At 29.6% G+C, this 60,948-nt stretch overlaps 4 protein-coding genes and 1 pseudogene across 7 annotated transcripts; 2 read left to right on the top strand and 3 right to left on the bottom strand.

Moving 5' to 3' along the window:
• Positions 1–4,130: 4,130 nt before the first annotated feature.
• LOC105255139 (alcohol dehydrogenase class-3) lies at positions 4,131–11,053 on the bottom strand. Its single transcript, XM_011264267.3, has 7 exons — positions 10,843–11,053; positions 6,725–6,968; positions 6,344–6,564; positions 5,059–5,275; positions 4,767–4,897; positions 4,416–4,690; positions 4,131–4,264 (listed from the first exon to the last, which is right to left on the bottom strand). Exons 1-7 carry the CDS (start codon positions 10,861–10,863, stop codon positions 4,240–4,242), a joined length of 1,134 nt encoding a protein of 377 aa, XP_011262569.1. The 5' UTR covers positions 10,864–11,053; the 3' UTR covers positions 4,131–4,239.
• A 7,559-nt stretch (positions 11,054–18,612) lies between these two features.
• On the bottom strand, positions 18,613–20,535 carry LOC112639445 (annotated as a pseudogene).
• A 5,161-nt stretch (positions 20,536–25,696) lies between these two features.
• Positions 25,697–32,966, top strand: LOC105254146 (actin-related protein 8). The gene is made up of 8 exons (XM_025413339.1): positions 25,697–25,886; positions 25,993–26,160; positions 26,266–26,763; positions 26,942–27,286; positions 27,387–27,533; positions 28,528–28,747; positions 28,841–28,969; positions 32,770–32,966. The coding sequence occupies exons 1-8, from the start codon at positions 25,863–25,865 to the stop codon at positions 32,940–32,942; spliced, it is 1,704 nt and encodes a 567-aa protein (XP_025269124.1). The 5' UTR covers positions 25,697–25,862; the 3' UTR covers positions 32,943–32,966.
• A 1,194-nt stretch (positions 32,967–34,160) lies between these two features.
• On the bottom strand, positions 34,161–35,585 carry LOC105256076. 2 transcript variants are annotated; one of them, XM_011265727.3, is made up of 5 exons: positions 35,441–35,585; positions 34,814–35,308; positions 34,614–34,749; positions 34,448–34,504; positions 34,161–34,339 (listed from the first exon to the last, which is right to left on the bottom strand). In XM_011265727.3, exons 2-5 carry the CDS (start codon positions 35,155–35,157, stop codon positions 34,187–34,189), a joined length of 690 nt encoding a protein of 229 aa, XP_011264029.1. In that variant the 5' UTR covers positions 35,158–35,308; positions 35,441–35,585; the 3' UTR covers positions 34,161–34,186. The 2 variants fall into 2 exon arrangements, with proteins under 2 accessions (XP_011264029.1, XP_011264028.1); XM_011265726.3 differs by lacking the exon at positions 35,441–35,585 and having other exon boundaries at positions 34,814–35,423.
• A 3,119-nt stretch (positions 35,586–38,704) lies between these two features.
• Positions 38,705–47,640, top strand: LOC105256075 (polycomb protein Asx). Of its 3 annotated transcripts, XM_011265725.3 has the most exons (8): positions 38,705–39,393; positions 40,824–41,083; positions 41,207–42,319; positions 42,441–42,716; positions 44,664–45,524; positions 45,687–45,926; positions 46,298–46,341; positions 46,817–46,988. In XM_011265725.3, exons 1-7 carry the CDS (start codon positions 39,066–39,068, stop codon positions 46,301–46,303), a joined length of 3,084 nt encoding a protein of 1,027 aa, XP_011264027.1. In that variant the 5' UTR covers positions 38,705–39,065; the 3' UTR covers positions 46,304–46,341; positions 46,817–46,988. The 3 variants fall into 3 exon arrangements, with proteins under 3 accessions (XP_011264027.1, XP_011264025.1, XP_011264024.1); XM_011265723.3 differs by lacking the exon at positions 46,298–46,341 and having other exon boundaries at positions 40,827–41,083; positions 46,817–47,640; XM_011265722.3 differs by lacking the exon at positions 46,298–46,341 and having other exon boundaries at positions 46,817–47,640.
• The last annotated feature ends 13,308 nt before the right edge of the window (positions 47,641–60,948 follow it).

The following is a 60,948-nucleotide window of genomic DNA, read 5'->3' as shown; positions in this document are numbered from 1 at the left end:
TTGGAAGAAAACAATCAACATTAAATCCAAGTTTAATTCTAACGAAAGTTTCGCAAAATTGGAGATTATTCGACAAAAACAGTTACGTCACATCCACGTTAAATTCACATAATTTATGTGATCTACGTGGATAGATTTATTCACGAATCATCTACATAGATATAACTTTCTTTTTTTATCATTACATCGAAGTAATCTATTTTCGAAATATCAATGTAGATTTTATGTGGATATTTCTGCTGAAATTATCATTAATCAATGTCTTGTAATACTATTAAAGTATTGTAATGTTCCCAGATATTTTATTAACATTTCTCAATTGTAACTTTGTATCTGAAATATTTCAGAAAAAGTTTTATATTTGTAAGTTTGGAAATATGCTATATTACATATTTAGAATGTGTTTTTTGTTTTGCCGCTACGCGGTGCTACACCAAACTTAATTAACTCGTATTCAATTTTTCATCAAGAAATGTATATAAAGGATTAAGATATTAATATAAGATCCGAAATATATTTCTTCTTGTTGATTAGTTTAATTTCTGATAAATTGACTTAATTTAAAATAATTTGTTTAATAATCTGGATCCCTTGTTGGGATTCAAAATATTAAAGAGATTATTTGAAATTAAACGGATAAATGAGAAATAGCCCATTTATTGCGTATATTAAAGTATTCTTGTTGCCGAGTATTTATATATTTTTAAAAATATCCAGGATATTCACATTGATCAGAAACGGAAAAAATAATATGTCAAAAATTCGTAAAATTTTCACATGGATTTCCACATCCTATTCACGTAGATTCTAATATCGTTCTGTGGATTATCCATTCGAATATCCAGATGTATTCAATGATGTTAATCCACATGGTAACAACGTTGATTTTACGTACTGTTTTTATCGGGTTGAATCGGGAGAAGATGGTAGAAATGGACATTAGTCAAATTCCAATGTTTAATCTTCAATCTTCAATGTATTGTCTGATATGTTTTGACTGTTTTTGACATGACAAAATATATACGCATGTAACATTAGCGACATTATCATTAAATATATAGGGTATTTAACGTACAGTGTCTCATCGAAAATATACAAGTAGGTCTCGTTAAATTGAACTAGAAATCATATTACATATAATCAGGGTTGGGTAATAACTAGTTGAATAGTTAAAAGTTAAAAAAAAGTTAAAAAGTTAATAATTTTTAACTCAACTTAGTTATTTTAAAAAGTTAACTTTTAACTTTAACTAGTTATTTTTAAAACACATAAACTTAAACTTATTAACTTTCCCCCCAAATTTATTTGATGATTCATATTATTATTATTTAAAGTAATCTAATTTTAAAATTACAATCTAATTAATATAAAGTGAAATAATGCTTTTCAAAATTTTAACTTTTATCTTAACTAACGTTAATTTAATCTTAACGTAACTTTTATTGAGTTAATTTTTTATTTGTATAACTTTCAACATAACTAAATTAATTTTTTAACCCATTAACTTTAACTTAATTTAGTTAAAAAAATATATAAACTTATCCAACTCTGCATATAATACATATTGCAAACAATTATGTACAATTTCGAGATATTAATTTTAAAAAATTGATCAATGAGCGCATGATCCGCAGATCATAAGATGTACGTTCTAAGCAATTTTTCGTTGTCATATGACACTCGCACGCTTATATACATCAACTACTCTCTATATATCCAAACAAACTTGTAACAAACGCATAAATATATGTATAAAAAGATTAATTAGTCCAGAAAAATATACATAAGGAAAATAAATCAATCCGTTTCTTTATGTTTATGTGCTTATGCAAATTTGTTTGGATAGATTTTAAAAGTTACAAAATTTTGATACAGATATATAAGCTCTATGACGCTAGTAGATCTCGTGCAATCGTAATTCTGTGCAATATCTGATCAAATTTATGGATAGGAAATATGCCCGAAAGTATGTGAGTGTGTGAGGGTTGCTGGATGAGCGAAGAAGGTAAGAAGTTTCGCTATAAATTGCATTATACACAGAGCAGAGAGTAATTTCTCTCTGATACAGACCATTGAATTACCTTTGTGCCTATCGAGGTACCTTCACGCACAACTAAAAATCTTTAAATAATATAATTACTTCACACATCATTACACAACACAAAACAAAGAAATTCGTGAAATGAGGCAAAGAAGGATTCTAAATTCGGAATAAGACGAGGTAATTTCGGAATTTACATAAAAATTACATTTAACCAAAAGATATAAGTGGATACTTTGCGCATTATTTTTAAGATTAATAATATATAACGTTATAACATTGAAATATAATAAAATAGATGTAATACTAATTAAAACGATTTGTGTAATGCGGCAGCCGAACGGAATCAAGTTGATTGAAAATAGAAAAAAAGGTGATCAAAAGTAAAATTATTCTGCTACTGTTACGCTTGCACATGCTGAATTTAATTAATCCACACGAAGTAGTTTTTCATAGTACTTGCTATTTCACTTTTGGTTATATTTTATTGAATACAATATAGAAAATCTTTCTTAAAAATTATTTCCCGCTTATTTCATTTTTTCGACAAGTGTAATTGTTTTATCTTCTTTTTCTCATAGTCATCTGAATTATAAAGAAATTAGTGTAAGATATATGGAATAAATACGACCTATATTTCATGTACTCTCGTTAATGATCTACTTAATATTATAATGCAGTCAATCACACGATTGTAAAAGTAAGACGTCGAATTAATTATTAAGAGATTGCCTATAAAGAATTGCTTATAGAAGTAACGTGAAATAATATATTATTATTATTATCCTATTATATATTATGCAACTCAATTCACAGAAATTACAATTCTTTAAATCACAATCATGCAACATTAATCATGTGACGTTAAGAGGTTGTTTTTTACGAAATTAAAAAATATTTGACGTGATTTATCTGCATTTAACTATAAATATTTTTACTTACGACTTTTACTTAAATAGTATATGGTATCATCATAGATATTAGAACAACATGTAATCTGTAGGAAAAGAAAAGATCAATGTGATTATGTGAATATAGCCCTGACATTAGAAGGCAATTTGCGATTAGATAGCGCAGATTACACCTCTCATTTAGAAGGAAAATAAAATTTCATTTTGCAAGAGTCTTTTATATATGTATTTTACTTTGACACACGCATTCCTTTTATAAAATATTCAGGGAAAACAATACACAAATCATATTAATAAGAGACAAAATAGTATATACTGAAGATTTGAGTGATACATGAGTATTTGAGTGATAAAATACATACTTCATTATTTTTTTTCGATCAATACTTTATTGTTTTGTCTTTATTGTCCGTCTTAATTTACAATATACAGTACAATAATTCTTGATTTATTTTTATAAATTATTTTTATAAATTACATTTGTATATTTTTTTTCTTTATTTAAAACTACTGTAATTATTGTCAGTTCATTCATAAATGATCATAATTCTTGTCTTAATAGACATAAATGTTAAATTTGTGCACTAAAATATGTAGATAACGCTTCAAAATATATTCATATCTTTGAATAACAAAACATCATTTGTAATGAATTGTACTCCTTTCTGCATCAAAAGGAATTTGCACATTTCACCTGACTTATTATCGACTTAGACTAAATATAATTGAAAGCGAACACAAATAGTTTTATCGAATCTTTTTTGTGCATATTGTATACACACACACACAATTATATATATATATATATATATATATATATATATATATATATATATATATATATATATATATATATATAATTATATACAATTAAAAAACTGTTAGTGATCTTTATATCATGATTTTTTGTAAGGTATGCACTTGATCAAAACGTAAAAAATTGTTACGTCATTCAAGAGCTACCTATAAGTCTCATTTAATTGATATATTGTATATGTAACTGTATAAGAATTCTTTATGAATAAAAATTGTTGTAGAAATTGAGGAAATATTTATTTATTTGAAAATCTAATGTATTAAATATAAAATATATTTATTATTGTTTTATATTTTTATTTATTCTTTTATTTCTAAAAATTCAATATAAATGTAAGAAATACATAATAAGAAATAGAAATACAATTCAGAGATATGTGTGTAATATTCTGCACCTTTTTTTTATATAAATTGTAAAGAGACATGCCCACAAATCTTTTGATAGGATATATTTTACAAAATAATATATTATTAATATTTAAGAACAGCTCTCAAACTGCAACAGAAGTATATTATCTTATAATACATATCTTATAATAAAAATAAAAGGTAATTTTATAGCATTTTAATACAATTTTATCGATATTGTCTATCTTATATATACACATAATTACATAATATTACATAATAAATTCATGAAAACTTACCAATTCCCTGAATGCAATACATCAAAACTTTCATTAATTTTTTCAAAGGGAAAATTGTGAGTAATAAATTCATCAAGGATCAACTTTTTTGATAAATATTCTTCTACCAATTTCGGTACGCTTTGCTTTGATTTCCATCCGCCAAATGCAGTACCTTTCCATACTCGTCCTGTAACCAATTGGAATGGTCTAGTACTAATTTCCTGTCCAGCTGCAGCTACTCCTATTATTGTGGATACACCCCATCCCTTGTGGCAAGATTCCAATGCAGCCCTCTAAAAAATCAATCTTTTAGAATGAAACTACTTATGCCCTAATGAGATTATGGAACAAAATTTTCCAAACATTTACCATAGTATTTACATTTCCAATGCATTCGAAGGTATAATCCAATCCTCCATCAGTCATCTCGATTAAAACTTGTTGAATAGATTTATTATAATTTTTAGGATTAATAAATTCTGTACATCCAAAAATTTTAGCTGTAAATAAATACAATCTTTATAAAATTTTCTTATACATGAAGTTTAGAATCTTAAACAAGAATTTAAAAAAACATAGAGATATATTTGCATATTAATTTTTATAAAAAGTTTATTTCAGTGTTATTATTATATCTTATATATCTTATTAAATTATTTACCTTGCTCAAATTTAGCTGGATTAATATCTATTCCAATAATACGAGATGCACCAGATTTCTTGCACCCAAATGCTACAGCAAGACCAACAGCTCCTAAGCCCCATATAGCACAAGTACTTCCAGGTTCTACCTTTGCAGTATTTAAAGCTGCACCATAGCCTGTAGATACTCCGCAACCTAATAAGCAAACTTTGTCCAATGGTGCTATCGGATTAATCTACGATATTTGTAATATATTAAGTTTTTTCTGTATTTTTTATAGAACATTTTTCTATATTAACTAATTATATATATATATATATATATATATATATATATATATATATATACAGGGTGTCCTAGACCACCCGTACACCCCTTTTCTTTCAAAAACTAAGCATTTTAGAGAAAAACGTTTTCGACAAAAATTTTATGGTTTTGAGGGGAACATAAAATGGTGTCATTGGTTTGACCTTGGATGGCATCGTTAAGTTCAGGTCAAGGACACCTTTAATTTCTTAAATGGAACCACTTATTTTTTATTGCATATTCTTATAGCTTATGTCGAGAGCTTTCCAAAACACTATAATAAAGTATTTCTTCATTGAGTACTTTTCGAGTTATGAGGCTTGTAATAATTTCTTAATTTTGCATAAAATATCTAGTAAAATATTCATTTTTCGATTATCTTACCTTAATACTTTTATGTACAAAATAATGAGAGGAATCAATTGGTGTAAAGAAAACACATAGTTGTTTTAAAAAAAAATATGTAATTGTTAATTACAATTTTTTCTTTACACCAATTGATTCCTCTCATTATTTTGTACATAAAATTATTAAGGTAAGATAATCGAAAAATGAATATTTTACTAGCTATTTTACGGTTTATGTAAAATTAAGAAATGATTTCAAGCCTTATAACTCGAAAAGTACTTGATGAAAAAATACTTTATTATAATGTTTTGGAAAGCTCTCGACATAAGCTATAAGAATATGGAATAAAAAATAGGTGGTTCCATTTAAGAAATTAAAAGTGTCCTTGACCTGACCTTAACGATGCCATCCAAGGTCAAACCAATGACACCATCTTATGTTCCCCTCAAAACCATATAATTTTTGTCGAAAACGTTTTTCTCTAAAATGTTTAGTTTTTGAAAGAAAAGGAGTGTACGGGTGGTCTAGGACACCCTGTATAATATATGTGTATATATATATATATATATATATATATATATATATATACATACATATATATATATATATATATATATATATATATATGTATTGTATATATTGTAAGTACCTTTGCGAGAGAAATATCAGCTACCACTGTATATTCAGAAAAGGTAGAACAACCCATAAAATGTGCAATTGTTTGTCCCTTACATGTGAAACGAGATGTACCATCAGGCATTAAACCTTTACCTTGAGTTTCACGAATTTTGCTGCATAAATTCGTTTTCGGTGATTTGCAAAATTTACAATTGTTACATTGGGGAATATAAAGTGGTATAACATGATCACCTATAAATATTTGCACAGAATTAGAGAAATGTTAATTAAATATAATGTAATCAACGTATAAAATTAGAAACTGATTATGATATTATTTGTAATTTATAATATAATTTATGATATAATAGTTTATTAAAAAAATTCTTCATAAAGATTTAATTAAATTTACCAGGCTGAAACTCAATAACATCTTCTCCAATACTTTCTACAATGCCACTGCCTTCATGACCAAGTATGCAAGGAAATATTCCTTCTGGATCCAATCCATCTAAAGTATAAGCATCTGTATGACAAACTGCTATAGCTATCATTTTAATTCGGACTTCATGTGCTTTTGGTGGTGCTACCTCAATCTCTTCTAAAGATAAAGGCTCTTTTTGTCTCCATGCTACAGCAGCTTTACATTTGATAACCTGAAAAATAAAATAAAATAAATTAAAATTACTTTACTTCCTTCTTTGTAAGTTATTAAATATTAACTACAATAAATATTAAAATATTTGATTAAATTAGAAAACTGCACAATATAATTATGTAATGCTTATTTTATAAAAATGTTCTCATGTGTCAAGTTTATAATTTTTTTTATATTAAAATACATTAAGTAGGAGTTTTTTAATAAATATTTTATGGATAGATAATAAATACATTTTAAGGAAATCTTAAGGAAATATTATAATTTTATTATAATTTTAAGGAAATATTATTTTTTGTGCAATTTAATATGGAAGAAATTAAATTTGTTATAATGTATATTATCTATAGAATAGAATTTGCAATAGTCTAATTTAATAATTTTATCTTTCCTTTTATATACACACGCACGCACGCGCGCGCGCACGCGCACACACACACACACACACACACACACATACAGAGTGTCCCATTTTAAAAGTTCCACCCTCATAACTTTTTTAATTTTGATTGTAGAAAAAAATGTTTCAGACAGAAGTTATATGGCTTGAAAGGCGATATAAGATGGTGTCATTAGTTTGACATTGAAGTCACCTGAAGGTCACATCCAACTTTTTAAACGAGACACCCTATATGCTTTTGTTCTTATAGTTCATCTCGAGAGCTTTCCAAAACACTATAATTAAGTTTTAGTTAGTTATTAAGTTATAGTTAGTTTTCATTAAGTACTTTCCGAGTTATGAGGCTTGAAATAATTTCTTAATTTTACATAAACCGTAAAATATCTAGTAAAATATTCATTTTTCGATTATCCTACCTTAATACTTTTATGTATAAAATAATGAGAGAAATCAATTGATGTCAAGAAAACACATAATTGTTTCGAAGAAAAATTATGTAATTTGCAATTAACAATTCTATATTTTTTTTCTTCGAAACAATTATGTGTTTTCTTTACACCAATTGATTCCTCTCAAGGTAAGATAATCGAAAAATGAATATTTTATTAGATATTTTACGGTTTATGTAAAATTAACAAATGATTGCAGAATTAGAGAAATGTTAATTTCAAGCTTTATAACTCAAAAAGTACTCAATGGAAAAATACTGTATTATAGTGTTTTGGAAAGCTCTTAAAATAAGCTACAAGAATATGTAATAAAAATAGGGAGTTTTCTTCAAGAAATTGACAGTGATCTTCAAATGACTCTCCAAGATCAAATCATTGCCACCGTCTGATGGCCTCCTTCAAGCCATATAACTTTTGTTTGAAACATTTTTTTATGTAACGCACCGTTTCGGAGATATTTAAGTGTATTATTTAAAATGGGACATCCTGTATATATACATATATATATATATATATATATATATATAAACATTTTTTTTAACTCTAAGTAATATCGAGATATTGGACTGATAAAAATAAAATGGAACACCCTGTGTATATATATATATATATATATATATATATATATATATATATATATAATACACACAGGGTGTATATTTTTGACCTATTTTATTTTTGTCAGTCAAGTATATCGATATTACTTAGGCCCGGTTCCACAACTCGAGTTAATCCGAGTTTAATACGTTAAACTGGGTCCTGATTGATCCATTCACTACTTAAACTCGGATTAACTGAATTGTGGAACTGGGCCTTAGAGTTAAAAAGATGTTTATAATTGTATGGCTTGAAAGGGACCATAAGATGGTATCATTGATTTGATCTTGGATAGTTTGAAATCATGTGGAGGTCACCTTCAATTTCTTAAATGGAACCCTCTATTCTTTATTACATATTCTTGTAGCTTATCTCGAGAGCTTTCCAAAACACTACTATAAAGTATTTCTTCATTGAGTACTTTTCGAATTAGGAAGCTTAAAATAATATTTCAATTTTACATAAATCATAAAGTATCTAGTAAAATATTCATTTTTTTATTATCTTACCTTGATACTTTTATGTATAAAATAAGAGTAATCAATTGGTGTAATGAAAATAGTTATTTTTTTAAAAAAATATGGTAATTGTTAGTTGCAAATTACATATATTTTCTTCGAAACAGTTATATGTTTTCTTTACACCAATCTAAAATAATCTGTTGTTGCTTTTAAAAAAATTTATTTTATATAAAAAATATATTATGTTTAATAAGATTCATTAAACACAAGAGCATTTTATTTTTTGTATCTTATATTTTCTGTGATATCAAGATAACTTTGAATTTTTTAAAAGATATTTCATATTCCTTTTTAATACTGTGTTGTCATTGAAAGAAAGACAAATTTAATGATCTGTAATAAAGTGACTTTATGCAAAATGTATGATTTCTTTTAACTTCTATGTTTTCATTTAATAATCTGAAATATTAATAATGGTTAATTCTTGTATTTATAAAGTAATTTATATTTGTTAAGTAAAAATATCAAATTAATTTAAAATTATAACATACTTCACAGTAACTCTCTAAATCTGTACGGCTGAATGGTACACATGATAAGAAAATATGATATACAAACATAAAAAAAGTTGATATGATATGCTGACTTATGATAACTGAGAAAAATATTGTGCATGTAGTAACTCTATGCAAAGAAATTTACTAATCACCAATATCTATTGCATCATACTCTTGAAAATTTATTTAAAACATAAAAAAAACTTACATATTCTTTTAAGAATTTATATATTCTTTTAAGAAAAATAATATTCTTTTGTAGAAAAAACATGCAAGAAATGAAGTAGTAAAAGTTGCTGTTTTAGTATATTCCGTAATCATGTTTTGAGAGTGAAGATCATTTCAAGATCATTTTCTTACAAATCATTAAATTCTAAGTCATTAAAATCTATTCCTTGAAATATTATGAAATATTATGAAATAATATGAAGAAGAATATAAATGTCAATTAACACGTTAACTGCCGCGGGTATTTTTGGAAAAAGGTCCCTCAGGCCACACCACTTTTTTTATTAATTTTCCTAAGAATGATGTATTTAAAGAAAGAAAATTTTAAGAAAAAATATGTAATTTGCAATTAACAATTACATATTTTTTCTTTGAAACAACTATGTGTTTTTTTTACACCAATTGATTTCTCTCATTATTTTGTACATAAAAGTATTAAGGTAAGATAATCGAAAAATGAATATTTCACAAGATATTTTACGATTTATGTAAAATTAAGAAATAATTTCAAGCCTCATAACTCGAAAAGTACTCAATGAAGAAATACTTTATTATAGTGTTTTGGAAAGCTCTCGAGATAAGCTACACGAATATGTAATAAAAAATAGGGAGTTCCATTTAAGAAATTGAAGGTTACCTTTACGTCATCTTCAAATAACTCTCCAAGGTCAAATCATTGCCACTATCTGATGGCCCCCTTCAAGCCATATAACTTTTGTCTGAAATATTTTTTTGATTTTTCATTATTTTCCGAAATATTTGGCTGGGGAAATTAAAATGGGCCACCCTGTATATATATATATATATATATATATATATATATATATATATATAATTGTCTTTTTTCATTTTTATTTATATATTCATTTTCTTATTTCTATATATGAGTGGTCTAGATGTCAAGTATATCACCTACATATATAAAAGTCCATCAAAATTCGATTGTAAGTTAATAGACTCTAGATGCAAATAATGAGATGTACTATAATCAACTACACTAAAATTGTCTGTTATCAAGAGTTCAACCTGTATAATTAAATCATTTATATATTTATATTATTATATTTATGGTAAAAATAAACACAAACATCTTATTTCTCAAACTTATTTTCCAGACTTGTGTACCGCCGCATTTGACATTCGAGCCACTCGTACATATAAAGCATATAAATTAAATTACCTTTTCAGCCGTGTCTGACATAGCTTTTTGAATTTATTATATATCTGTTTTAGTTATAAAATGCGTTTTGTTTAAAATTAAGCAACTTCTGTAACTTAACCTAGCAGCAGCACCAACTATATAAGATAAAATCCAATATTACAGGCAACTAATGTTACATTATATACAGTAGCGCAACCATAGACATCAATATATACACTAGACTGCTAACTCCGTCGAAGTCACAGACTTTTATATTACAACTAGACCGCTAACTTCCTTACAGAGAGAAGCCTGAGAGGGGCCTGCCATTTTTGAGGGAACGCTTTCCCTACGTCGTACACTAGCGGTGCGTACATCTATTTTACGGCGCCTGGGAACTATATGGCCACATCCACTTTTGATGCCGATAAAACAGTCGATTTTGGTTCATGTCCGTGCTACAAATTTATAGACCATAAATACGTCTCGCATATAGACGTAATTAATAATATACTTCGTTAGCGCGATTTCTCTTTTCCATTCAAGCATATATTATAAACATCAATATATGCTATTAATAAAATAAATTTATGTAATATACATTGTTTAGGATATTTTATTTTCGTGATAAGAAATAGAAAAGAGAGAGATAAAACTTATATAAAATTCAGTAAATTAAATTTTATTTGTTAAAAAACAGTCCTAGAAAAAAGATAATTATAGAAGATAATCATTTCCAAGATGATGAAATATCACACGTTTTGAACATTACATTTGATACGCAACATATATATAACTCTTTTAAAATAAATATAATATTGAATATATGGAAACTACATTTTTTTATATTTCTTAATAGTTTATCTTATGGAACATAATTTTAAAGTTAACGAGATTCTTGCAAAAAAAATAAAAAATAATCATATTAACAGCCCAACATTTGTCATTCGAATATTAATTTTCGATTAGATATAATTTTTTTACTTATCTAACAATAAGGAAAACTTATCGGAATTATGTCATGCTTGATGTCATTTTAAACATAAAAATTTCATTAATCTATTTTAATTACTTTCAAAAAGATTAAATAAAATATAAAAATTTTAGTTGTTATTTTCTAGATATTTAAAGTTGTAAATTATTATAAGTAACGAAAAAATTCTCGATATCATAGAAAGCGAGAGCGAGAACGAATAGAGCAAGCGAGATGATGTTTCGTAAAAAGAATTCCGAAATCTCTTACGCGAGATTCCTTTTCTCTATAACATTTCACGAATATATGTCATCTACTATAAAAATTAAAATGCGTTTTATTTGTTTTGAAAATAATTTTAATGAAATAATGAGAATTTTGCGATTAAAATGACATCAAACTCGATATAAATCGGACAGTTAAATGTAAGCAAAATTTTTATTATTAGACTAATTAAAAATTATCCGATTTATATCGTGTTTGGTGTCATTTTAATCGCAAAAATCTCATTAATTCATTAAAATTATTTTCAAACCGATGAAATTAAAAATAAAAATAAAAATAATTTTAATTTTTTTTTATAAGATGTTTACATTTTCGTGAATTGCGAATGAATAGAGGAAGCGAAGAAACCGATTGTAAGAGACTTCGGAACTCTTTGATGATAGGTCATCTCGCTCGCTCTCTATTCATGGTCTTGCTTTCTTTGTCATACTTGACAGTCGTGATAGATAGCTCGGAATGATAAGAGGAGAATCGAGAGTGAGCGAAACAAGAACGAGTGAGATAATAATAGGAGCGAACGAGACAGTAATAGGAGCGAGTAAGAGGAAAATAATAGCGTGCAAGAAAAATCCGATTCTCGAGCTCGAGTCCTCGTTGCTCGTGCTATTTCTATCTCGTTCGCTCTTATTGTTATTTCACTCGTTCTTATTACCTTCTCGCTTCCTCACATATTCTCGCATCACTTTTATACATACATATATACATACATACATACATACATACATATAAAAAATCACATTAATATTAAAATTATTATCATCTATTATGCATCATGAACAATAAAAACTTTGCGAATGGATAGAGAAAGTGAAGAAGCCGATTGTAAAAGACTTCGGAATTCTTTGATGATAGGTCATCTCGCTCGCTCTCGACTCGCGGTTTCGCTGTTGCTCTCGCACTTGACAAATCGTAAAGATAAGCGGACTCGGCTTTCTTGCGAATGTAAACATCTTATAAAATAAAAACTGAAATTCTTATTTTTTATTTTATCGATATGAAAGTAATTTTAATGAATTATTGAGATTTTTGCAATTAAAATGATATCAAACACGATGTAAATCGGATAATTTTTAATTAGTCTAATAATAAAAATTTTGCTTACATTTAACTGTCCGATTTATATCGAGTTTGAGGTCATTTTAATCGCAAAATTCTCATTATTTCATTAAAATTATTTTCAAAACAAATAAAACGCATTTTAATTTTTATAGTAGATGACATATATTCGTGAAATGTTATAGAGAAAGGGAATCTCGCGTAAGAGATTTCGGAACTCTTTTTACGAAACATCATCTCGCTTGCTCTATTCGTTCTCGCTCTCGCTTTCAATGATATCGGGAATTTTTTCGTTACTTATAATAATTTACAACTTTAAATATCTAGAAAATAACAACTAAAATTTTTATATTTTATTTAATCTTTTTGAAAGTAATTAAAATAGATTAATGAAATTTTTATGTTTAAAATGACATAATTCCGATAAGTTTTCCTTATTGTTAGATAAGTAAAAAAATTATATCTAATCGAAAATTAATATTCGAATGACAAATGTTGGGCTGTTAATATGATTATTTTTTATTTTTTTTGCAAGAAAACTTGCATTAACTGCTCATTAACTTTAAAATTATGTTCTATAAGAAAAACTATTAAGAAATATAAAAAAATGTAGTTTCCATATATTCAATATTATATTTATTTTAAAAGAGTTATATATATGTTGCGTATCAAATGTAATGTTCAAAACGTGTGATTTCATCATCTTGGAAATGGTCTATAATTATCTTTTTTCTAGGACTGTTTTTTAACAAATAAAATTTAATTTACTGAATTTTATATAAGTTTTATCTCTCTCTTTTCTATTTCTTATCACGAAAATAAAATATCCTAAACAATGTATATTACATAAATTTATTTTATTAATAGCATATATTGATGTTTATAATATATGCTTGAACGGAAAAGAGAAATCGTGCTAACGAAGTATATTATTAATTACGTCTATATGCGAGACGTATTTATGGTCTATAAATTTGTAGCACGGACATGAACCAAAATCGATTGTTTTGTCGGCACCAAAAGTGGATGTGGCCATGTAGTTCCCAGGCGCCGTAAAATAGATGTACGCACCGCTAATGTACGACGTAGGGAAAGCGTTCCCTCAAAAATGGCAGCGTGGCCCCTCTCAGGCTTCTCTCTAACGCTAATAAACTAAAAACATTATTTAACCAATGGATTAACCATGGAATAACAATAGGTTTGTTCGCGTCGCATGCCCCAACATACTCCTACTCACTCCAATACGCTCCAATACGTTCGCGTCACCGAAACTAATATGGCGACTAGGGCCGGTATTCATAGTCCGATCTTGTATTTGAGATCGTCTTAAGTTCGAGCTTGAAATGCTACGCAGCTATTTGATTGGTTGAATGAGGTCTTAAGTCCTCGGACCAGACTTAACCCTGCTGGAAATGTTTGATAGGAGTCAATTAAAGTCGATAAAATTTTATCGATTTTAATTATTCTTCTTCCTCGCCTATTTGTATCGACCTTGAGCTCTCATCTTTCTTACCACGTGTTTCTCCTTTCTTGGAATTAAGAAATGAGTGGTTCGTTAATTTGTCTTCTTCGACCATACCTGAGGAAGTACAACTCCTATTACAATTGGGAGAAAAATTTTGTTTACCGGTTATTCACAAGGAAAGAACTATTGATGATTTATTAAAAAATGTGGAGTATAATATCAACAAGCTGCCCACGGAGGTTCGCACGACGGTAAGAAACAGATCTTTTCCTATAATAAATAGTTTTCACAATTCCATTCCACATAAGTCTCCTTTTGATATATTTATTCTGAAGTCTTTTAACGCTGCCAAAAAATTCACAAGAGACAACCTGATATTTTGTGTACTAGAGCCGATAAAGGCAATATAACAATCGCGTTGAATAAGGACGACTATCTCTCTAATATGACGGCTTTGTTAGCTGATACAAATACGTATAGGGTAGTGAATAAGAGCCCGATTAATAAATTAATTAGCAGTCTGCATGATCTCTTAGCGAGGTGGAGAGCACACGATTATATCTCCATTGCGAAATATAGATCTTTAAATTGTACAGATGGTGTTTTACCGAGAGCTTATGGGCTGCTGAAAATTCACAAGAAAAATAATCGTTGCGTATAATAGTCTCATCTAAGAACACACCGCTCTATGGTCTCGCCAAGTTTTTACATGACATTATTTATAAATCTATTCCACGACCAGACAGTCAAATTATTAACAGTGCTCAAGTGATGGATAGACTAAATGGTAGACGTATTGATGACAACATAAAATTGATCTCGTTAGATGTCATCTCATTATTCACGAATATACCGTTGGCGACTGATAATCTGTTGAATAGATGTGACTATATAGGAAATAATTGTCAGAGACCTCGTGATGAATTTCTAACGGCAGTTCGCCTCGTTTTGAACTCTACATTTTTTATGTTCAACGGCATTTGCTATCAACAAACATTTGGCACGCCCATGGGCTCTTCTCTTTCGCCGATTATCGCTGAGATCACGCTCCAAGATTTGGAGTCAAGGGCCATCGCGACTCTACCAGTGGATCTCCCATTTTATTTTAGATACGTTGACGACGTCGTGTTGGCGGCTCCCTCCTCAATGCTTAGTACCATTCTGGACACTTTCAACTCGTTCCACACAAGGTGCAGTTTACTATGGAGGAGGGTGTCGATAATCGTTTGAATTTCCTTGACGTCACTATCATTTTAGAGTATGGATTGATTCATTTTAATTGGTTTCATAAACCGACTTTCTCGGGGAGATACCTCCATTTTGAGTCGCGACACCCCCTTTGCCAAAAGAAGGGTACGATAATTGGTCTAACTGATAAAGTTTTCTGGCTTTCTCATCCAAAATTTCATAAAAAGAATTTTGAATTTGTTATCAACATTCTGTTGAATAATGGATATCCTCTTTCTTTTATTTTCCACACAATTGTTGACCGACTTAATATTTTATTACCTAGATTTAACAATAGACTTAATGATGCTTTGACTGTAGATAGAAATGTGAGTGACAATGTTAATAAAGGAGGGAGGATCTCATATTTTAATGTTCCAATGTTAGGAACATATCTGAGCGTTTCCGACATTGTGTCAGAGATCTGGATGTCAAACTTTCCTACACTGGAATAAATAATTTGCGCCAGTTTATTAAAGTCGGCAAAAATAAGTTGGAGAAAGACTCACGCAATATAGTTTATAAGATTAACTGCATGGATTGCGACTCTTCTTACGTAGGACAAACGGGACGCTTATTAAGGACGAGGATTAAAGAACGAGGATAAAAGGAACTTTACGTCCGTCATTGCCGAGCACAGAGCGCTAGATCATACGTTTGATTTTGACGACATTAAGGTTTTGGATGAAGAAACATTTTTAGGAAAGAAATTAATATCGGAGATGATCTGTATTAAGCGTCAAAGAAATGCGTTGAATCTCCATAGTGATACGTTAAAATTGAATACTTCGTGTTTATCGATAATTGAAAACATATCTAAAATTTAATAGTTTGTTTGTTTGTTAGGACTGCTCTTGTCCTCAGTGTATACGGATTGTTTTTGTCGATCACATTGTGACGTCATTTTATCGTTAGCATTCGAATCTTTTGCCTAGTCGGCTATGTGCGTGCTGAGTGTTCGTGCCTGTTTCTGTTTCGTCTTCTCGATTCCGAATGAGTTGCCTTTGTCTAATTTTGATTTTCTTATATAAGGCTTTATATCTATATCGTGTACATTTATTTTGTTAGCGCATCGCTCTTTGCGCCTTGCACCGCTTAAAGGGCTACTTGCATTTGGCTTCCTTCGAGTCGACTTGCCTTGACAAGTTCACGTCGCTCTCTAAGACTATGCACGTATGATGACTATATTTTTCCTCTTTTATCTATTAATGACTGCGTTTTTAATGTTATCTTATTTGGTTCTTTTTTGTCTTATCAGAATCACTGAAGAAGGCTCGAACTGAGTCCGAAACGTTTGATGTTAATAAAGAAGAAAGATCGTTTAATGTGATCGTTTTCATGGATTATTTTTTTCAAAAACACGCCTTACAACTGCGTTGGCTCTTTATGGCCTATTACTATATTTTATTTTAACTTTTTAATTATTCTTTATAGATTTAATTAACTTTGTGAATGTGGTCGATTAAATATTTATCGTTTTTAATAATTTTGTATGCGCAATGCATTTGAATACTCACTGTGTATATAAATTTCTATCGTATTAAATATACTTTTATACACATTCTTTTTTAATATACTTTAAGTAGAATCTGTGCGATAGAATTTTATTGAACTTTATTAATTTGAATGTACACTAAAATCAAACCATTTTAATCTGTAAAATAAGTATTTAAGGTGAATCGCATTTTATCGTTTTTGACGGATTCATTTATTTATATACGCAATGCATTTGAATACTTACTGTGTACATTAATTTGTATCGTATTGAATATACTTTTATACACATCCTTTTTTTAATATATGTACTTTAAGTGGAATCTGAATGATAGAATTTTATTGAACTTTATTGATTTGAATGTACACTAAAATTAAACCATTTTATTCCATAAAATAATTAATTAAGGTGAATCGCATTTTATCGTTTTTGACGGATTCATTTACTTATATGCGCAATACATTTGAATACTTACTGTGTATATTAATTTCTATCGTATTGAATATACTTTTATACACATCCTTTTTTTAATATACTTTAAGTAGAATCTGTATGATAGAATTTCATTGAACTTTATTGATTTGAATGTACACTAAAATTAAACCATTTTATTCCATAAAATAATTAATTAAAGTGAATCGCATTTTATCGTTTTTGATGAATTCATTTATATTATGGATTCACTTATATGCGTAATACATTTGAATACTTACTGTGTATATTAATTTCTATCATATTGAATATACTTTTATACACATTATTTTTAAATATACTTTAAGTAGAATCTGCGCAATAGAATTTTATTGCATTCTATCGATTTTAGTATATACTAAAATCAATCCATTTTATTTCGTAAAATAATTAATTAAGGTGAATCGCATTTTATCGTTTTTTGTGGAATTATTTTCTTATATGCGCAATCTATTTATACTTATTATGTATATGGATTTCTATTATATTTAATAGACCTTCATATACATTTTTATATATATATTTGAATTGGAATTGATGGAATTAAAATGCAGAGGTTAAATTTTGAATTAATAAAGCAGCACTTTATTGAATGAAAAACTAAGTCGAATGTCGAATTTATACAAAAAACTTAAAAGTAAATGGTATATAGAGTATATCTAGTGATCAATAACAGAAGGCTAACAATAAGTGCGACTAGTCGATACGAATTATAGACACGGACAACGGCAACACTTTACTAAAGTGTACAAAGCATATTGGCGCATACATACGCACTGACAGGAATTTGTGCGATAGAATTGTATTTTATTGTAATGATTTCAATGCACATAATATTCAACAATTTTCATCTGTAAAATAACCAACTCGAAAAAATCGAATTTTATCGATTTTAATTGATCGATGCACATAAGTAAACAAATACAATTTAATGCTTATTATGCATATCACTTTCTATCGCATTTAATAATTGTTATATAAATCATTTATAAATATATTGTAAATGTATTATTAATACATCAATAAAAAGAAGGAAGTAAATAAACTTACATAATTATAAATGTTTTTATAACCATTATAATACAACAAATATTTTTTTATTTGTAAAGTACAATTACAGATAAGTGATGTCGCAATTTTTATTGAATTTCGAATGTATTACAAAATATACTTAAGTATCTACCTGATTTGGCATTTACTAGAGCAACCTTTTCCTGCACATTTTCTATCGAATTTACAAAAGTGTTTTCTGTATCTTCAGTTTTTATCAAGAGTATGTGGCTTACACCTTCAAAAGGAAAATTTTCATATGTATTTAATTTTGATAGATGTAAATAACATTTTTTTTCATGTTCGATAATATTGTGTATGCGACAAAACTGTCCTGTTTTTAACAAAACAACTGTATCATCAGTTTTCTTTGCCCGAATGTAGTCAATACTATAATACATACTGCCTTTATATATACATTTATTATATGTTAAACAATTACCGAGTGGAGTAATATTTATAATTTTTCCACAATAAGTCACATTATCGCTACAAAAATATGTTTGTAATTTTTTTGAAATAAATACATTTTCACAAAATTATAACGCGTTAACAGAGTTGGACAACAATTTTGTATTTCTTAACTTAAAAATCAAGGATCTTAAATATTTACGTGATATTTGCTTATCCATTTCTTTTGAACCAGAGACATTTTCTTTTAAATTTTTAATATTGCTTTCAAATGGAAAAGCTGAGTTTGCATGAAGATGACCAGTTTTTCGAGCGGATTTTACGGCATGTAAAAGTATATGTAAGTTAAATGTCATTGACTCTTGTCCATACATCATTTCGTAATTACAAACAAATTTTATTATATCTCTTTCGCATGTATTCAATTCGTCGGCTGTTATTTCTGTTTTTAGTAAAATGTATGCACATTTTACCAACAAAGCGTAATGTTTAAGTGTATCTTTGTGCAAAATGTTTTTTAAACAGGACAAACTAAAGTATAATAACCATGATTTTAATTCTGATGCTTTTGGTCTTATGGATCCATTTATAATTTCACTACACGGAAGTCTGTGTATGTTATGTGTTGGCCTAATATTTAAATACCGTGTTTCTATACATTCCATGTTTTTTTTATTCAATTTATACATAGATTTTCCCGTCTTCCACTCATTTAATATTTGAAACGTGACCCCCCAAGAAGCAAACTATGCATATATTCGTACGAAAATGACCATATCATGTCAAAATTAGAAAGATCCTCAAAGACACTCGTTCCTTTTACTCCTCTCACAATATTTCCACAGTTCAAAGCATTTTTCACATCTTTTATATGGCTTTCGTGCGTTCTGTCAATGCTATCTTGATTGAATACATATCGGATTCCGCGAACACTATGGATGTATTCATCACGTTGGTAACAATAGCTACATCTATTATAACCATTGAATAATATTCGATTTTGTATAATAGGGCGACATACGGAGTCAACAATACAATTATGGATGGAAAATCGCAAATAAATTTTTTTTATCATTCATTTGAATAAATAATTCTGCGTTATTTAATTATTTTATTTATTATGGTGCTTTTTAAAAATAAATTTAATAAAGATGGTTTTGGCTCTTTTATCACCGATAGTATCCCACTTAAAAGTATAAATTTATATCTTTCATTGTATGGTAAATCATTTAACATCAATTGACAGGGCCAAATCCTTTTTTGCCACTTTTTGTTAAGGGAGCAATTTTATAATATTGTACACAAGTATACAAATAACTTTTTACAATATTAAGAGATTACTAGAATACGCAAGAGATTATAAATATAAAACTGGTAAGCACTCACTAAATGTTACTTTAAATAAATTCTTAAAACTTTTCATTAAAATATTTAAAATATAATGAACAAAAAATATGATTTAAAGCTTTAAAAAATAATGTTTAGTTAAAGTATTATAAAAAGTAGTCATAGTTATCATAGCTAAGATATAATAAGTTGTTTGATATGTATGTGTGCGCTAGTTATGTCTTTGTATGTTGGGCAGTAATGCCCACGTAAAGTTAGATAGCGCGCTGGCCGCACTGTTGGGTTAGCTCAGCTCGCACTGGCAGAACGTTATCGTGAGCGTTCAAGGCTGGATGCTTGCTGTTTCTCTATGTTAGTCTTTACTGTGTATACAATGGCTTAGGATAGCAAGATAGTTTGACATTAATAAACTAAAATATTGTGTTCTGTACAAATTGTGAATTTATATTTATTGATATTAACCCGTGCACCCCCAAATGCAATAATTTAACAGAAATCGATAGGAATCGATAAAAATCTAGTGGACTCCAATCGTTGTAAATATAATTTGAATAGCCTTTTTATTAAAATCGATTAGAAATTAAAAGTCAATAGAAATGGATTATTGTTGATAAAATTTTATTTGATTCTAATCGACGAAAGTGTAATTTTAATAAACTATTTATTAAAATCAATTAAAATACATATAGTCCATAAAAATCGATTAAAATTAATTGTTTCATTTTATTGCGATTTACAGCAATAGGGATAGAAATTTTTTTTATTGATTTCAATCGATTTCTATAGAACTTTTTTACTAAAATGATAAAAGTCAATTTAAAAAATCTGTCACTTTTAATCTACTTTAATGGCATATACATTTAATTGCTTTTAATGAACTTTACAAAGATTCGTTAATACTTTTCTATTGTAAAAAGTAGGTGAAAGATTCACACTTAAAAACGATTAAATTTTTTTTTATCGATTTCTATCAAACATTTCCAGCAGGGAAGACTATCTTAAATATAAGATCGGACTATGAATACCGACCTAGGTGTTCGCGTTACGATAGAACATACTCTAAGGCGCAATTAGGAGCATGCTCCATGTGCCTCACCCAGACATATAGAATAGACCGGCTCCTACCGTAGGAGAGAGATGATTCTGGGTATCTCTGTCCTTCTTTTTTGTCTCGTGGTGGGGACACTGTAGGAGTTGAGGGGAAAGCAGTATGCATGCTTGCTTCGTTTTCACTCATCCCATCAGTATTCCCACCACGAGACAAAAGAGAAGGACAGAGATACCCGGAATCATCTCTCTATCCTTTAGATCTTTCAAGACTGCCTCCTACGGTAGGGGCCGGTCTATTCTAATATGTCTATGGCCTCACCTTCGATGATGGTGCAGTTGGGGAAAATGTGCGCGCATATATAAAATATAAATTAATAGATAAATATAAAATATGAATTAATAGACAAATTCTTTAAACGAAAATGCATAACAAATTCTCTATCTGTATATATTGGCACTGTATGTTCAACATAGTCGGTTATGTATGTTCTAGGTATTCGTCGGACGAATCCTTCATTTCAATAATTGCGCTAACAGCAATATCTGCAAATATAAATTATATAAAATTCAATAAAAATGCACAAACTAAAAAAAAGGCGAATTTAAAATAAAACCAATCTTTAGAAATTATATTAACACAAGATTAGAACGCTACATCTTCTTAATACTTACTTTGTATTTTGTCATCGTTTTCATTTTCAAAATTATTAATAGCCAAGGGTAATAGATTTTGTTTTAAATTCATCATTAATATTATCAATTATAATATTATTAAGTATAATATTGAAATCAGTAAAAGTATCAAGATGTTGTCAGTTAGGATCTCTAGTTGTCAGTAATGTGTGATTGGTTGGAAGCAAAAAAAGAAGGGAAAGTGCCTCAAGTCCGTTCGTGTCATCAAACGTTGGTGCTGTCACGTCTCAGTGACTTACTTTTTCCCTAGATACCTCGGCTCTAGAGTAAAGTGCGCTCTCTTTATTTTCAAGGCAACCTGCTTACACCGGCTATACCTTGGGGATGCCAAGAGCGAGGATCTGACTTGTCGATAACGGAAAAATGAGAAAGCCGCGAAACTTTATGATAGGATAAATTGATTGAATAAGATGAGATTATTTAACATATATACGTGTGTAATAAGTATCTATTAGAATGGAATTTCAAAATTCTCTATTAATTCCATTAGTTGATCGATATCAATATCACCTGCGATATATTGATCTATGAATTCTAATAATATTTCAAGGATTTGAGCTTGCTCATTGGCTGTTAGGGTGAAAATCTTTATCATTGCACAAAGGTTTCATTGGAGAGTCTGTAAATAGTTCTCTATTTCACACTGGTTTTCCGGTAACTGAGATTTTAATTGAGTTATTAGATCCGCTGGTTCGGAGGAAGGGCTTCCAATAATATCTTTATATTTGAGAATTTCTAAGTAATAGTTGTAAAAAGAATCGAATTCTACGTTTGTAGTAATTGGTTGACAAAGTTTCTGGGGAGTAAAGTTTTCTGGTAAATAAAAGAGAAATTTAGCTTTGATCTTTAGAGCGGATATAAAACTTTCAGGAAGGAAAACCCTTCTATCTGATTTGACGTAATTAAGGTTTGAGTTTGCTTTTAATCTTTATTTCGACGGAATCGGGAGATATCGCGATATTCACGGATTATTTTACCAGCTCTATGCTTTTTCTTCCTAGATTTCAATTGCGTATTCACTATTTAAGGAATTGATTGAGGAAATTAATGTGTATTTATTTTATTATTATTATTATTATCTGGGTTAGCGTCAGCTCAAGTTATTAACCTGTGCAATTAATTTTTGCGATTTTAGTTTAACTGAAACGTCAATAAATTATAAAGATATGGATGTCTTCGGCATGACAGAGGATGCCCGGAGACGACGGGACTTTTAAGGCGGAGTAACGTTATGATAACGGAGTTTGCATAAAGGTAAGGAAATTAGGATGCATCCGGCATGACAGAGGATGCCCGGAAGCGACAGAAAAAGGGAGAAAGCACAAGAAGATTTTCAGGCGGCACCGAGAAGATGCTGTATCCTTGTATAAGGAAAGACGTTTGAGTTGATAGCAGTAGATTATATAATTTCAAATTTCGTTTATATATTCCGTGAAGCGCCGGTTAACGAATTAATTTAGGAAGTTGGATGCCTCCGGCATGACAGTGGATGCCCGGAGACGATGGAAATCTGGGGTCGGCTAAAACTAGTAATGAATCTTTTTGGAGTAAAAATAGGAGAGTGCAGAAGTCTCCGGCATGACAGAGGATGCCTGGAGAGATCTTAAGGGAAGGAGGCACTCGACGCTTAACGGATGAGAGCTATATAATTTTAATTAATAATTATCTTGACGCTTGCCAGAATAAAATGATAAGTTATTGCAATTTTTATGTTGATTAGGAAAGGAATACTATCAGCAGCATGCCAGTGCTTGACAGTATTATTTATTTATTTATTTAATTCTTGATATCTTGTTTCAGGAAGTGTAGTGAATGCAAGGAAGGTGAACGAATAATTGAGTTTGAAAACGAGAGAATAAAATAAAGGAATAGAATAATATAAAGGAATCTGGTACTTACCCCTCAGAGGTGGATTTCTGCTGATTGTAGTCGCCTTTGTATATGCGAGATCTGAGTCTCTCTAAAAATTGAGACGGTAAATATGCACTATTATAATTCTTTTATTTGAATTTGACCGAATGATATAGTAAATTGATACAAAAGTATAGTTTAGTTATTACGAATAGCAAGAATATAAAAGTAATAGCGACGAAATAATACTGACAAAAGCGACTAACAGCAAGTCTTTTCTACTGAATAATTATTACTACTGTTTTCCCATTATTACTGTTCGCTCGCGCCCGAAATCCGGAGATTATATACTAGTAATTCCTTTGTTCCTTGCATGATCTTTTGTTAAAGGAATTCTCGAGTAAGGTGATCTCTTCATCGGACCACGTCGTACTCGGAAGCACCACCGAATTTCTTATTAATTGTTTAGACATAGATATCTTTTTCATCGAAGCGCGGCGGTGATCAAAGGGTAATGCGTGAATTTCATCGGAGGTGTCGATCGACATCTCCGAAAAATCGATGTTTGACATATTTATGACTTCCTCTTTGATTACCTCGCGCAAAAGTTATGCGCTCTTAATTTTAATACTAATATCTAACGCAATCGGTATTAAGATTATAGAATCGTTATATATGTATAACTTCCCTTATATTTTAGAAAAGATTTAGAAATATAACTCAATTTAGATAGAATAATCAAATTTAAATTATAGCACATAAAGGAAATTATTTACACTGGTTGTAAATTCATGATGAGTTTAAATAAAGCATTTCAAAGAGTTGAAATAATTTGGTAGTTATTTATTTAAAATTAATCCAATAATTTCTTTGAAATACCTTATTTACTTAAATTATCTACTTCGGTCGCATTTATTTAAATCTAAATTTTAAATTTAACATATATAAAAAGTCCTTATTATATATTGATTGAGGAGTACATAGTTAATTAGCAGGTTAAATAACCGTGTATAATAGAAACGGTAAGCAAGTGTTGAATGTTAGAATTCATATACGCGTATATTAAAATTAAAATTTGTAATAAAATCGAATATTCGTTCTTACTCCGTGGTTATACTAAAGAAGCAAGATGGATAAGTGGATAATAACTAAATCTAGTAATTTTTAAAATGGCGGGACGTCACAGTGCACATGAACTCATCTGAACTAACCGTCATCGTACTTGTGATCCAAGTGTTCTCTGGAGTATATTGGAGCATGCGACGCGAACAAACCTCTTATGGGAGCGTCCCGTTTGATCACGTTGCGATTGACCACAACCAATTATATCGACCTGTGCCTAGAGTAACCAGCAACGATTAACCAATCAGAGAGTCCTATTTTGAATTGGCCAATTGGCGACGTGGTCAATCGGGTGCCACCCACCTCTTATTATTGGGTCTGTTCGTTTTAGCTGCACTGCTGCACTAGTGCAATTAGTTAGAGTGAAAGAAAGTACGTTTGTCTCTTTCTAACTTATTGCACTAGTGCAGCAGTGCAGCTAAAACGAACAGACCCATTGCCTGTTGCCTAGCATTGTGCAAGGGTCTTTACTACCTCCATTGTCAGACGGTCCTTAAGAAAAAACAAATAATGACAAAAGAGGAAATTTAAACAAAGCGATTTTAACATTACATTGTGAGAAAATGCCGGTTTATCAGGAAGCAGAAGTAATTATATCTTTATAATATTAGAAATATATTAATAAATATTTGTGAATTTTTTCCATATACATATTTTTTTGGTAAATATGTGTAATAATCTATATCTATTTAGCAAATCCAAGCACAAACCATTATTGTTATTCATCCTGGCTCTATGTATCTACGTATGGGTCGTGCTTCTGATCTAAAGCCTGTTACATTGTTACACGCAGTAGCAAGGAGACGTTTACCAAGTGGAATAAAATACAAGGACAGTTTCCTGCCATCAGCTGTAATATTAGTAAGTATAAAAAGTATGAAGTAAATAAATATGAAAAGTATAAAGTAAATAAATATGAAGTATATATGGCAAGAAAGTTTTATTATCAACATTTGTCTTTTATAGACAAAAGAGTTAACACAAGCAATGGAAGAGTCTCGACTGCAGGTATCCCATACTTTACAATCATGTTTACAATCAGATGGGTGTCGAAGGTATGCAACTCCACCACAACAAATAGCAGCTTTCAATCGCAGATCTATCCCAGAAATCTCTTCCCCGTGTAACATGAAATGGACAAAAACTGGTCATGACATTGTTGTCGGTGATGATATTTTATCATTAGATCCAGAGGAAGAATCTAATTTTAATATCCATTTTCCTTATAAAAGAGGTGAACTTAATATTCATATGGGTCCAGGCGGTAGCTTAACAGCCATTATGGCAGATTTAAAAACAATTTGGGAATATGTATTGACTGAAAAGTTAGATATTCCTTTGAGAGACTTGAAACACTATCGTGCAGTCCTTGTTGTACCTGATATTTATCATCGATCTTATTTAAAAGAATTGACCACATTACTGTTGGACGAAATTGGTTTTGGTCGCTGCATTCTGTTACAAGTTAGTTCTCGCTTGTAATACTAATATATTTGCTATTTATATTTATATATAGTCTTTACAAAAAGAAAGTCTTATTTCATCACATTTCTTATTTTTTAAATTTTATTTTAATCAACTGTTGTATATTTTGACAAGTAATTTGAAATTTAAATAATTGCTAATGCTTTATTATTGATAGGATCATGTAGGTGCACTATTTGGTGCGGGTTTAGGTTACGCATGTGTGGTAGATGTTGGAGCGCAAAAGATATCGGTGTCATGTGTGGAGGATGCAATCTCTCATAAGGATACGCGAGTACGTATGGATTATGGCAGTGCAGATGTTACACAGACATTTTTCTGGCTCTTACAAAAGTCCGCATTTCCATATAAATTATGTGATCCCATCAACAAATTGGATGCATTGCTTTTAGATCAATTAAAAATAGATTTCTGTCATGTAGATTTAAATGTATGTGGTTCACAAGAGAAAACGTTTGTTATTAGAAAGCCAAAAAAACAAACAGAAACATATACTTTGCAGGTATCTCTTTATTCATTCTTATAAAAGAACATAACTTTATTCGTACTTTATAAAAGAAAAAGTTATTTGTTTCCTTACATATTTAACTATATCAAAACAGGTAGGCGATGAATGTTTAATAGCACCTTTGAGCTTATTTCAACCTGAATTGTTTAGAATTACTGGAATCCATAATGTTCACGTTCAAAAAAGATCATTAGGTGATCCAGAAGACCCTTATGATGAGAATTATTTAAGGGAAACAAGCGTAAGTGTACATTCTTTTTACAAACAAGTATATTTATTTGAAGCTTTATATAAAATTTTTCTACTAAGTATTTTTTATATAAAAAAAAAAAGATTTATGTCTATTATATAAAATAAAAACAAACGTTAAAAATGTATTTTTAATGATATATACACACACACACACACACACACATATATATACATACATACATACATACATACATACAGGGTGTTCCATTTTAACATTGCCATCGAAATATCTCGTAAAGTCTAAAAGATACGAAAAAATGTTTCAGACAAAAGTTATATGGTTTCGAGGGGGGCATAAGATCGTGCCATTAGTTTGACCTTGAAGAGTCACCTGAAGGTCACTTCCAACTTTTTAAATGGAACACCCTATATGTTTTTGCATATTCTTGTAATTCATCTCGAAAGCTTTCCAAAACACTATAAGTAAAAACACTATTAGTTTTCATTAAGTAATTTCCGAGTTATGAGGCTTGAAATCATTTCTTAATTTTACATAAATTGTAAAATATTTTGTAAAATATTCATTTTTCAATTTTCTTAATACTTTTATATACAAAATAATGAGAGGAATCGATTGGTGTAAAGAAAACACATAATTGTTTCGAAAAAAAAAATGTAATTTGCAATTAACAATTATTTTTTTTCGTCTGAAACATTTTTTCGTATCTTTAAAGCTCCAATAAGAACAGAAATAGTATCTATTCTCTGCTTCTATTGGCAAATATTTTCTGTTCCGCATATTTATTGGTGAATAGTTTCTATTCCTTATTTCTATTACCAGTTGCCTAGCATCGTGCAAGGGGCTGTAGACTTTACGAGATATTTCCATGGCAAAATTAAAATGGAACATCCTGTATATATGAAATCTTTATAAATTTGAACGATATCACTTTACATTTCTCTCAAGTTTAATATTGAATATTTCTGTTTTAATATTTATTAATAATACCATTTAAATTTAATTAGATCTATTTTTGTTTCAGAGACGTGGAATGAAAGAATCTTTAGATCATTCGTCAGAAATACAGGAGGAAACGGCGAATATACCTACAAATGCGGGCGAAGATGAGGTCGTAGTCGACACGGTCAACGATAATGTACCTAGTTTGTCTAATCGCGATTTAGAAGCTCCTCGAGATTTTGTGATCCCACAACAATTATTAGGTCTTGATCAAGCTATATTACAAAGTATTGAACGATGTTGTAAGTATAAAGTTATTTTTTAAAGTTATTTTTTTCAAAATAGCTTATAATTAGAAGAGACTACATGTTATACAATTAATTTTATTTCAATAGCCAACGAAGATTTTAAAAGAAAAATGTATAGTTGCGTGCTCGTTGTTGGATCAGGTTTAAAGTTTAAAGGTATTGGTACATGGCTTCGCAATCGAATATCCCTTCAAACACCTTATATGTACAGACCTGGTAAGTATTTAAAAAAACAATTATACGATATATTACGAAATATATATATAGTGGTATTTCAAAAAAGAAAAACATTTTCTTTTTAAATCGGGTGCGCTCTATCGAATGGTAATATTTTCAACTTCTGGTTCCGGCGGGAATAGATGATTCACCGGAAGTGCATTTTTTTAAATGGAACCACTTATTTTTCATTGCATATTCTTGTAGCTTACCTCGAGAGCTTTCCAAAACACTGTAATAAATTATTTTTCCATGAAGTACTTTTCGAGTTATGAGACTTGACATCATTTATTATAATTTTACAATTTTATTAAACCATAAAATATCTTGTAAAATATTCATTTTTCGATTATCTTACCTTAATACTTTTATATACAAAATAATGAGAGGAATCAATTGGTGTAAAGAAAACACATAGTTGTTTTTAAGAAAAAATATGGAATTGTTAATTGCAAATCACATTTCATTCCTCTCATTATTTTGTACATAAAAGTATTGAGGTAAGATAATCGAAAAATGAATATTTTACAAGATATTTTATGGTTTATGTAAAATTAAGAAATGATTTCAAGCCTCATAACTCGAAAAGTACTTTATGGAAAAATAATTTATTATAGTGTTTTGGAAAGCTCTCGAGGTAAGCTACAAGAATATGCAATGAAAAATAGGGAATTCCATTTAAAAAATGCACTTCCTGTCTGAATCGCCTATTTGCAGCCGGAACCAGAAGTTGAAAATATCACCATTCGATAGAGCGCACCCGATTTATAAAGAAAATGTTTTCACTTTTTTGAAATAACCACTTCTCTAGTTTTTAAATGGGTAATCTGAAACAACATACGTGAGTATACAGGGTGTCACTTAATTGGCGCCCATTATTTGTATAGCGATAGTCCTTGTGGAAAACTTAGTCGAAAAGTCCTGAACCATTTTTTTCTATAATGAAAAAAATTTGAAACTATTTTTTTCGTCTATAATGCGAAAAACTTTATTTTGTACTAAAAATCATATTTCTTAAAAGCGTTTCCTTAAAGAAAATTTTATCAAAGAGGCTAGAGGTCGGTGCTTATTGGCGCAACTTTACTCAATAATTATCGCTTTATTAAGCATTATAGAAAAAAATGATTCAGAATTTGTCGACTCAGTTTTCCATGAAAAATATTGCTATACAAATAGTGGAAGCCAATTAAGTGACACCCTGTATATATTTACATACGTACAGGGTCTTCAAAAAGTCCCGGAACACTAAAATATCTCGAAAACGATCAACTATAATAAAAAATATGTAAGAAATAAAGTTATAGAACTAAATAAAATATACCTAATCATGATAAGAATTTGACTTTGGATGAAGTACTCAAAGTCATATGAGAGACAAAATGATTTTTTTAAATGGAACGCCCCATTTTTTATTGCATAGTCTTATAACTTATTTCAAGAGCTTTCCAAAACATTATAATTAAGTATTGTTTCATTGAGTACCTTTCAAGTTATGAGGCTTGAAATAATTTCTTAATTTTACATAAACCATAAAATATCTAGTAAAATATTCATTAGTGTAAAGAAAAAACATAGTTGTTTTCTTTACACCAATTGATTACTCTCATTATTTTGTACATAAAAGTATTAAGGTAAAATAATCGAAAAATGAATATTTTACAAGATATTTTACAGTTTATGTAAAATTAAAAAACAATTTCAAGCCTCAACTTGGAAAGTACTTAATAAAAACTAACTTAATTATAGTGTTTTGGAAAGCTCTCGAGATAAGCTATAAGAATATGCAATACAAAATGGAGAGTTTCATTTAAAAAAATCCACTTAACCTTCATATAATATGAATACTTCATCCAAGGTCAAATTCTTCTTTTCATCATTAGGTACATTTTATTTAGTCTTACAACTTTGATCCTTATATATTTTTCATTAGATAATCGTTTTCGAGATATTTTAGCGTTCCGGGACTTTTTGAAGACCCTGTATGTATGTATGTATGTATGTATATGTGTATATATATATATATATACAGGGTGACCCATTTTAACTTAGGCAGCCAAATAACTCGAAAAATAAGCACACTACGAAAAAATGGTTAGAATCAAAATTTCGTCATTTCAAGGGGGACGTACAATGACGTTAAAATCAGCCCCTCCACCCCTCCCCCTGGGCTGTGAGGGGGGGCAAGTTTGAAATCTTAAATGGAACCCCTTATTTTTCATTGCATATTCTTGTAGCTTATCTCGAGAGCTTTCCAAAACACTATAATTAAGTACCTTTTTATTAAGTACTTTTTGAGTTATAAGGCTTGAAATAATTTCTTAATTTTACATAAACCATAAAATATCTAGTAAATCATTCATTTTTCGATTATCTTACCTTCATACTTTTATGTACAAAATAATGAGAGGAATCAATTGGTGTAAAGAAAACACATAGTTGTTTCTAAGAAAAAATATGTAATTTGCAATTAACAATTCCATATTTTTTCTTAAAAACAACTTTATGTTTTCTTTACACCAATTGATTCCTCTCATTATTTTGTACATAAAAGTATGAAGGTAAGATAATCGAAAAATGAATGATTTACTAGATATTTTATGGTTTATGTAAAATTAAGAAATTATTTCAAGCCTTATAACTCAAAAAGTACTTAATAAAAAGGTACTTAATTATAGTGTTTTGGAAAGCTCTCGAGATAAGCTACAAGAATATGCAATGAAAAATAGGGGGTTCCATTTAAGATTTCAAACTTGCCCCCCCTCACCGCCCAGGGGGAGGGGTGGGGGGGGCTGATTTTAACGTCATTGTACGTCCCCCTCGAAATGACGAAATTTTGATTCTAACCATTTTTTCGTAGTGTGCTTATTTTTCGAGTTATTTGGCTGCCTAAGTTAAAATGGGTCACCCTGTATATATACAGGGTGTTGAAAAATTAAGTGCCATAAATTTGTGTGATGAAAGAAGGAATCAATATAAGCATTTTAAGTATAGGAACCGTGGGTCGGCGACGCTTAGTTACGGCGTGACAAGGGTTTAATTAAATTGTCACAATGTCTGCAATACAATGATTTTATTCGGTTAATTTTAGATGTTTATAATAAATGTTCGAAATTACGACCGCCAACGTTCCGACAAAAATCAGAACGACTTTACGGCTGAAGCACGCAATCATCTGACAGAGACTTTTGGCAACAGATGGATCGGGCGGGGTGGACCTGTGGCGTGGCCTGCAAGGTCACCAGATTTGACGCCTCTCGATTTCTACTTCTGGGGTGCAATGAAAAATATGATTTATTCCGAACTGGTTGAATCCGAGGAGGATCTGGTCGCTCGTATCGTTGAGGCGTCTGAAATTATCCGACAAACTCCTGGAATATTCCAAAGAACGCGGGAATCATTGCTCCGTCGTTCTGATTTTTGTCGGAACGTTGGCGGTCGTAATTTCGAACATTTATTATAAACATCTAAAATTAACCGAATAAAATCATTGTATTGCAGACATTGTGACAATTTAATTAAACCCTTGTCACGCCGTAACTAAGCGTCGCCGACCCACGGTTCCTATACTTAAAATGCTTATATTGATTCCTTCTTTCATCACACAAATTTATGGCACTTAATTTTTCAACACCCTGTATATATATATATATATATATATATATATATATACATATATATATATATATATATATATATCTCAACAATTTCTTCGGTTTATACGCGTATAGTAATGAATAATTATAAATTTTCTTTCAAAAAACAATAATGAGTTTATTCCTTTTTTTATATTATTATTGTAGAACAACTAGATATTATAACTCAGCCAAAGGATATGGATCCTGGCATGACGACTTGGAAAGGAGCAGGAATTTTGAGCTGCTTGGAATCAGCACAGGAATTATGGATTGCTCGAACTGAATGGCATCGCTGGGGAGTGAGAATATTGAGAGAAAGATCTCCTTTTTTATGGTAAAAGAGATACTTGCTTATATATTTATATAATTATATATAATTATAAGCAATATATATATATATATATATATATATATATATATACATACATACATATATATACATACATACATACATACATACATATATATATATATATATATATATATATATATATATATATATGTATATATATATTGCTTATTAATTATATTTATTATAACACATATTTTGTAAGAGAAATAGAAAGAAATAAAAAAGATGAAAACACTTTAGAAATTTCTTCATTTATCATGATTAGTGATTAAAAAATTTGTAATTTTATTGCTGTTGTAGCAACAGAAAAATGTCATTTATTCTTTATATTAATTTTGTAATGTTGATTTCTGACATTAAAAAAAATTATATTAAGAGATAAGTTTCTTATTAATTATTTCTCATAATTGGCTATCTGTATATTCACTACTTATTTGCAAAACTTATAAATTTTATAAATAGTTTTCATCTTTTATGTCAAAAGCATTTAAATATATTCCATTTCAATATTCTTCAGAAAATATGTCAATGTATATATTTATTAAAATATATTGCATTTTCATGCATGTCTTAAGTATATTATGTGATGTATACTTGACTTTATTTCTGGATTAAGCAATCTATATAAAATGATCGCATCTCAACCCCCTTATAAAAAAAAAAAAGAGATGTAGAGATATAAAGTCAAATAATTTGTCTTTATCAAGTGTATTCTGTAAATTCATAAATTACAAATTTTATCGACGATATCATGAATGTAATATCTCGAGAAATAAAATTGTTATCTGACTTGGTAATTATTATTATACTTATATTTTATAACATATGTGTTATAATGTTATAATACACATTTATATTAAAAATTATAATAATAATAATATTAAAATTAAATTTACAACTTACTTTTTATATAATTGTCATACATTGGCATATTTTGAGGAAATGTTTTTATTTGGAGACTCCATAATATATCTATAATATATAATGTTACAAATAGAGTCTTAGTAAGTGTTAGTCTTTATGTGTGTGTGTGTGTGTGTATAAATTATAGGTACATGTAAAATAAAAGGAATTATATATACAAAACTGTAAATATAGTATGAACATAATATAAAATAAATATAGCAGTTATTATTATTGTAACAATTTGAGAAATGCATTTTTGAAAACAAATTACTGTACTATATCAATAATAATATAAGTTTGTAATATAATAAATTTTTACTGGTATTATAATAATTCAGTCATTCTAATTCTAGTTTTATTGTTACGGTGATATTGTACTATGTCATTTTCTATTAGAAAATTTACATAATATAACACATCTGGTATGACATCTACATAAACATCATCTCCTCCTTTCATATAAGCAGATGTCAGTGCCTAAAATAATTCACTTATAGAGCTATATAATACAACTTTGCACATTCGTACAATTAAACAATTTTGTAGAAAATATAGATTATGTATTTGATAAAAAATAATACTTACTGCTAATAATTCTTTGAAGCCCTCATTATCAGGAAAAATTGTATCAACCACAGTGTACTATAAAAAGAGTTTATCAAATTGACAATGAGATGTTGATTTTCCATATCTAATATAAAAACACAATTTTATCTAATAAAAGTATAAAATAAGTTTAAAATTTACATACTAAATCATTTTTCACTTTTTGGAATATACGTTTAGTTATAACAAGTTCTTTTTCATAGGTCTCATTTGCAAAAGTCTCTGCCATATCCAAATAAGCTCCTCTCATTTTCTCCAGTCCATCTTTTTTATTTTTCAAACTATAATAAATATAATATACAAATTGCAATGAAAACTTTGCATGTTGTATTGCATGATACTTACTATGTGATATCTTCTTTAATATCAGAAAAATCACATTTTAAACTATTGAGGAGTTCTTGCATGTTACAAATCTCTTCTTCCATTTCAGTAATTACTTCTACACGTAAGTCAGATGTTCTCAGAATTGGATAATCCTCAGGTTCTATTTGTTGAATTTCTTTCAATAAGCTTTGATATAGTTTTTCTTGTTTCAATTTCACATCATCAAATGAAGACACATTTGATGATTTCAAAGTAAAAATCTCATTATTTGATATTTTGTTTATTAGATCTTCTAAATTTTTTTCTCGTTCTATTTTCTTATCCTTTAACGTTTCAAACGCGTCCTCCAACGTATATTCCATGTTTTTTGAGAAATATATATATATATATATGGATTAAGATTTGTTCTTTTTAGCTGAACTGGTTCAGCTACACTAGTTCAGCTAGGCCCGGTTCCACAACTCGAGTTAATCCGAGTTTAAGGCCCGTTGCAACAGTGGCCAGTTAGCTTAACTAGTAGTAAAATATACATAAGTGAAATATTGAAAATTTATAAATTTTGTAAATAAATGTTTATATATTTCCAATATTTCACTTATGTATATTTTGTGAAAATGCAACTTGTCAAAATCTAACCTAACTTACTGAATTTTGTTTCAGTAGGCGTCTTTCAGGGGCTGTGTTCCAAAATTCACTGCCAGTACTGAAAATCTATAGTGTACGTCACGTAAACTATAGATTTTCAGTATTGGCAGTGAATTTTGGAACGCAGCCAGGGTCGCATCGCTACAGTAGCGCTATTGTAGCGCTACATAAGCGTGTTTCACGTTATTAAAGTGCTAGGCCGGTATTCATAGTCCGATCTTATATTTGAGATCGTCTTAAGTTTGAGCTTGAAATGCTACGCAGCTATTTGATTGGTTGAATGAGGTCTTAAGTCAACCTCCAAGCAAACTTAAGACGATCTTAAATATAAGATCGGACTATGAATACCGGCCCTATAGTACCCAGACAGCATGTCCAAAAAACATCTAAAAGACGACTTAAAAAACGTCTTCTAGAAAGTCCTCTAGACATCTTTAAGACATCTTTTGGCCTTTTTGTGCTGTCTGGGTAGCGCTATAAGGCCCAGTTCCACAATCCAGTTAATCCGAGTTTAAGTAGCAAATGGACCAATCAGGACCCAGTTTAACGTATTAAACTCGGATTAACTGAAGTTGTGGAACCGGGCCTAAAAATACGTTTCAGGACTTTCTGCTACAATTGTAGTGGTCGCCATTTTTTTTCTGCTACAATTGTAGCAAAAAAGCTGTAAAAACTCGGATTAACTGAATTGTGAAACTGGGCTATAATGCGCACCGAAGTGTATACGTTCTTTTTAGCAGAACGTGAAGGGGTCTATTAAGGTGCGGCCTCATTGACGCTAAAAAGTAGCGTCAACCATTGGTTGAACAAAGAGGTAAGTATACTTACCTCTTTGTTCAACCAATGGTTGACGCTACTTTTTAGCGTCAATGAGGCCGCACCTTTATGGCTGCATCCATCGTAGAGTTATTAGAGGAGTTGAATATTTTCTAATTATTCTTTATTAGATAATTTAGGAATTGTTTGGGGAAGTTTAGGAAAATCATTTTAATATTTAGGAAATAATATTTTCTTTTTAATAATAAAAATGTATCGAACGTCAAGTTAGATCGTAATTATGTTTAATATATATTATAAACGGAATCGATTAGAAATCATTTGGGGATAATATATTCATTGATATTTTTATTTGGGAAAGTTGCTTTTTTGTAATTTAAATAAATTATGCAGTCAAAGTAATGCATGCGTTATGCATGCGGCATAAAGGATTCAACCAATCAGAGTTTTTTATTGTGCTGGCCTTTAAGGCCCGGTTCCATAACTCGAATTAATCCGAGTTTAATACGTTAAACTGGGTCCTAATTGGTCCATTCACTACTTAAACATCGGATAAGTGAGGCCCAGTTGCGCACAGAATAAATCGGACACAGGACTCTCTCGGACTCTCTATTGGTCAACCGTCCTAGGCCTCTAAGCATCGGTCGATATGATTGGTTGTGTCCGTTTCATTTTGTGCGCAACTGGGATCCTCCCACTCGGATTAACTGGATTGTGGAACTGGGCCTTAAAGGTCAGCGCACATAAAACTCTGATTGGTTGAATATTTTTATGCCGCATGCATAATGGTGCGGTCTCATGATACGGAACGTATGCGCAATGCGGAATTGGCGGAACGCTCGTGATTGGTTTAACCTGTTTTACGTCTGTTCCGCCGATTTCTATCCGCAAGTTTCTATTTTATACAAATTTTGTGCGGAACTTCGAAATTGTGTGTATGATGAAAAATGTCGAAACAGCAGATATCCGTAAGAATAGTATTAAAAAATATTTTAAATAAGAGTGTAACAAGGAATGGTCCAACTAATGCTAATAATGCGTCAAATAATTGAGGTGCCATTTTAAAATAATCCATATATTTTTCTGTGTCTTATTCGATCAGCATTTCCTTTACAAGATTCTCACTTGCTCCTTGTTGAAATCTTCTTTCTAAGCTGAATATAGGTCGCATCCAATATTTTCATCGTTTTTTAATATTTTCACTTCTTTTTACAATTATATACAATGAATATAATTTTATAATCTTACGGCGTAATTCATTCTTTTTAAATATACACCAACTTTGTTTTAATTTACTTAACAATCCACAAATAATAATAAACAATTTTTCAGAATCCATATTCAATATTAAGTTGTTGTCAGTTTTGAAAGTTATATATGAAATTCATGAATTTTTTGACATATATGTGTGAATCCGATCCGCATAAATTTGTATTTCCTATGTCCCATGCAGCGGAAAATACGGAAGCGTAATTTGCGCGAGCCAATAATGTACGTTGTTCCGATATAGACAACAAAAAAATCTATGGGAAAGAATCTTGTGATTGGCCAACACCAATTGCGCTTCCGCGTTTTTCGCTCCATGGGACATAAGAAAATATATTTCAACGGAACGTAATTGACGGAATGTCTGTGATTGAACGAACTTCGTTCCGCCAATTCCGCATTGCGCATACGTTCCGTATCATGGGACCGCATCATAATGCATTATTTTGATTGCATAAGTTTATTTAAATTACAAAAGAGCAACTTTCTCAAATAAAAGTATCATATTATCCCCAAATGATTTCTAATCGATTCCGTTTATAATATATATTAAACATAATTACGATCTGTTAAACTTGACGTTTGATACATTTTTATTATTAAAAAGAAAATATTATATTGCACATTTATTCGTGTATTGTCTATAAATGACTTTTAAAATCTCAAGAATTCGCGGTTTACAAATCTAGTAATATTAGGCCCAGTTTCACAATCCAGTTAATCCGAGTTTAAGTAGCGAATGGACCAATCAGAATCCAGTTTAACGTATTAAACTCGGATTAACTCGAGTTGTGGAACCGGACCTTAGTAATTTTGTAATCTATAGGTTTTAGTCTCCGCCTTTGGTAATTTCATTTTTCACGGATTTAGCTATATAATTGCATAGTGATTCGTTAAAAAGTTCACGTGAAATCATTGAGTGAAAAGTGGAAAGTGAAAAATTCCACTCAAAATCACATGATCGATGCCCTGATTCGAATCGAGACACCTCCGATTAGACACAGTACAATTGGACACAACTGGCTTTGATTGGCTAATCGTGCTTGATCGTGCTGGTTACCCTAGGCATCGGTCGATATGATTGGCTGTGTCTAATCGTACTGTGTCTAATCGGGCAATCCCCGTTCGAATCTTCCCTTCATGTTACATTACGTGATCTATGTCGTAAATATACACAATAGGGTATACATCTATATGACGATCTGACGATGTTCCGCGGCATAAATATGTAAATATAGTATGGTTGAAAGAAGCGGAAGCTTTCTTACATTTTCCTGAATAGTATTATAATATGCAATTGAGAGAGCTGTAACATTTTGTTGCTCAATGTAATCTCGTAGATATACGAACTCTCATGCGAAATGACGTAAACGGTTTTCCAAGATCCTTACATACCGTATCTCGACCGAAGTTTGATAAGAATGTCATTCAGTTGCCAATGGTGAGAGAAAAAGAAAGAGAAGGATAGAGATGTTATGTTTATATTACGACGAATAGAACGCTTACAAATTTGTAAATTCAAAATATCCAAGAAGAAGGATGGAATGCGCCGAACGGAAGTATCTGTGTATAATTTAACGCTATGCCACGGCAATCTTACACCGCGTACCCTGACATTTCGTTTGTCGACGATGTCAAAATTTTAGGTACTATCATGGACACAGATGTGGAGCTTGGCAAAAGTGAAGGGTGCGAAACTATCCCAGGCTGCTCCGGTTACTCTAGCATGGTGCACAGTAAGAAAGTTATTAAACATGCGTTACGACAGCAAGCCAAAAGGCGTAGAAAGAACACGACAATAGCAGCGGGCAATTCTCGCGCATTGCCTAGAATTGTTGTCAAACCGTTACCTCCACCCCCATCGAATGATCCACCATCTCCGGTTAATAATGTACAGCACATCAATACTGGTAATTATAATACTGCGACATGTCTATTTTTATCTCTGTTTTGTTTCTTATATTGGGCAAAATGGTATTACGGATAATTTTTGAAAATTTATCTGTTATAAAATATAGTCATTGCTTCATTAAATTATAAATATAAAGAATCGGCTTTAAGGAGCGTAAATAAATATTTCAAACTTATTAAGTAAATAAAATTTAATTATACAAGCAAAAAATCAAAGACAATGTCAAGTAATATCAATGTTAAACAATTACTGTAATGTAAAAACAACATGTTGAAAAAGCGGACGTTTCGGCTCGATTATTCAAGCCTTCTTCAGCGCAATAATACTTAAATACATGGATAAAATTAACCGAAAATAAAATTAGAAAATAATGACATAGTAAAATCGCAAAACCGCACGCAAATAATGATAAAGATGTAGACAATGAATTATCAAAATTACATTGGTCCTCTCTAATTCGAATGTTAGAAGATCCATGATGTCCAATATAGTTGTCATTTTTTATAAGATGCTACATAATTCACTGCAAATATATCTGCTTTATACAAATCTGTGGATGGTAACTGAATATTTTAATGTTAGCGATTTGAAGAGAAAAACAATAATCCAACAAACAATAATAATTTATTTGTTATATCACAAGAAGGAGAAATTTATAATATATTTTTCAATTAACGATATGATAAATTCAAGCATTAATATTGAATGGCAAATTTTATGACGAATCAATTTAAATAATTTATATTCTTTTCATAAAAAAAACCATTAGTATCGCATATAAAAGAAAATGTATAATTCTACTGATTTATTACATGTATAATTCGTTAATACAATATGTATACATGTAATACTAGGATATATATGTACACATATATATATATATATATATATATATTTCTTATATTACATTAGTATTACATTTATATACATTATAAAAATTATTTTTAGACACAATTGTGCCAATTTATTGAATAGTCTTCTTCTCCTTGTAATTAATTATTTATTTTATATTATGATTTATTTTATATTACTATTTTATTTTTATGTTAGATAATAATAAATAAAAGCAGCAAAATGTAAAATAATAGGAATAAAGAAATACGAAAAAATGTTATAGAGTAACTGACTTATATATGCACATATATTTATTATGTTTTTAAAATGAATTTTTATTATGATACTTAATATTTTTTGAAGCATAATAAATATATTTCTTATAAAGATAAATTATTGCAATTATGTAATATAATACGGTTGATTTTTACTTTATAATTAATTGAAAACTATTATAAGACAATTAATTTTATTTTCTTGTATATAAAATAGATAATAATTGTAAAAGATAATTTTATTTTTGATGACATGATATTCTTAATAACTGATAATTGAATGTATAATCTTAATAATACATATTTGATATAAAAATAGCAGCGGAAGAACCTGCTGCCACAATGAGAGAAGTTTTGGCTAGTTTACCTGGATTTAGCTTGAAATCAGGCCGTAGACGATCTACGAAGAGATTGTCAGCAACCGCACAATTAGAAGCTGGTCTTGTAGATTTGGAATCACCAGCAAGCATATTAGCAAGTACAAGCTTACGTGCTTTGTTAAATAGGCATACATTTCAAGGCTTACCTCCACTGTATCAACGAAAGCTCGCACAACTCTTGCCTGCTGTAGATAGACAGGTATTTTCTAAAATTTTGTACTTTTTACTTCATAATATGTATCCGTTACTGAAAAACTATTTAGAAATTTTTCAAGTATTTTTGTTAAAAATTAAAAATTATTCTGTTATCTGTCATTGTTAGGATGCTGCAATCTCTGGATTAAACAATGAATTTTTTGCAAGAGCTTGTTTAGAATGGCGGAAACGTTTAGCAGAAGGAGAATTCACTCCAGAAAATCAACAACGCCTGAAAATGGAAGCGGAACGAGATAAAAATAAGCTAGATCCATGGAAAGTGAAACATTTTGAGCCAATATGGGGAGAGAAACGAGAGCCTAAACTTAAATCGACTCTCCATTATATTACCGAGTCACGTTCTAGTGGTGCAGTAACACGTTCAAGTTTAAGACTTCGTTTGGAATCGAATGTGGATATTTCTGCATCGGAACATGTTTATCCTATCGTAATGACAGGAGATAAAATCGATACTAATTGCAAGACCGAAATTAACATAAAGAATTCTGATAGTTTAGCTAATTCTGAAGAAGTGCAAGAAAATTTAATGGCTTTAGATTATAATACATTGTCAGATAATTTGACTGATGAGAAACACTTAAATGATTCCATGCAAGTGAATCCTGTAGAAATAATAGAAGATGTTCATGAAAGTAAAACGGAAGAAATCGACCAGATCGCAGATATTTGTGAGAATAAAGATTTAATTGAAGCTAATGATATTGCAAGCCAAATTTGTCAAGATAACATCTCGAATGTTTATGAAGAAGAAACAGATTTTTCTTCCAATAAGAAAAATTTGCAGCCTTCGGAGAATAATGTAATTGAAACATTAGAGGAAGATACTGTACTGTTGCCTGATGGTAATTCATCACCTAGATCTAACGAACAGGTAGAACGTGCGTCACAGAGTACGTCTGGAGAATCAATTTCACAGTTATCCAATGAATATATATCACAAACATCTATAGATCAAATCTCAAAAGAACAGATTTCACAAATGTCGAACAATCAAATTTATCAGATATCGGATTGCGAAACTACAAGTATCCTTGAAAGCTCATCACCGAAGGATCAAGTTAGATCAACAGATATTATTATAGAGGATACTAATTTGATGAGCAATGATCAAACTGAAACAGCACATGTTTCGCATGAAAACCCAACGGATAGCGAATCACAAATTCCAGAAGGAATGGAAATTGATAGCGAAACCTTACAGCGTATTCATGAACTCGAGGTAGATAAGAGTTTTAATACACAATACATGAGCTATTAACAGATTGTTAATGTGTTGGTAATCTCGACAATTTTTTGCAAAAAATAAAAATATGTTATTATTAATACTAATTATACTTTAGGTACGAGGAGAAATGCGCGAAATGTATGAAGAAATTTCGGGTTGCCCCGAAGAAATAATATATCCTATTCTCGAGGGAATTGAAATGACTTCAAACAATGCAGAAGTAACTGAACCGCAAGTATCTGGACAAACTGAAGATGCTAGGGGATCCGATGTAAACGCTGGTAATGAAGATGAAGCTCTTCGAGAAGCAAATAATTATGTCTGCTCTGAAATGTTAGAATGCAGTTGGACAGTAGATCCAACCATTAATAATATCAACAATAATAATAGAGTAAGTAAATATGATTAAAATAACATTTATACACATACATATACACAGTATGCACACGCACATATGAATTAATTATATATGGTAACTTGTATAAATTGCAAATATATATATATATATATATATATATATATATATATATATATATATACAGGGTGTCCCAAAAGTCCCGAACCGGTCGAATATTTTATAAACTATGCACTTTAGAAAGAAATGTTTCAGACAAAAGTTGTATGGCTTGAAGGGGGCCATCAGATAGTGGCAATGATTTGACATGGGAGAGTCATTTGAAAGTCACGTGAAGATCACCGTCAATTTCTTAAATGGAACTCCCTATTTTTTATTAAATATTCTGGTAGCTCACGTCGAGAGCTTTCCAAAACAATATAATTAAGTTAGTTTTCATTAAGTATTTTCCGAATTATAAGGCTTGAAATCATTTCTTAATTTTACATAAACCGTAAAATATCTTGTAAAATATTCATTTTTCGATTATCTTACCTGAATACTTTTATGTACAAAATAATGAGAGGAATCGATTGGTGTAAAGAAAAAACTTAGTTGTTTTTAAGAAAAAAATATATAATTCGCAATTAACAATTACATATTTTTTTTTTAAACAACTATGTGTTTTCTTTACACCAATTGATTCCTCTCATTATTTTGTACATAAAAGTATTAAGGTAAGATAATCGAAAAATGAATATTTTACTAGATATTTTATGGTTTATGTAAAATTAAGAAATGATTTCAAGCCTCATAACTCGAAAAGTACTCAATGAAGAAATACTTTATTATAGTGTTTTGGAAAGCTCTCGAGATAAGCTACACGAATATATAATAAAAATAGAGGGTTCCATTTAAGAAATTGAAGGTGACCTTTACGTCACCTTCAAATGATTCTCCGAGGTCAAATCATTTCCACTATCTGATGGCCCCCTTCAACTTTTGTCTGAAACATTTCTTTCTAAAGTGCATAGTTTATGAAATATTCGACCGGTCCGGGACTTTTGGGATACCCTGTATATATAATTTTAAAAGTAGCTAACTTTTCGATATAAACAACTTGTCAATTGAAAATCTAAATTTGAGTTTAGATTAGTTATACAAATTAAATTGTTCAAAGAGGAAGATAGGAGAGATTAAAATTTAATACATAAGCATAAATGAGAAACAAAACGCTAGTTTGTTGACTTAGTGCAGTCATTAGTCACTTGTATGTGAAAAAAATTGATAGAGTAGATAAGTTTAATATATAAACTTTATTCACTTCAACTTTACAGTCAAGAAGTGGGTCTTGGTTTACAATGTTTTCTTAGCCTCATTCATACATACATACATACATACATACATCGTTTCCTCATTCACTCTCTATCTCGTACATTTATACATCTATTCTACAGTCTAATTATCCTACCTAATCACAGCCTATATTCAGTCTTTTTCAACAAAAACAAAAACTTCAACTTCAAACTTTCAACTTTAACATTTTCTCCTCCAAAATACCTAGTTCACTTCTCCTATTTTCTTTCTCCCTTCATCTCCTATTTTCTTTCTCCCTTTCGTTTGACCTTTCTTTCCAAAATTTCCACAATATATTCCTTTTAACATCATCTAAAACTTAATTTCTTATTTTCTTATTATTCTACTCTCTTCTGTAATTCCTAATTTGTCTGTAATTCCTAATTTGTCAACCACCCTTTTGTCATTTCACACTCTCTAACAAAATGATTCAAATTATCCCTCCCCTTATCACGGAATACATTTCCTATTCTTTTCTTCTAGCCAATATTTATTCTTCTTCTCCATGTTTTCACATCTCGTTCTTGCTAAAACTATAATACCTTTACTTATATCCCATTTATCTAAATAAGTTTAATATTAATTTTCTTGAATATTTAATATTTTACCAAATGTTTTCATTAATTTATTTTCTTGTTTTTTTCAAAGACACAAGAGGAGCTGCAAGTACCTTGGCCTTTGGTGGCAGCTGCTCTTGATGGATCTGTAGCAGCTAACATTACAGTAACAACACAGGATGAATGCAGCGAAACTTCTACAACCGATTCTACCACTGCTTCGCAACAATTTATTAATACGGACACCAATGTAGAATCCGTTAACTGTATCCAATTACCGGTTGTTCAAGGAACTACGTTTCAATCGGATGGTTTGGCCATCAGTACGCCAGGAAACAGCTGCATTATGAAGAGCTTGCAATCGCAAAGTCCACCGATTATCACATTTCCACAATTACAATCTATCAGATTTGTACAAACCAGTTTTAATCCAGAGCAAGATACTACATCTTTAATTACAAATAACTCGCCTACAATCTCAGCCCAGCCTCAACAAAGTACTACCGCGCAAATAAATATGATACGAACACAGGATACCATCACCCAAATAAATACTCAAAACAATAATACATGCAATAATGTAAATCAGAATGCCATTGCGACGCAGAGTCAAGTACAAAATACTCTATCAACTACAATGGGAATACAATCTCAGACTCGTGCGCAGAACGCGATTGTTATACAACATCAAACTGCTGCTTCAACTCAATCTCGACAAATTGCAGCTGCTGTGCATCAACAACAACCACAACAACAGCAGCAGCAACAACAACAGCAGCAATATGTCGGATCATCGATAACAATTTCATCGCGACCATCGCGCATATCTAATCAAAGCAGCCAAAGAAGCTCCAGAAACAATAAAGAACAAGGAGGAAATAGATCGAGAAGTTCTACAAAAGAGCCTCCAGGTGCTGTCAATTTGGAACGCAGTTATCAGATATGTCAAGCGGTAAATTAACTTAATATCCAAACGACAATATATATATATAATTTCATAACGTCTTTTATATTACATTACGCACGCACGCACACGACATTATGAAATTATAAACTTATCAAGCGTGCAAGATTTGTACATTGGTAAATAAAGAAACGTATGGTATTATTTTAGGTCATACAAAGTTCACCAAATAGAGATCAATTGAAAGCTCATTTAAAACCACCACCTAGTCTACTCGCAAGAGGAGATGGTGCATTCACAACCAGTAAATCTGGTGGACGCACCGTGACAACTGTCAAACCTCAGAAAACGCAACAAGTGATACAACATAACAAACAAGCTCAAAATAAAACACAAGCAGTTATGTTGAGACATGTATTTGCTACAGCGCGTCAAGCTACATCAACTGAGGTATGTAACATATATTAACATATATTAACATGTTAAATTATATTTATATATTTACTTGTGTTTTTTTTTGTGAGGCTTGAAATTTACATTAAGGGTAAAATATTGTAATTTATGTTATGATATAATCTTCTCATAAATCTTCTCGTGATATTTTCATGTGAGTTATGCAAGTAAAACAATTAATATTTTTAAACAATTTGTAACTTGATAAAAAAGTCTTAAGAAAAATTATAATAAATCAAGAAAATATATCTAATAGTCATGATAAAATAATTTTTTTAATTCTCGAGATTGCTTTCTAATATTTTTCTTGTATATATTGGATATTTGAACATACTTGCATACTATTTTATTCTTTTCTGTGTGTACAGTGCTAATCTTGCGGGTCGCTTGTGATGATCTCTGTATCATACAGGTACCTAAATAAACAAATCTTTACATTATTTGTGGGTTTCTAATTGTAGTAGAGAAATAGTGCGACTTTAATTGTCAGAGGCAATGACGGTAGCGAGACGCGCAACAAATTTTTTTATCCATAAAAATATGATAAAAATAATGATTAATGTATTATGTTACACAACTAGAAGATAGGCTTCAAAAAGAATACCGTGATTGAAACATAATTGTATTATATATATATATATATATATATATATATATATATATGGTATATATATATGGTATATATATATATATATATATATATATATATATATATATATATACCAGTATCTATAGTATATATAGTATATATATATATATAAATATATATATATATATATATATATATATATATTTCTACTGATAGACAATAGTAACTTGAATACAGCAAATACAAATTATGTCGGATGTTTATAATGATTAATTATATTCTCAATGCTTTTTTATAGATTACAGAAAGCACCCCTATAGCACAGCTTGGTTCCACCACCAGTAACAATTTCGGGCAATATATACTTGTACAAAGGACAGGAGTTGGGGATGGCGCACCAAGAGCATCATCCGCTCCCCCGTTACCACCGCAGATTGCAGGGATGGGCGTCGGAGTCCATTTGGTTCGAGGTAGACCGGCAAGCGCCGGGGAAGGTTCTCATCAAGCCGTTACTCTGAAAGCAAGAGGCGCGGATAGTAGAGTGACCGGTGGTGCGGAACCCGGTGCACCCGGCATGATAATCGGCGGTGACCCACCACCCCCGTGTGAATGTAATATGCGAGGAGCCATGGTAATTTGTCGGCAGTGTGGTGCCTTCTGCCACGATGACTGCATCGGGCCTCAACGTATCTGTGCTACCTGCCTCATACGTTAATCATTCTTTATTCAATCATTCGTGTATAAATTTAATAAGTCCGTTATCAGATAAGAGTGCTGATCATCTATTACAATATTGGTAAATTAAAGAAACCAAACATACACATCGTAATGACACATTTATTAGACAATATATATACAAGAGATATATTATATATAACAGAAGTTGTGCGGCATATACATACATATACATAAAGTATGATCGAAAATTTGGGAGATATAATTTCTGCAGCAATTTACTAAATAGTACATTGCAATCGATGTCCTATTGCATTTGATTAGGAAACAGAAGTTAACATATCGATGTGTAGTTTTGGAAAAGTATTATATTTTTTAAAGAAGGTAATATTAAATTAAAATTTTAATATAATTTTTCTTTAATAAACATTGTTCTCGATTCTTTAATCACGCTGTACAATATGTTAATATATAAAATTAATTATCAAATTAATTAAAATTAATCTATTAAAATTAATTGCCAAAGTAATTTCTTTCAAGCACCATTAAATGTAAAAAGTAAAAAAGCGAACAATAATATTTCATTCATCAAGTTATGGCTGTGTATATTTTATATTCTCTCTGATATTTTATTTGTATTACATTTTTTATTATATTATGTACAATTTTTAGAACATTCATAGCTTACAAAAGTTTTATGCGAACACGTATGAATATTTATATTTTTGAACTGTTTTCTTTTTCTTAAATTTTCTACTCTGTTGGAGTTATTATATATTAATGTAGATATATCAATGTAGATTTAAATAAAGATTTTACTTTTTACTATATTTTTTTATTATAAAATTATTACATTAAATTGTGCATTTGAAACAATCATTTCTCAAATGTGGTGATTTGGTGTTTCAAGATACAATAAAATAAAACTATTTTTTTGGCAATTCATTTTAACAAAAATTGTCTATGTGACTGTAATAGTTGAGTAAAATTCTTTAGTCTCTGAAAATTACAAATTACTATCCAGCACTCTTATATTAACGGAAATTTTTATAAATTGAGGGTAATAAAGGATACAGTTGTGGGTATTGAAAGATTCAATATTGCTACATTATACAGCAAATAAAAAAATATAAATATTTATTATTTCTCTCATATTTTATTGTTGTCTTGCCTATTATAATTTTATTGGAAATTGACAAGTATCTATAAAATGCATTGCTCTAACACAAATAAAATAATGAAATGTATAGATTTTGCATTGTACACAAAACTAACAAGTTAGAGTTTGTATAATTATAGTGATACTTGTACCTAATTATATTTGTAAAATTGATATATATTATTTACTGAAAAAAAATTATTGATATCAAAATTTCTTTAGTTTTTAATGTTTTATTACTGAATTTATTGATTATACATATCTCTACTATTTCAAATCGTGAATAATATAAAAATCAAGGACTATTTAATCATATTTGACAAATAAATATCAAAAAAAGATTCTGATAGAGAAATATTTCATGTAATGTTTATTTTTCCTTTCAAATCATCAAACTCTAGTCTGTATTATATTTATATCACATTTACAATTATTTATTACATTATTTATTGATAACATTATATTTTTATAGGTTTTATATTTTCGTAATATTACCATTTTATATAATTATTAATAAAAATCATATTCATTCATATAATTTTGTAATTTAATTAATAATATTATTTACTATAATTTATTAATGTATATATATAATGGCATTCTCTCTTAGTAATTCCAATATTTCAACTGTATTCTTGAGACCCTTTCTTAAAAGTTTGATATAAATCTCTTATATACTGATCCTTAATACAGTCTTCCACTAAACATCACGCTCTGTATACTTTGTAATATGTATGTTTGTTATTTATTTATTAACACGAATTTTTATTTTTATTATAGCTGTGTAGAGAATATTCTCCTGTACATGTTGATCTCGAAGCTACATAAATCCTTTGTACATGCTCTCTTTAACCATTCTTTTTGAACATAGAATGATCTATTGGACTCTTACATAATATAGTTTAGACATTATTATAGCACATGTATTAGTATATATATGTCAAACTAGTATTGTCGGACATTATGTACAGGAACAGTAATATATCATGAGAATGAATAATTGATTAAGATTAATAGTTTATTACAAATAATAAGAGAAAATTTGAATATTCATAGCTCATAATAGATACATACATACATACATACGTACATACGTACATACATACATATATATACCCACCCAACAAAAATATTGCAGCTACATTGCCGCAACATTGCTGCAATGTTGTAATATTGCCGCAATATTGCTGCAATATTCTGTGTTTGCTGGGTATACACACACACACACACACACACACACACACACACACACACACACAGAGTGTATCGTAATATGTGGGATCCACTTCAAGGATGGATAGGGGGCACACCAACAATGAAAAAAGTTCATATTAACATGTGTCCTATTTGACCTTGTTACAAAATTACAGGACGTTTAATATTTAAATAATAAAATCTTAGACGAAAGATTTCTACGGAAATGGATAGGTCGTGGACCTACTGCCTGGCCTGCTCATTCCCCAGATTTAAATCCATTAGATTTTTATCTATGGGGTCACTTGAAGGCAATTGTGTATTCTGCACACATTGTCAGTGTTGAAGTTCTACGTGTACGTATACAAGAAGCTTGCCAACATATCCGACATATATCTGAAATATTTGAAAGAATGCGACAATCTTTGATACGGCGACTGCATGCTTGCATTCAGAGTGGAGGGTAGCCATTTCGAGCATCTTACATGAATGTAATCGGTTGCCAGTTATTTAAATATTAAACGTCCTGTAACTTTGTAAAAAGGTCAAATAGAACACATGTTAATATGAACTTTTTTCATTGTCGGTGTGCTTCCTATCCATCCCTGAAATGGGTCCCACATGTTGCGATACACCATGTATGTGTGTGTGTGTGTGTGTGTATGTGTGGTGTGGTGTGGTGTGGTGTGGTGTGTGCGCGCGCGCGCGCGCGCGCGTGTGTGTGTGTGTGTGTGTATAGATGTATCGTTTGATTCTTCCTTGATTAACTCTTTAATATTGTTAATTTATACCCAAGAATGATTTATCAAGAAATTATGAACAATTATATCGGTAATTTTTATATGTTTTAATCCAAATTAATTATAGTTAATCTATGTCTCTTTTGTCTTGATTAATCACTCAAACAATTCAAAGTGTTTATCACTTTGAGAAGAGCAATCGATTTCAACTGTTCTTATTTCTTCCGGTTTTTCTTCTAGCTGCATGAATGGGACACATTTATTCTTTCTGACATAAAGATTCGCAATTAGATATTAATTATGAACATCACAGAGTTTGTAAATAAGTCAAATATGCATGTGTAATTTGTTTATACTAGTTCTTGGTTAATTTTGATATTTTAAAATATCTCAGATAATTTTTATTATATTCCTTTATAACTTTCTTTAGAAATTTCAAATAGAATATTTTTTATATGATACATATATATATATAATATGTTTCTTTATCATAAAATAAACTCTTAATTTTTTGCAAATATTCTTGATAAAAAGTTGTCATTTTTATTAATTATATATATACACACATATATATATATATATATATATATATATATATATATTTAATTTACATCTAATTTATAATTATTATCAATTTTTACTAAAAAATATTTTAGAACTTGTATATTTAAGATTTTATTTAAGATTTTATTTCAATAAAAATCTAATATGTATGTCGCAGAATCAGTCAGCATTCTTACATCAAGTTGCCAAGTTCTGTATTAAAAACCATGCACATATTTAAATAAAAAAATTGTTATTTGTATTTTGTATTTGTAGAAAATCATATACATATATACGAATAAAAATAAGAAAAATCAATAAAATCATACACATACACATAAAAAAAGAAAAAATGACAGGGCAGTAGAAAATGTGATGACTGAGATTATATGGATTACGGTGGTGCAGTGGTGTATGGTGTTTTATGTACATTATATTCATTCTATTTCCTCTCTCCCTATATGTGTATACAATCATTATTAGACCTTCTGTCATATTATTGTTACAATCGTATAACGATTGAAGGTTTTGAGGCAATAATATGCTAAGTGAAACGACGTGTTAGATCTTAAGCTCATATTTATTTGCTACTTTGTGTTATGGATGAAATCATCTATATTATTTAGAAGAAACACTATGAAGAACAATATGAAGAAATAAGTTCGAAAATTTCTTGTATACCTGAAATTGATCTTGTGTGTGAGTTAATATATTATTGTCATGGCCCATCAACTTATGCTTAATGTAATTTAAGAAATATGCATTAAATTGTGTCATACTTTTTCTAAGTATAATTATGTTACTTTTCGATATAGATTATCTGTTATATATGTCGCCATAATGTTAATTTTTTATCTATAATAGTAGCAATTATATATTGTATAATTATATATATATACATATATATATATATATATATATATATATATATATATATACACACACACAGGGTGTTTCAGACCACCTGTACCACCCATTTAAAAAATAGAGAAGTGGTTATTTCAACAAAGTAAAAACATTTTCTTTATAAATCGAATGCGCTCTATCGAATGGTGATATTTTTAACTTCTGGTTCCGAAAATAGGCGATTTAGACAGGAAGTGCATTTTTTTAAATGGAACTCCCTATTTTTCATTGCATATTCTTGTAGCTTACCTCTCGAGAACTTTCCAAAACACTATAATAAATTATTTTTCCATGAAGTACTTTTCGAGTTATGAGCTTAAAATCATTTCTTAATTTTACATAAACCATAAAATATCTTGTAAAATATTCATTTTTCGATTATCTTACCTTAATACTTTTATGTACAAAATAATGAGAGGAATCAATTGGTGTAAAGAAAACACATAGTTGTTTTTAAGAAAAAATATGGAATTGTTAATTGCAAATTACATATTTTTTCTTAGAAACAACTATTTGTTTTCATTATATCAATTGATTCCTCTCATTATTTTATACATAAAAGTGTTAAGGTAAGATAATCGAAAAATGAATATTTTACAAGATATTTTATGGTTTATGTAAAATTAAGAAATGATTTCAAGCTCATAACTCGAAAAGTACTTCATAGAAAAATAATTTATTATAGTATTTTGGAAAATTCTCGAGGTAAGCTACAAGAATATGCAATGGAAAATAGGGAGTTGCATTTAAAAAAATGCACTTCCTGTCTGAATCGCCTATTTCCGGCCGGAACCAGAAATTAAAAATATCACCATTCGATAGAGCGCACCCGAGTTATAAAGAAAATGTTTTTACTTTTTTGAAATAACCACTTCTCTAGTTTTTAAATGGGTGGTACGGATGGTCTGAAACACCCTGTATATATATATAATATATATATATATATATATATATATATATATATATATATATATAAATGCAATCTTCGAAATTACTCTGTATCCGTCGCTCAAATGTAAATAAAGTAATATTCGTTTAATATGGGAAGTTATTTAGGGCCAATTTCACCAAGTATCTTACAATCGGCGTTTCATTAAAAACGTGTTTTATGTAAACGAAGATTTTAATCTCGATTATAGTCGATCAGATTTCACCAATTTTACAGCAGTGCAATTAACTCTAGTTTAATAAATCGAAATTTAAGTGTAAAATAACACCGACAACATCGCAAATATAAAAATGTACATATATGGCGATGACCATTTGACAATAAGTCACATAACCTTGAAACTTGCCATTAGGTTTCAAGCAGTGGAAATAAATAAATAGTGTAGCTTTGAAAAATGTCTGGAGCCACTTCTAGTGCTAAACGCAAAAGAGATCCGATGTTTCAGCCTGCAGAGAAAAATAATTTAATAAACATTGTTTCTAAGCATTATAGTATAATAGAGGGCAAAAAGACCGATGCTCTCAGTACTCGTGCCAAAAATATACAATGGGGGGGGGGGGGGGAAATTGCTACAGAATTTAATGCAAACTCTACATTCGTGGAGAGAGGATGATAGATGCTTAAAAATTTGTACGAAAATTTAAAGAAGAAATCTGTTATGACACAACAGAATCAAAGCATTTTTACCACAGGTATGTTGTATATTTAAAAGACACAAATGCACTTTAGTATGGGCAAATATCTAAAAAAAATTTAAAGAGAATTCAATTCTGGAAAGAATCATTATACTGATTCGACCGAATGTTCAAGACTATGTAAGTCTGCTAATGATGGGCCTAATAACTCAGAACCCATACAGCACAGAAGTTTGCATCAACATTGCTGCAATGTTATAACATTGCATATTGCAGTGTAATGCTGCAAAAATATTGCGGAGATATTATTTTTATAATATTACTTTGGCAATATTGCAGCAACATTTTAACATAACGAAAATATATAATACGTGTTTCTTTACTTGCCGCTTACTTGGCGACACCAAACTTAACTAACTTGTATTCAAATTTTCGCCTAAAGTGGATATAAGGTCTACAAAGGACTAATGCAGTAATTATATTTCTTGTCTTGAGTCGGTTTAATTTCTAATAAATTGACTTGATTTATTTAATATTCTGAATCCTAATAAAGAATCTAAATTATTAAACAAATAATTTATTTAATAATCTGGATCGTTGGGATTCAGAATATTAAATAGATTTCTCTTCACTGAATGGATAAATGAGAAATAGTTCATTCCCATGCAGCACAGAAAGGTTGCAAATATATTGCAAAATAATTTTATTGAAACATTGCAATATTGCAAATCGGTTGCGAAACTTTGTTGCAACATTGCTGTAAAGTTGCGGCAACGTTAAGATGTCCGCTTTTTGTAATATTACGAAATGTCGCAACAATATTGCAATATAATATATTTGAAAAAATGTAACGTTGCTGCAATCATGTAGCAATATTGCATATAAAACATTTTTTCGAAATAATTCTTGATACATGATTCTTGGAAATTTATAGAAAACCTATAAAATAAAAAATCTTGATATGAATAAAAATTTGTAATGATTGTTATCATTACAAACTTTTATTTATATCAAGATTTTTAATTTATGTTTTTATATATTCTTATAATGATAAAAGAACAAACATTAATTAGAATTAATTACATATTTTTATTTAAAAATTGTTAAAATCCATTTACATATATGTGTATGTGAAAAATACATAGAAATAATGTACAAAAAAACAAAAATAAAATATGAAATAAAATGTTCTACAGGATAATAAAAAATATATATATTCAATGAAAAAAATTCTGTTTAATATGCTGAATTCCAACGAGGGATTCAGATTATTAACAAATTATTTGTTTAATAATCTAGATCTCTTATTAGGATTCAGAAAGTTAAATAAATCAGTTAAATCAATGCTGGGATTTACTTGCAACTTTCGGCCAGATTTCTTAGTTTATGCCCAGTAAGCAAAAAATTCCCCAATAGCCAAGTCTGTTAAAGCAGATCTTGTCAGGGAATCTGTTACAAATTGTTGTCGACAGAAAGATTACAGAATCGATGCAGGTTCTGATATATCATGTGATGTCGGCAGAATGTCAACAGAAATATAACAAAGCTTGTTAACATAGTCAGTTACCAGATTGGCAGCAAAAATCGAACAGATTCTGCCGGCATAACTTAGTGGCAGATTGGTGGCAGAAATTGAACAGGATCTGTGCGATGCAATTTGACAACAGATTGTCGGCAAAAATCGAGCAGGATCTGCGCATACAATCTCTGATAGCAGATTGATGGCAGAAACGGAACAGGATTTGCATGATTCGATAATTCCTTCACTTACCGCTACGTGAGCTGTACTTTCTCGTAATTGAATTTCTGTCAGAAATATATAAAGTCGCGAATATAAATAAAAGACCAAAAATATAGTAATTATCATTTTAATTTCTATCACTTTAATTTCTGATATCTAATACAAGCAAATTAGAGTCAGAATATTAAACTGATTGGAATCAATATGATAAATGAAAAATTATTCATGTACTGCCTATTTGAGATATAAAGCAAGAATTTAATTCTAAATATAATAAATTACATCTCAAGTTTTACAAGTTACATTTACTTTTATCATTTACTTTATTATTAATTTAATTAAATTGAATTAATCCTTCGCTATATGAGATATAACTACGATATACATAACATATTACATATATGTTATTTTCTAAGAAAATTCTAATTAACTTGCCGATAATATTGTTATTTAGTACTTGTAATAATCAATTTTGTTGCATTTATATAACATTAATAAAAGTAAGCGCAAATCTTGTGTAGTTTCTGCTGTCAATTTGCCATCAGGTTGCATGCACAGATTCTGCTCGGTTTCTGCTGACAATCTAACATCAAATTGCACGCGCAGATCCTGCTCGATTTCTGCTGTCAATCTGCTGTCGGTTTATGCTGACAGATTCTGCTAGCAGAACCCAAGCTTAATGCGGACGCAGTTGATGCCAATCTGCCGAAATATTCTGTTTGACTCTGCTCGCATGCTGTTGGCAAACTGCTAACATTTGCTTACTGGGTTATTACCACAACGTTATTAAAATGATATTCACTAACATAGTAATATTGTCAAGTATGTAGTTTTTAACATTGTATGCAACATCATTATGAACAAACTTTGACACCGATTTAGAGGTTTCGGTAATGTTGAAATAACATTTTCTATGTTGTTACAAGTAATATTGTATTAATGTTGTTTTAACATTCTGATAATGTTTCTCATAAAATTAAATCAATAATAAAATAACATTAGTATCAACATCTACATAACTTAATATTAATATCACAATAATATTAATTCTAACATTAATTTAAGACTTTTAGAACGTTCACTGAAAAATCTGAGAACGAATATTTAGACATATCTCTAAAAATAACTTACAAGATATTATAACACACTGGAAGAAATACTTTCCTCTTCTTTCGTGCAGCACTATAACTCGCAAAAATACTGTAACTTACTTATTATGCGAGATCGTGTAAGAGCACGTGGCACGCTGGCAGCCGGCACGAGTGTTCCGAAGTCAAAGAACAAAAGAATAAATCACGCATACGCAATAGAGTGTATACGCATATCCCACCGAATGTTGCTTCTCAATAACGTTTTAGGTGTCATCATGCCCGTCACGAGAAAGAAATTAAGATATATTATGAAAAAAAATTAGTCTAAAGATATGTATGAAATAAATAATACGACGTTTAATAACAACGCGAACGAACTTGTAACTGGATATTATATTTTAATTTATAATAAATATACTAATAATGTATAAAAAACATTTTGACTAATGTTTCTAAAATATTTTATTAATATTTTAAAAGGGATGTTATTAAATAACATTTTTAAAATATTTATAAAACATAAATTAAAATATTTTTTAAATGTTTATTAGAATATTTTTAAAATATTTTTAAAATATTCTAATAAACGTATTAACAACATTTAAGAAACATTTTGACTAATGTTTCTAAAATATTTTATTAATATTTTGAGAAGAATGTTATTAAATAATATTTTTAAAATATTTATAAAACATAAATTAAAATATTTTTTTTAAATGTTATTAATACATTTATTAAAATATTTTTAAAATATTTATAAAACATTATATCATAATGTTTAGAAAATTTATATAAAATCAACATTTTAGAATGTTGATCAAATGTTTCTTGCTTACTGGACGCCTATTGACTTCCCATATCCCAGACAGCACAGGACATTCTATAGACATTTATTTTATGTCCATTTTACATCCGCACGTCCATGGACATAAAATAAATGTCCATCGTACATCCGATTTAAGATATCCGTTAACATCAATATTTGGACGTCCACATGATGTACGGTCTTGGATGTCAAAGTTTCTCGCGAACACGCAAGCATGTATTAGTTCGTTTATTTATCGCTACGCGACGTGCGATGCGCTATCTTTCTCGTATTTAAGTTTCAGTTATGAGAATTATATAAAGTTTGCAAAAGGTAACAAATAAGATTAAAAATGTATTGTTCAATTTAATTTCTGATCTAAAAGCACGAGTTTCAGATATTAAATTGATTTTATAAGTCGGACAAGTAAATGTCCGGCGAATAAACGAAAATAATTTTTCATTATCTATTTAAGATGTAAAATGCAATATGCAAGTATAAATTATAAATAAAATTTTTATATAAAATTTTTATGTAAAATTTTATATGAAATAGATAAATTATATTATTATTTAGGGATTGAAATATATATGTTTCATTTAAAAATTATGATATGTTTAGATCATAAAGGTTGTTCTTTTTTCACACAAACACATGTAATTATGGTATATATATATTCAAATAAAATATATAACAGTAATTTACATTATAATCCAAAATACAGGGTACAGAAGGCAGGCAGGAGCGGCCCGGTGCGCCGCGAGGCACAGCTGATCGCCCGACGGGTGATTACCACTGCATGAGTCACTAACTATTTTATCTTATAACATAAAATTATGCTTTAAATAAAATGTTGGTAAAGAAGAAAATGTCTTAGAATTACATCAGGAATACGTGTTCCTTAAAATAATGTTAATTATTAAAAGTTATTCCGGATCGCCGGCCGTCGAACGCTGTAATCAGCTGATTGCTACACGCGTATTGCATTGTATAGTATTGCATTGTATAGTATTGTACGATATATATATATATATATATATATATATATATATATATATCGTACAATACTATACAATGCAATACTATGCTATTGTCGGCAAGCACGCTTTGTCGCTTAATAATAATTGACGCGCCATTTTCCCGCATGTCGCTCGCTAGCGTGACGCATGCGCTGTTCATACAGCCACAACATCTTCCTTTTTTTTTAAATTAGTCTTATTAGTATTAAAATTAGATAAAACGCTCTTTCAAATATAACATTACATAACGTAATCCTTTAACTTAGCTGGAGTTCTAACAGTTCGTCTACCCTGAGTTAGCCTTACTGTTTGTTGTTGTTCCGCATTAGCATTTTTAGATACTGAGGATTCTTCACAACTAACATTTATAGCATTTTTTTTATCTGTCTATTATTCTCATTATTTTCATCATAATCGTCATAATCATCATAATCATCAATTCTAGACTTAGTTTTTGTTTCCTTTAAATGTCTTGAATTTCTTCTAATAATGTTACCATTATTGTTAATAATAATATAAGATCGCGGAGTTTTATGTTTGGAAATTATCTTAGCCGGTTCCCATGTTTTTCCTGTCTTCACTAGCACATTCTCTCCCTCTCGAAATTGTTCACGCTCCTTTGCATGGATATCATGATAATTTTTTACTCGTTTTTGCTTATCAATTAACTTTTTGTGTATATTTTGAGGTATGTTTGGTTGTAATAGTTTGATATGTATCGGAATTTTAGTTTTGACACGCCTGTTAAACATAATTTGTGCAGGTGATATATTTAATTCCAGTATTGGCATATTTCGATATTCTAAAAGAGCTCTTTCCATATCTATATTTTCTTGCTTGCTTTTTATTAATAATTTCTTAGCTGTTTGTACTGCACGCTCCGCTAAACCATTACTACGTGGATAATTTGGTGAGCTAGTTACTATTTTGAAATGCCATTTATTAGCAAATTCTTTGCATTCGTATAAATTATAAGGTTGATTATCACATATAAGTATTTTTGGTATTCCATGTGTAGCAAAAACAGTTTTCATCTTATTAATAATTTCTGTTCCTGTCTTATTTTTTAATTTTATGATTTCTAGACATTTGGAATAGTAATCCTGTATTACCAAATAGTTTTTTTCCTTGAATTGAAAAATATCACTAGCTATTTTTTCGAAAGGAAGTTTTGGTATTTCGTGATTTATTAGCGGTTCTTTAGTGTTTGAGTTATTATACTTTTCACATATTGCACACTTAAGTATCATTTCTTCTATATCTTTGTTCATATCTGACCAATATATAACTTGATTTGCTCGAGCTTTAGTTTTAGTTATACCAAAATGTGACTCATGCAATAACTGTAAAATGTATTTTCGAAATTCTGTTGGAATTATTAATTTAAAGTTAAGATATACTAAATCATTTTCTATTGTGATTTGATCCTGTAAATTAAAATAATGTTTGACTCTATCGTCTACATCTTTTTTTATTTTAGGCCAACCATTTAAATGATAGTATTTGAGTTTAGATAGTGTTGTATCCGCATTAGTTGCTTTTTTAAGTTCTTGCTTTCTAGCATCTACAATATTAAGGCCCGTGTCAATAGAGTGTACTACTTCTTGTAACCATATATCATCCGTGTTTGTTTCATTAATAAACGATCTTGATAATAAGTCTGCAATATGCATTTCTTTTCCTGACTGGAATGATATCTCTATTTGATATTTCAGTAATTTAATTCTCATTGTTTGTAGACGAGTGGAAGGAATTTCTGAAATCTTTTTGTTAATTATTCTAATTAGTGGTTTATGATCAGTGATTACATTTATTTTTCTGCCATAGATATAATTATGAAATTTCTGTGTAGCAAAAACAATACTTAACTCTTTTTCAATTTGAGCCATGTTTTCTTCACTTTTAGTAAGACTTCTAGACGCAAAACTACCTGGTTTTCCATTTTGCATCAAGTAGCAACCTAAACCATTTTGTGACGCATCTGCTTGTATTATAATTTCTTTATTCATATCGAAATTTGCCAATACGGGCGCATTCGCTATTTCCTGCTTTATTTTATTTAAACAGTTTTCATGTATCGGCAACCATTGAATTGTACATTTTTTTTAAGTAGTTCTCTAAGTGGCGCCATTTTTTCCGATAGATTCGGTATAAAACTTCGCAAAAAATCATTAATCATACCTATTATACTTTGTAATTTTGTTAGATTTGAAGGACTTTCTATAGCGAGTATCGCTTGGACTCTATTCGGATCTATTGTCATTCCTTAAACACTGAAAATATTACCTAAGTACTTCACTGAGCTTACTTTATATTGAACTTTATTTTTATTAAATTTAACTCCCTTACTTCTAGCTCTTTCAATAACTTTTTTGACTGTAATATCATGATCTTTTTCCGTATCTGACGCAATTAATAAATCATCAAAGTATACTATTACACCTTCTATATCACTAAAATTCTCAGCATTTATTTTTTGAAAATATTCAGGCGCCATATTTAGTCCAAAAGATAATCTATTAAACTTATAACAACCAAAGGACGTCGAAAATGTAGTTCACTCGACTTATCATCTAACTTAACATGCCAAAATCCATTTTTTAAATCTAGTACTGTAAAATAACACTTATTAGCCAACTTTTCTGTTAGTTCATCAACTGTTGGTATTAGCACATCCTTAGGCCTCTTAATTACCTTATTTAAATCTCTTGGATCAAGACATATTCTTATTTTACCATCTGTTTTTTCAATTATTACCAAGTTGCTGATCCAACCCTGAGGAGTCTTTACTTTTGCTACTATTCCATCACGTACCATTTTTATCAGTGTACTTTTTAATTTATTATGAACTGTGTAGGGAATTCTCCTAGGCGGACAAGCAATTGGTGTACTCTTTTCATCTATTTCAATTTTACACGTTTTTCTGAATGTGCCACTACCTTCAAAAACATCAATGTTTTCTGCTATAAATAT

Source organism: Camponotus floridanus, unplaced genomic scaffold, assembly GCF_003227725.1.
Source record: "Camponotus floridanus strain SB8 unplaced genomic scaffold, Cflo_v7.5 scaffold65, whole genome shotgun sequence".
NCBI lineage: Eukaryota > Metazoa > Arthropoda > Insecta > Hymenoptera > Formicidae > Camponotus > Camponotus floridanus.
The sequence above is the reverse complement of the archived record's forward strand: the minus strand, read 5'-3'. Positions and strand labels throughout refer to the sequence as shown.

Bases quoted from the DNA above. Each gene is read 5' to 3' on its own strand.
- LOC105255139 (XM_011264267.3), bottom strand. From the start codon at position 10,863: ATGTCAGACACGGCTGAAAAG. The intron at 6,969-10,842 runs GTAATTTAATTT...TTTATTTTTCAG, and splicing joins TGTCAGACACGGCTGAAAAG to GTTATCAAATGTAAAGCTGC. The intron at 4,691-4,766 runs GTAAATGTTTGG...TTGATTTTTTAG, and splicing joins TTGGAAATGTAAATACTATG to AGGGCTGCATTGGAATCTTG.
- LOC105254146 (XM_025413339.1), top strand. From the start codon at position 25,863: ATGCCGGTTTATCAGGAAGCAGAA. The intron at 25,887-25,992 runs GTAATTATATCT...ATATCTATTTAG, and splicing joins CGGTTTATCAGGAAGCAGAA to CAAATCCAAGCACAAACCAT. The intron at 26,161-26,265 runs GTAAGTATAAAA...TGTCTTTTATAG, and splicing joins TGCCATCAGCTGTAATATTA to ACAAAAGAGTTAACACAAGC.
- LOC105256076 (XM_011265727.3), bottom strand. From the start codon at position 35,157: ATGGAATATACGTTGGAGGACGCGTTTGAAACGTTAAAGGATAAGAAA. The intron at 34,750-34,813 runs GTAAGTATCATG...TATTTATTATAG, and splicing joins ATTAAAGAAGATATCACATA to TTTGAAAAATAAAAAAGATG. The intron at 34,505-34,613 runs GTATGTAAATTT...CTCTTTTTATAG, and splicing joins AAAAAGTGAAAAATGATTTA to TACACTGTGGTTGATACAAT.
- LOC105256075 (XM_011265722.3), top strand. From the start codon at position 39,066: ATGCCACGGCAATCTTACACCGCGTACCCTGACATTTCGTTTGTCGAC. The intron at 41,084-41,206 runs GTATTTTCTAAA...TGTCATTGTTAG, and splicing joins TGCCTGCTGTAGATAGACAG to GATGCTGCAATCTCTGGATT. The intron at 42,320-42,440 runs GTAGATAAGAGT...ATTATACTTTAG, and splicing joins AGCGTATTCATGAACTCGAG to GTACGAGGAGAAATGCGCGA.